General features: G+C 35.1%; 2 protein-coding genes across 2 annotated transcripts in view; both read right to left on the bottom strand.

Annotated features, from left to right (window-relative positions):
- The window catches only part of LOC144433691 (catenin delta-2-like), an 11,960-nt gene extending 4,468 nt beyond the window's left edge, over positions 1-7,492 (bottom strand). Inside the window, exons 1-2 of the mRNA XM_078122043.1 lie at positions 7,431-7,492; positions 2,360-2,597 (exon numbers count right to left, since the gene is read on the bottom strand). Of these exons, the coding sequence (XP_077978169.1) occupies positions 2,360-2,597; positions 7,431-7,492 (300 nt within the window). The remainder of the gene's footprint in view (positions 1-2,359; positions 2,598-7,430) is intronic.
- A 12,754-nt stretch (positions 7,493-20,246) lies between these two features.
- Positions 20,247-30,595, bottom strand: LOC144434053 (tRNA (cytosine(38)-C(5))-methyltransferase-like). The gene is made up of 11 exons (XM_078122505.1): positions 30,430-30,595; positions 29,231-29,340; positions 28,090-28,166; positions 27,342-27,413; positions 26,460-26,525; positions 25,541-25,586; positions 24,491-24,598; positions 23,673-24,193; positions 22,451-22,508; positions 21,636-21,771; positions 20,247-20,414 (listed from the first exon to the last, which is right to left on the bottom strand). The coding sequence occupies exons 1-11, from the start codon at positions 30,488-30,490 to the stop codon at positions 20,290-20,292; spliced, it is 1,380 nt and encodes a 459-aa protein (XP_077978631.1). The 5' UTR covers positions 30,491-30,595; the 3' UTR covers positions 20,247-20,289.
- Positions 30,596-72,089: the final 41,494 nt, after the last annotated feature.

Raw genomic sequence — 72,089 nt, 5'->3', positions numbered from 1 at the left:
TCATCTTATCAGTGAAGCCATTAAGATTAGATTAGATCATTCTTTGTTCTGAACCAACATTTTCTACAGCTTTGCCAGTTAACAGGGGGTTCACTCCTAATTTTTAATCCTAATCCAATATGGGATTTGAAATATCTGAGTGTACATGTATGTGAAGCCCTGGTTTGGTTAGAAATTGTTGAGAAAATGACACATATCGTCTGTACTGTTAATAATTACAATAAGAAAGTATCTATTTAGTTACATATGATTTCAAATTAGTAGTCTAAGAACCCTTCTGAGGGCTTCACATTGGCCCTTTAAAGGTACACTAACTGCAAGTGGAATGTTTTTTAAAACTGTTTTGTGAAGTATACCGACTTAATCATACACCCTGTACAGTATTGAATCACCTGTTGGTAAACATATCGTGTACCAGAACACATAATATAGAACAAAAATCCAATTAAATTGATTTTTGAGTCCACGCCTTAAAATCAGTGCCTCTAATGCAATCACAATTTCAACTTACTGTACAGTCAACCTCTACCTAACATATACACAGTCTAATTACTGGTATTTTAACAACTGTAAGTGAATATATCATTGGTTGTCTGAAAATAATACTCAAATTACATCTAGTGGTGTTTTAATATCAATATTTTGAGTTTTGTGTGTTTTCTGATCACTGGGACACAGCTAAGGGCTTCACATGGTCCTTTAATATCACTATTAATGACATGAGACCATATCATTTGTCTAGGCCTAAAACCACTCCCCCTGAATAACACAAAGCTGTCCTATGGTGACCTTGCATACCTCTGTCAATGACAAAAGAAAAATCGACCAAACAAATACTCTGTGGGGAAATTTATGGAGTTTGTATTACCGGTAGTTACATGTAGATTTAATTTGATTTGTTCCTATTACTGTATTACTATGTCCTGTGAATATATACACACAGAGAGTTGATACACAAAAAAGTTTAGTGGCAAGGTAACTTTTTACAGTTTATATGTTCTTGTGTATTTTGGCAGATCAGCAATAAGTGAATGTTGACAACAGATTTAATTGATATATGCTTAGTTTAGTATCCTAGAATTCAACCCAGTCTATGACACTCTGTGGCCCACTGAGTGTCATAGACTGTGTAGCCCACTGTCATAGACAGGGTTGAATTCTACCATCTACATGTATGTAGTCTTGCTGCTAGACCCCCCCCCCCCCCCAGGCTATTCTGCTCACTGTGAAGGTGAATGAAGGTTGATAGTGAAGGGCAATAGCCCGAGAGTTCCACCCTCATATCAGATCTCGTATGTATGACAAGAAAGCCCAAGGTGTTGTAGCTAGACTACCACCTATGCTACTGTGTACTTATACAAGTGAGGCCATCAAACTTGAAACATAACATTGTCTGGCACAAGTTTCTTACTCAAAAATGTTCATTGTTTGGTTTGACAAATATCTAACATTGTTACATTTCATCATCTGGCTCAACAAATGTTCAGTTTCAGGTTTACTGGCTTTCAGTGTAGCTTTGTGACTTTCACAAGTTAAAGGGACACACAATCTGTAACTTTATATTTTTGGTAGTTACTTTTTCTTTTATATTTCTTTCTACTATGCCAGCTACTGTACTTGTGTTGTATCATTTGTAGCAACTGATCTCTTATGGTATTCACACATGATACAAAACTGAAGTCTCATGTGTTGCCTTGCGCTAGTACACAAAATACAAATGTACAATGCACATTAACATTCATTTAGAGGCAAATTTTAGTCAAGACAGTGTGATAGAGGTGGTTACATTGAACATAAGGGCTTGGTAATCAAGACTGAGTTGTTTTACACATTTTTTGGTACTCTCAAATTATGTCATATTGTCATTTTTATATTAGCCATGGAATGAGAATGGCACCCTCTCAGCTTGTTGTATGAGGGTCCTTTTGTCATTTGAATTTGATGTCTCAAATTATATTTGAATACCTGCCAAAAGGTTGTTTTCCAAGTTTGAATGACATTAAGAATGCTTCATTGTACCATCCCATCCCCATGTAAAAGCAATTGTCAAGACCTATGACAAAGTTACAGACAAGTTATGTTCTACTATATGAAGAAAGGATATAACCATCAAGGAAAATAAAGTTACAGACAGTACCCCTATAAACAAGTTATGTAACTTATACAAGAAGCTTTCAGGCTGTTTGTAATGCATCGGAGATACATAAACTTGCAAAACTTTGGAATGTCTGTGTTCCCAATGTCAATAACAGAGTAAACAGGTAGATGTGACTATGACAGTAAATCGGTGATTTAAATCAAAGTAATGTTGATCTTTGTCAAAGTAAAGGACCTCAATTATAGAAAGTATGACCCTGACCTCATCCGAGGAGAGATTCCACAGTGTTCCTGTGGTGATTTCTTTAGTGTCTTCATCTGAGGTAGTTCTGAGTAGCCTAACTAAAGCTGGAATGCCGCTAGCATTTTTTATCGCTAAGTTGTTGTCATCATTTGGCTGTCTGTATGCTATGTTCCAGAGAATGTTAGCTGCACTGTGGTGGATGTCTGGTATTGGGTGCCCTAATAAATCAACTGCTGCAGGAACTCCACCTAAAGCCCTGTGAAAATAAAACAATAAATAAGAAAACAATAAATATGTTCAGTTCAAGGTTAAAACTCTACTTTCCACGGTAGATTGAAGCTAAAGTTCAGGTTGTGATGCTTGAGGGAGCCGGTGTGAAAATTTCTAATGTTGAAGATCATTGTTTGTAAATAGGGCCACATAATTGGTTGTGCATCCACGGAACATTACATTTGATAGTGTGTACATGTCTGGGACCCATCTGGCTAGCCATTCATGCTTATGGCAAACTAAATATCAAAGTGTGAACAGTTTGACAACATGGCTGTGCATCCACACTTGGAGTTTTCGTGTTTGAGTTTGATTGATGACCATCACAGCTTCGGCCAACTCAGAGAGTGTGAATGGTTTTAGCTGGCACAGGCTAAGACACGTGGTGTCCAATACCATGTGCAGTGAAAGTATCATTTTAGAAAGAGACCATCACTTATCCTACATGCAGTATAGACATTACTGTTAAAGGCCAAGGTTTCAATCCCAGATTCTCACATTAGTGTCGTCTTATCAGTCAAACCATCAAGGAATCCATACAATCATAACCTTTAAGTTTTGTTCATTTCTACATTTTTCTGTAACTCTGTCAGACAACTGTAATTGTTACCTAAATCTAAATCCTAATCTGACATGGGCCTTTAATCTTTAATCTGTGTGGCATGATTTGCATCCCATTAAATCCCAATATTTGTATCCCATGGTCTTGAATTAACATTATCTTATCAGTGGAGTTATAAGGATTAAGTACCCTGGTAGTATCAGCTAAATTCTTCTATAACTCTACTGAGACCGTAGTTTTTCTCACCCAAATGTTAATCCTCATCTAACATTGGCCTTTAAATTAATGTCTTACATTTCAAAGTACTTGTGATAAATGAGTGACAATCTGTTGAAGACAATCAGGTGGCTAGCATTGACCTAGTTTTCTGCTAAGTACTCAGTGCACACATTAATGTAAAGTGTTTGACCTTGACTGAAAACAACAGGACCATAAACCCTGCATGTTACATTTTCAAGTTGATGGGTAAACTCTTTTTCAGACACTGGTCAAACAAGGACCTTTGTCCAAAGACAAAGACACCCCATTCTGATACCTTGAACTTGAAGGACTGTCTTATTTGGACAATCCATTTAATCAAACAACACTCTTCATTCAAATTAGCTTACATTAGCACTGCCTATGAGGAGAAGTTTTCTCATTTTTAGTTGATGGACACTTCTAAGTTCTACTACAACTTGTACACTTTAAATAATGGGTCAACACAGATTTTGTTCTTTCTATATTTTTGCATTAAATATTATCATTTGGTTTTCCCTGACCTTGTAGTATTTGTTTCATGAGGATTTTTTATTTCATTTTTTTTGTTGATAGATACTCCTACCATAAGATATGTGCATTTCAAATAGGTATAAAACACATATGTTTTTGTTCTATATGTTTGCATTGAATCTAATCAGACATTTGTTTTTTGCTGAACTTCACTGATAAAGAGTTTATATCCCCAAACAGTGTACAGGGTCTAGGAATAACTCTATGGATGAGGTGATATACTTACAACAGATAAATGAAACTATACACATTATACTAATGTTAGATCATTGGAAGCAAAATGAGAAGTAACCCATACATCTGAGCAAGCTTAGTCTACAAGTAACTTATGATATATCTACAGTGAAATCAACCACTACAGATTGACAGTGATGGTAAATAGTCATTGCACCATACTAAGTTACACCCCAACTCCAAGGACACTCAACATATGAGAGTTTGTGAGCCCTGAAGGACATTGACACCCATCTCTATGAATGAAAGGTGATGGACAACCCAGTCCTTGTATCCCAAGTGACCAGGTCAGAGTCATCAATTAAGACTATACCCCTGGGGACATAGCAAAAGATTGTACATACCAACACATTGACATGTACTATATTTGCTAACATGTTGTCAAGGAGACATTTTACATGTACATAAATGTCTATAAATCTACAAAAAATAACAACATGAAGTAGTAGTAGTAGTAAACAACTGAATTTACAGTCAGTCTCAATTAAGTTTAGACCATGAAAATTCCATACAATTTACTATGTCTCTTCTATAATTTATTGCAGTCCTTGCAGTATTTCACATATATGTAAAACAGAATGATTTTAATTTCATAGTAGAATAGTACTCTAACTGTTTCCACTATCATGTAGTAATTTAGTAAGAGTGTGGCAATCATCTGATTCATCAGATTCACTCTAGGTCCATGACATGAAAACCTAGCCAGGATCGATACAAACTTGGGTTTTGAGCAGAAATTTAGTTGATTACAAAGAAATTTTTCCAGCACACATACATTGTATATGTGACCGTGATACTTTGCAATGTGTTCCTAATAGCCTAGAATCAAGACGAATGCAGCAATGGGGATCTTGATGGGGGAAATAACAAAGTCAAAAACTCCATTTGCATGGATTCCAGGCTATGTGTTACTTGACAAACAAAGGAATTGACCTGGACTTGTGTATCGGAAGAATATTGAACTAAAACATATACAAATAAACTATATATATAAATACATAGATAAACTATATGTATGTATGTATGTATATATGTATATATAATTTATATACAAAATGTATATAGATCATGTTGGTAAAGAAATTTCTACTGACAGAGTCAAAATATTTCTTGGAAGTGAATGTACAGTGTACATGTAAGTAGAAGTTTCAATACCAAGTAAAAACCCAGAGTCCATGAACTTTCATCCTTGTATATATAATTAATTCAGTATATGTACATGTATATTCTACAACAAAATCATGAAACTTGAAACAAAACGTTGTCTGACTGGACACAAATCTTGCCAACATTGTGTATTTAATGGTCTGGTGTGACATACATTTTAACCAACATTGCTACATTTTCCGGCACCGACAGTGAGCTTCCATTATCAGTTAAATATACAAGGACAACATGTGTAAAACCTAATGTTGGCGAATTGGTGTGTTCATTCTGATAATTTTGAGACAGTCAATTTGACTAAAATGTAACAATCATATTTTGTGGAAATGTTAATTAGATTTTTTGTTATTAAAGTCACATGATAAGATTTAGCAACATCTCTGAGGTATTTGTCTGGCCAGACGATAGAATGTAGCAATGCTGGTAAGATGTTTATCAATCCAGATGACATTGTTTCAGGTTTCATGATTTTCATTGTACTTAGAATAGCAGTTCATGATTTTAATAATATATGACTCCTGAACATTGTATCATACTTTTTGTACAACTGTACATGCAAAGTTTAAAATACCAGGTATATAAAACATTATGATGTTATTTCATGAATTGGTATGTTTGGATCCTCTGTCTGTTGCTGTTGGTAATAATTATAATATTACCTACTTGTTTGAACTGTAAAATTTTATTGTCAGTGTTTTTGAGATCTGAATGTCAAGTCATAATTTCTAATGAGACATGCCAAGTTACTTTTTTGTCAGTGAATAAATCCTAGAGAAATGGACACAGTATAGTTTTATGGTCTGGAGTAACTTACAACATATATAATATGGTTACACTTGTTGGGTTAGTGTGTTTTGTAGGACTTGACAGACTCTCAGGATAATAGCAAAGAGACTTGGCTTTCAAACTATGCAATGCTGTTTGGCCTGATTTCTAATAGAAACTTACATAGTATTTTTACTCATGCATCTCAAAACAAGAAAATGTATGACAAAAATTCAAACCACAGAGTCGAAAATATGGAAATACCAATAATTTCTATTTTTTTAACTGAGTAGATTTTTATAGTCATTACTAGTATGAACCTAGAGTCCAGGAATGTTCATTTTCATAAATGATGAACTGATAAACATATTTATTTAAGGGGCATGAAAATTTGGCAGAATGATGAAGAAGACATTATCACATACACTATTATTTGGCAGATAGTGCATGATGGGAGTAGACACTACTTGTAAATAACTTTATCTGGTTGGCCTACAATGTTCCCCCAGTACAACTGTTGATACCTTTCACAACAGATGAATATAGAAACATCACAATTCATAAAGTATGTTGGCTGGTCTTGTTTCGACGGAAAATGTTTTTGTGTGTATTCAGCTAAAATAAATCCAACACCGAAAAACATGACCACAGTACTTGGTGTAACTAGTAAAAATTTCTGAATAATTATCAAAAGTGCCATAAATCCACATTAATTTCATATCTTGTGAATGAATATATTTTGATTCTAAACTTATTTAGTAGAACTAATATTTACACCAAGATATTAAAATGAGTGTGATAAATCGTTTTACCTATAACAAGGGATAATAAATCAAAACATTAATTTATGAAAGTGATGTGCTAATATCAACACTTTGTTCAAAATTTAGACTGAAAGTCTCAATATTGTGGATATTCCACCGATCACTGTCATTTTAAGTGACATCATGTGATTAGCCTACAATCTAGACATGTGGGGATTCTTGGCTCTTAGCTTTCCTCTACCACATACACCTGGTATTTCACTAGTGGTTGTTTACTTATCCCCACATTGCGACCTGAATTCTAGGCTAGCAAGTGTTGAACACTCGCAATGATTAGTCTTTCATTCTATCAAAATTTCATTCTACTAAAAAAACGTGTAGCCAAAATGTAAAATAACTGTCAAAATAGATATACCGGTATTCACAATACTATAGTTAGTTACAATATAATGAAAATTACAAAATAATGGCATTTTTTACTTATAACATCAAAAAAGTGATTGCAAGTATGCTATTTTTCAATTGTAACTATAAACTCTGCCAGAGTCCAAGATCTCACCTTATGTCTGCCATGATACGACTATCTTTGCTTTCAGTGATTCTTTCCACATAAGCTGCCATACTAGCAACCACAGTGTGGTCTTTGTCAGCCATCTTCCTCACTATCTCAGTCAGAGACATCTCGTCTGGATTTGGAAGATAATGACCTACGAAAACATAAAAGCACAAAGTAAGTATATCATAAAACACTACAGTATATGAGTGATTAAAATAGTTTGATTTTGATAGGACTATAAGGTGTAATTGAAATTCAAGATGTCACTAAAATACCTTGTACTTGGATTACGACAGTCTGTGTAGATCGTTCTAGTAGCAACTTCATACTGATAGACAACAGTGTATGCAGGATAAGCGCTATGTAGTTCAGAAGTGGTAAAATTAACAACTGCATCTACAAGGTTGAGGTACCTTGAGCTCCAATATATATGAAACAACTAGTGCTATATGACTTGCAAAGATGTAAAGAATGAGAGCTGCGATGTCTCTCCTTCTCTCTCTATCATGAATAAAAATACAATTCAGACACTAAATTCAGTCAACCACACTTGTTGTATGAGTTGCATGAAATGATCACAGATAAAGTAACACCATGCAGCTGTGACAGCACAGGTGTGTATTTTGTTGTACATTTCCATACATAACACATCCTGTCACAGACAGTCTAAGAACTTCCTGCACAAGTCAGAGATCTCAATAATGGGGAAATGGCATTCATTGACAAGTAGCCGTCACACTCTACACACATTAACAGACAGACCTGCCATACATGTATATGGTTCATTCAGTTCTTTAGTTTCCACTAACATTTATATGTAAAAAGATCTACATGTACCCTTGATAACAGTCCCAATAATCCACTCTGCAAGGTGTCTGTACGTGTAAAAATGTTGGGATAGTTTCTGTCTCCTGTCTATGACAAGTCAAATGAAGAGTTAGAAACCCTATGCATGTATATGGGTCAAATACTAAATACACATATATGTTAGGTTAACCAAAGATAACCTAGGTGACACCGGGTACCAACATTATAAATGGGTGTAGTAGAAAAAGAAAGACTTGTGCTGAAATATTCCCCAAACTAGAACTTAGAAGCAAAGTTACTGTCACATATCACTTACTGTATAACTCCTGGTCACACCAGCTAGTAGCAGTAACAACTCATTCACACAATTCTTTTGTATTAGCAAGGACTAACAATTTGCATGTGAACCATATAGCTGCAGGCATACACTGTATTTTACATTTCATTCTCTCTAAAGCCGTCCTGAAAGGATCTCAGCATTTGTTTTGTTTTGACTTACTGATCCACTTGAATGAAGGCAGGGAGGCTACCACCTTGAATTTACAGGCAGGAACACGTAAAAAAAAATGCATAATTTGGTAGCTATGACCCTCAAAAATTCCAACTTAGCACAGCTGCAAACTTAATGTATAACGTTGGCTTACAACTTGGCAATAAAAATATCACTAGTTTTATTTATTGACAACATGGCTGCACGATATATTCCATAGGCAATGGAGGGTGTCCCTGCCTCCATGTTTGTGTTACAACAAAGACCAAACACCAGAAAGATCGAAGGAACAGAATGACTAAAATAACAATAATGTTTTTGGTGGGTTTTTTTTTTTGAGTTTTGACTATGAATCCTGCTTAGGAACATACTAGTATTGATAAACCAACAAAATTCCAGAGGTTCAAAATTTTAAAAGTTTTACATGCAAAATATTATGGTGACTCAGGATATAGTTATGCATGGTATTGGTTCTGGTAAAAACCTACAAAAATATCCACATAGTTTAATAGGGAAGGTTTAACCTAATGATTTGTATCTAATCAACATAAATTATACACTTGTTTATGATATCAGTAAATATATATCAGAAGATTAACACCCCCCTCCCCCATCTCCCTGCCCCTCCATCCTCACCCTGTTATCAGGTTACTATACCTGAGGAAACATACTGTGCCATCTGTTCAGAGATCTATACCTTTGCAGACTCTGTGGTGAAATATGAGACATTGCCTGGAACACAGTCCCTCTATCACAGAAGGACTGTGCCTGGAACTATAACAATATAGCCAGTGATAACAGCAAGACTAAGACTTGATTTACCAAAGAAGATCAACACAGGCAATAGAACAATGGAATACAATAGATTAACAAATAGCAAATCAAACTGTACACAATATGAGCTTACGAAAACAATACTGAACAGAATATCATTATCCTTATAAACCATGCATATTATGCAAGCAACATCATGACTAACAGCGAGGGACTCAATCGTGTACACACCATGTACATAGATTTTCGATCCTTGAAAAATTAAGATGCCAAGGCTCAGAATTTCATACACTCTAGAATACATGACTAGCATATTAACTAAAAAAAAACATTGGAGTAAACACGCACTGTTTAGGCAGTCTCATCGCGACAATAGCCAGTGCATTCACTGTTTACTGGCATTTGGTTGTAAAAACTGTATTCAACCATTTCAATAGGGCGACTGACATATAATTATTCTAGTATTTCTATGAATTCCTTCACAGTGAAATCACACTCCAATACATGTTTCTACATTACACCTACGTGTAGTTCATCGAATGATAAAACTTTAAGAGTAATATGATATAAACAGATGGAAATACCTAAGAGATTTACCCTTGTCTTTTAGACTATCCAACCTAGAGAGAGTCTAGTACCATACACCGCCGTTCATTGTTGTTGTAGCTACACTTTAGCTGCAGGCTGGGTATACATATATTACCCTCCAAGTACTCTGCTTACCGACTCCACCACTGTTCATAAATTAGCCATGTAGAATATACACACCAAACTGAAATATTGGCAGGCTAACTGAGTCCTTCCTTTGCCCTGCAGTCTGGTCTGCTTGTACTGCAGTGTATTGTTTTAGATAGGCGATGCCCACATGACCACCCATGCATATATTAATGAATACAATAATACATGTGTAATGTCTGTGTGCAGGCCATGAATCTACATATGTAAGGAGGCGCCTGTAAAAGTTGTCAATGACACGACAATGCTAATAATAGCCATTCAAAATATATATACATACAGGCTAGTACTCAGTGGCCTAATAAACACCCCCACCCATATCAAAACACTTGTGATTAAAAATCACTGGGTTCAACTATTACAGCATTATTTTTGTGTCTTGGAGGAGCTTTTTCTTTTTTCGAAAATACTATAAATTTGCTTTGTCTCGCAAAAAGATGTGAGTTATAGAACAGCTGACAACAAGCCAAGTGGTTGATAATGATGTCATTATAATGTCCAGGTTAGGGGGAGGGGATGGGAGGGGGGATAATGCAAATATAATAGGGAGGTGTCTAAAGAAAAGTGCGACAGTCAACCACAATTTAAGATAGAAATAATGGCATATGTAATACACATGTAGAATATATTGAATGCAAAAATTGAAAATATAGATGAGATATGGGGGGGGGGGGGGGTGTATATAATGAAATTTGGGATTTGAAGAGAGTGCAAATTAAGTGTACTACTTAATGTTTGCATCAAGACACACAGATGTGCATAACTTTTCTATAGTTGAGGATTTCCAGTTTTCAATTCCGATTTTAAAACCATTTGTACAAATAGACAGAACTAAAACTCAATTCATCATGCTTGTTTAAACAGAAATTTCCATTTGCCACTTAGATTATTTCACTGATACAACTTCCATGCCCCTAAGGCCCCTTCCTCTTTTGTTTCACACTATTTAGCTTACACTTTTTGTTTGCATTGACTTTGAAATGTCAATTAGATGGGGAAGTTCTTTATGTTGGTGAACTCAGGCATACAATGGGATTTAGCATAGAGAAAAGAAAACCTACATGTTGCAGCCCAGCTGCTGCATTGTCTTCATAGATCACACAGGTATTAATCAAGAATAAGGAAATGTTTTTTACTTCTGTTCTACATTCACAGACGAGTGAATTTTTTTTACCTTGTGAAATCCTTAGATTGAAGTGCTAACAATCTGTTTGTAACACTACCAGTAGCTTGATAAATGTATTTATAAATTGTTGATAATTGAGTTTGCAATGGTAAAGTCATTCATTCATGGACAAACAATTAACAAATTGAATGGCCATTTGATTCTCATTTTGCCCGCAGTAAATATAGGCACACTGCACTGTAAACACTTTTCATAAAACAATTTTCTGACCCAGAAAGTAATTTCCTGAGTGGTATACAAGAGATTGGTGTGTGGTTTCTGTGTAGTTCAGGAAAGAGAAATTATTTTCTGATAATTAAACAGCAACAAGGGTTCCTTGACAACTAAGTGACAGTTTCACTAAAGTGGGTTACACGTCCTATATGGTAGTTATTGCAATCACAAATAGTAAACATACTTTTATTTTGCAGGGTCTAGAAACAATTTTTTTCTGATGATATAACATCAACAGTGCTGGTTATTTAACAACTCGGTGAGGTTTTCAGTGAAGTATGCATGAATCTCATAGCTATAGTTACTGGAATCATCACCATGTGTGGACATGCAGAGAATCTTAAATGACTAAAATATATCTGTTATTAGTCTAGAGGCTACCCATGCTTTAAATCTCTGAAAAGAGATCTTGAGATTCAAAGCCATCCTTAGCATCTAGATTAATTAACCACTAATATTAGGCATTTTATCCACTGAAACGAGTAAATGAATTAATGAATTCTAGAAAAGTACAATAATTTTGTTATGACTATGACTATCCTAATCTGTAAGATAAGCTGTTATGGGGTATTGCCTCACACATTGGTCCACCCCATCCACAGAGGAGGTTGGTGAGGGTGGAGTGACATGATGTACATGCTGTGACTACCCCAGAGATACTGTAAGCTTCAAAAACAAAATGATTTTGGACAGAGATAAATAATTTTAAAAATATACAAAAATATCTGTACAAGAAGGATAAATATGTACTGAGACAGTTCTGTACAAGAAGGGTATACTGATAGAGTTCTGTTGTGAACAAATACAAATTTTGTCTGGGCATTGACACAAAATTTAGCCTCTCTTCTGGTTGAATCTGTGACTGCTATTAATATGCTCATTCTTATTGGACAAGAGAAGTCAGATTCTGCCAGGCCAAACATCAACAACATGTCAATCCTTGGCAAACAAGTGGCTGTTTCACTAGTGTTGTTTCAGTCTGACTACAATGTATAGACACAGTATAGCATGTAAAATATGGGCTCGAGAAAACACAGAGAGGGTTTTCAAGTTTCTAGGATTGTTAGACAAATCAAAACTCAACATGAATCATGATACGTAAGACCTTTTCACAAAGTAGCATAAATTTTGAGCAGTAAATTTTGTGAGAATTTTACAACTGCCCCTCAAAAAGTTGACAACAATAGGTCATGTAGTTCAAATATTTAGTAGAGCTAAGATTTATGTCTCAGCCACTAGGTGTTAGAATAATGATCATTCTAGACTACAGGTTGACACATGTCACTTTGAGAACACTAACAAAGGAAAATCGCTTGTCTTGAATATTAACCAAGGATGTACCTTTGACCTCCCCAATTGTCACCTTTATTTAAATACTAATTTGTCAGTCTTTTCAACAATCTTAGACAGCTTTTGATCTGCCTTGAAATTCTCAACTTTGAAATTTGATTTAAAAAGTTAATTGTATTACAAATCCAAATGACCATAAAGTCTGTGTTTTACAAAATAAAACCATGTAACGTATTGCAGACAAGTGCTATTAGATTAGACTAGCCTGTCTATTAAAGACAGTGGGAAAACTGTAACTCAAAGACATTGCCTTGGATTTGCAGTATTCACTATATGTTTGCTGAAGGCCAAATCTTAGCCGATGCGCTATAGCTGCAACTGATATGTTAAAAAAATTAATTTTTGATCAAAATAATGGCTTATTAGTAATATCATTTACCCTGAACAATACTGAATCACCCATGGGTAAATATATCCATAACATAGCTGTACATAATATGGTACAATAAATCCAACCAGTGTCACATTGATTTTTGTGTCTACACCATGAAATCCTGTGACCAAATTTATGCAATTACTGTACTACTTACAGATACAATCAACTTCTAATAAACATGTACAATGTCTAATTATTGGTATTTTTATCATTTTTCAGTGAATATATTGTTTGTTTTCAGGTTGAAAAAAATATTCATTACTCCAGTTACAGCTAGTGCATCTTTAAGACAGGGTGATGTAAAATATGTCGTGTAAATATATACTTCTTTGATAACAGACACATACAACATATACTTGTTTCAACGATTGTTTATCTCTATCTAATATTTTAAATGACATAAAATATGTATATATGGTCCCTGTAAAAAACAACAAATTTTGAGATTAACAAATTCATTAAAATTAATTTTAGAATTTAAGTAAAAACTAAAATTGAAATATGCCAAAAAACAATTGTGTGAAGTTTTTTTAGTTTGGTAGTAAAGTTTAAACTGCACAGTTTGTCCTTGCAGCATTTGATTCAATTACACATTGCTGCCCTACAGTTACACATTGCTGCCCTACAATTACACAGTGCTGCCCTACAATTACACAGTGCTGCCCTACAATTACACAGTGCTGCCCTACAGTTACACAGTGCTGCCCTACAATTACACAGTGCTGCCCTACAATTACACAGTGCTGCCCTACAGTTACACAGTGCTGCCCTACAGTTACACAGTGCTGCCCTACAGTTACACAGTGCTGCCCTACAGTTACACAGTGCTGCCCTACAGTTACACAGTGCTGCCCTACAATTACACAGTGCTGCCCTACAGTTACACAGTGCTGCCCTACAGTTACACAGTGCTGACCTACAATTACACAGTGCTGCCCTACAGTTACACAGTGCTGCCCTACAGTTACACAGTGCTGCCGTGCTGCCCTACAATTGACATGTTAAATGTCTGCTCAGTAGTAGTAATGATATGTCATATTATACCAAGCTTGGACGGTGATAAGTGATATTATGTGTCCACACTAAAACATGCCAGCTATGATTGTAAAATTTTGATTTGAAATTTTATCCTGCTTTTTTGGTATTCCAATCTCTTCACATTGTCATTTTTATATATTTTCATTTCTTATTCCACACTTGTAAAATCAGTGTTTTTATAAGTGGGTAAAATCTACCAGGGTTCCCTAGTCACTTTACCACCAGGGGTTCCCAAACAAAATTATTGTAGATTGTAATTTGTATGGTAAACTTTGGAAATTTTACCCCTTTCTGTTACCATGGTAACACAACCTTAGCAAAAACACTGAAAATTTAGAATAAATTTACAACTATACGTGTTCTGTGTAGGTAAGTTTTGAAGCGTAAGGAAGCTATCATAAAATGGCTGAAAATTTAGTATGCAATGGAGAAATCCTGACAATGGTCAATAGAATGCTGAATCATGAAAAAAGTTGGTGTTTTATTTTTTAGAATTTTTTTGGAACTAACAGCTCTAATCTTCACCCCTTCAAGTAATCTTATTTATCACAAACCATTTACATATTCAGGAGGAGGAGGAGGAGGTGGGGGGGGGGGGGGTTGTCCTCAATTACAAATAATATTAGCAAGTACTTGTAATCATATGTAATCAAAGGCTTACACATCTTACTTCATTTTATACAAACAAATTTAGAAAATTCAAGAAGCCAAAAAATGTAGAAATTAGGACACTGTATAATGAGGTCAGATATTGATCTGGTCTTTTCTTTGTTATCATTTGTTGACTAAGCCATTACTGAACAAACTTAGGAACTGAAAACAAATAAAGAATGTAAACTATGCAAATTATCTTGGTATTCAACCACAAATGTAGCCAGTATAATTTTTCATGAGAAACGGTACTCAGACAACCTAGATATTTTCACAACATGTAAATACTGCCATTTTAGTTCACCAACTAGTTCGCAAAGATGTCTTATTACGATTTACTGAATCTTGTGCTGTTTGTTTATAAATAAAAAAGATCATTACAGTCACTTTTATTCCAATAAAATGTGTGAAAATTAGCATTTTAGTGAAAATTTCCTTGTTACAGAATTTGGTTTTGTTACAACTGAAAGCGTCTATGATGTGAAAATCTTGACTTCAGGGTGTTAGTCCATAGTTTACATTCTGACTTGGGCAATACTAATAGCTACAATGCACCAGAACATGTCTGACAGCCACAGCTTTTCACAACTATGGCTTATAGAGCCATAATCCCACATGTCTGCCATTGTCTTCAAGAAATTCAAACCTGAAGTGTGAATTGAATACTTGCATCTAACTGAACCTTGACAAGTCGATACTGTAGCAGTAGGGCAAAGATCAAGCTAAGTACAAATTGAATATTGTGTCATACGTTGACCCCGGCATACCAGCACCTTTGTTATTGAACACAACATGCCCCTATCCCATCATAGCTCCAACTACCTAACAATCAATACATTATACCCTGATTTTAACAGAGAAAATAAAGGAAGGTTTACTCACTGTTTGTCCGGTAATCCATGATTCCTTGATTTCAGCACTGAGGTTGTTTAGAAATGAAAGGTTCACTAAATCTGCAATAATCCTGTATGAATTAAACACACCGACTTCACACACAGTAGGTATGCACACATGCAAGACACCTGTCTGCTGCTAGCACCGATTTCAAAATTCCTGTCTGGTTACCGACCTAAGTTACACACAGCATAACTGGATAACATCCATCCTGTGGTAGATATGATAGACGGTTATACCACATTATAACGCTGACTCCACTGTCTGTGTTAGACCTGTACATTCTGATTCAGCCATATTTGGTGGTTAATCATTGACTTGGTTCCCATGTAGCTTGTCCTTATCACTGATTAACTTGCTGATTAAAGTTGGATAATCTGAAGTTAATGGCTGTTGCTATGGTTGCAAATTTTACTCAGCTGAGTTGTGATCTCACAAATTGTATGGTATCCAGTGCAGGTAAAGATCTCCATGTGTACCAAGAGAAACAGAAACAGAAATAATGATAAATGTTCTGCTAATTAATTCACCACTAATCTAGAGGCTACCTGTGGCTTCAGTTTCTTCTTGGGGTGAATCTTTGAAGCCATGGATTTCCCCTTGACTAATTCACCACAAAATCTAGCTGACGTCCTTTGATAACTTTCTTTGGTACATTGAGAAAAAAAGATCCTTGTCTGTGCTTGGTATAAGTATCACACATGCTGAGAAGTGTACATTATCTGATCAAGTGTTTACTAGGTACTCAAGAATATCACATCTAATAATTAACTGAAATCTTTAATCTCAAATACAAGCTACTTATCCAGTGGGACATGACAGCATGCTTTCTATCCCTGATCAATTAATAAACATTCAACACTTCAGAAACCAGTAAGTCTTCAATGATATATTTGGAATTTCAAGAACAAAAGCTGACTACTTTCTCCAATCTTGCTAGTTTTCTACTCTTGCGAAATAGCTATGGAATGTTCAATGGTTGCTACAATGAGGCCATTTGGTTTTATGATGTATACAGGTCGGACTTTCTCTCAACACTTGGAGTGAATCTCAACAAAAAAAATGGTTAATCTGAAAAAACTACCAGTTTGATCATAGACCCTCCACGTGAGTCTAAAGTTTGATTAGGCTTTTTAGACATTTTTTAGCAAATCAATCACCATCAACCTAATCTTGTTGTCTGGTATGTCAACGTTCAATGAATTTGATTTTAAAAGTATCTGTTTAATAGTTTGACAAAACTTACCTCAGAAAAAACTGAAAATCTCTACACATCCAGACAGTTTCACAAAATTAAATACATCATACGACTTGATAACTCTTAAAATCTTGCATGAAACTACCAAAATGAAAGTAGAATTGGCTGGACAGAGAACTGCTGCACTGCTCCACTAATCACTGTGGGTGTAGGAAATGGCATGGACTTGCAAACTAAAAGCAAACACATACCTTTTTTTCTGTACCACTTGGAGAATAAAAGCCAATTGGTATGCAGATAGCCTGGTAATTACAGTGGCTGGATTCCTTCTATACAAACAGTGTAGCCAAATAGTTGTCTCTGTTTCCTACTCTAGAGGCTATGTTAATTTTAAATAGTGGATGGTAGACCAGACGATACAGTTATCACAATAATGCTCGCAGCGTACTACATACTACACTGAGTGAGTCATAACACTGCAATATGTTCTCATTTTGTAAGACTTGACTGCTATAAATGCAATTGTTGCATAACATTAGCCAACATCATCAAAATACAATTGAATAGCTGGACATAAATAATTGATGTCAAGTACTAGTTATTTCAAACATCTACATGTCTGTCATTTATGAGATGTCTTTTTAAAAAAAAACTTTTCATCAGGAATTTTATTTTGGTTTGAGTCACAAATTCCCTCCATTATAAACATATAGAGGCAGGCTGTATGGAATGAATGGAAAACAGATCACAAGGATAAAATTTCCATATTTTCCATATACCTGTTAAAAGACCCAGAATTCAATCCCAGGTTCTTCTCACAGTAGGCTATCATATCAGTGATTTTCAGAGAATCATTCATTTGTTCAGAATCAACTGTTCATATAACTCTGCTAGACAACTGAAATACTATATGAACTTAAAGTATTGTTTCTGAGTATCAACTTAAAAACTGATACCTTTTTCTTCACTTTTTGTTTTGTCTGATGACTTTGAGTACTAGAAATATTATTTTGTAGTATTTTGTGTTAGTTTGCTATCCTACATACTCACTCTTCTCAGTAGTGACCCATACTTTTTAGGTAATGTATGATTAATAACACCATATGTTCCGTTAAATTTTCTTCCTCAAACTTGCTGTTCAAAGGTAGAACACATACTAGGGAAAATATTCCAGACTTTCAAAACACAACATTATTTTGGTGAATTCCCCTTCAAAATTATTGTACAACATATGGAAAACTCTCAACAATTTTGACTAAAAACAGTCATAAGACATTCATTATAAGATTTCTTCCTTGTAGAAATTAATTCATTAGGTTTTAGCAACTTTATAATTGTCAACAATTAAGATACCGTAGTATAAACTCTTTTTCTTTTTTAATCTAACAGGATCCAAAATAAAAATGAAAATGCCTTGTACATATAAAAGTTATCCATAACTTTGAAATCACACAGAGTCAAATTTAATTTGAGACACATTAGAAACACATCTATGGCCCCTTGATAAGTTGTATCTCACATCATATGATTATGGCCTTGAGACACCAAGGTTAATATCAGTCTAGCAAAGGTCCGTGGTTTCATCCCAGGTTTTCACATGAGTGCTATATCTATCTTATAAATGAAGCCATACCGATAAGTTAGGATTATTGTTGTCCATCACCAATTATTTGTAAATCTCTACCAGACAATTCTTTTCTAACCCAAATGTTAATCCTGACCCAACACTGGTTTATAATCCCTGTTGTCTTTATATACTATATGGAAATTGAACATATACCGATGCTAAAAGAATTTAAAACAAAGTTTCGGTTGTGAAATAATCACAAAAAAAAGCTGAAATGATTTTTTTTTAACTTCCAAACTTTAGTATTACCATTACATGCAAAACTTGGAATGTACATGCAAGTCTAAACTAATGAAATTGACACCTGGTATATGTACATGTATGAAAACAAACACCATACCTTGACGCCATCACTGCATGTATCTTACAAACAGTCAGTCTGGTTATAATATAAATGGTACAGTCATTTCTAGAGTTACTGAAGTTTAGCATACACTATTTTGTCTAATATCTACTAGTTGATCAGAGACCAAGATATCGTTGAACTTTGCCTGATACATTGTTTTAGTGTAACCCTATCTGATGTAGTTGTAATACTATACACTACTTGACTTGATATGATGGATGGCAGATAAACATTCTAATACTAACAGTAACTTATACCATGTACATAAAAGCCATGTTCAAGTTCGGAAAAAAAAATATGGGATCTATTTCTCGTCTTTTCTACATCAAAACAATGTGTGTCGATGTCATTGGTTTAGCAGTGCTCAAAAATGGGTCAAAAATATCCAACATTTTTGGGCCTCTTATTTTCGATTTTGAAAATTTCAAAATATTTTCCTTTTCTGGGTTTTGAAATCTTGACAAATAAATGGGAAAGCACAAATCCCAATCAAACCCTTAATTCTCTTCCATTTAAATTGTATGACATCCCTATTATACTGGGAGAGAGGGGATTAACATTAAAGAAGATCACCACTCCAGGAAATAAAAGTATTTTCATATACTTTCATTTCATGATTTCATGATTTCAAATTCGCTTAAAACACCAATTTAAAACTCTTTTCATCATGCATCTTCATTGTTCTTGTAATGGTCTTGCCTCATTAGTCAGCAGGCCCACATATGTATCAGGTGAACATTGAATATTTATGACTAAATGCTTATTAATATTACCTTTAAATAAAATTCATGAATCTACATATAGGTCATTTTCATGTCTACTAAGATCCATGACTCTCCAAAACCCAAAGTAAATAAAAATACCTTTACTTCCTGGAGTAGTAGTTTGCCCCTTTAAATATGATGAATATAATATTTGTAAACTGTCAAACTTATTTTGTTAATGACCCCTTGTCTATTCTCTATAATTTTTTTTTGCCATTTTAATATATCTATATGCCCCCCTCCCCCTCCCTCCAAGTGGGTGATAAATTAAGACAATGCGAGTCAAGGAATTATAGTTTAGTTAATTTCTTTATTTAAATGGAACCATTATTTGAAATGCTCACATAGGTTATTAATAAATAACACTTTCATAAAATTTACTCCAGTACTTCAACTGCTTTAATAAAATTATGTTACTTTTCAATTTGAAAACAGTTGTCAAGTAAATAGTCTTTTAAAAGCCTGGCAACGACATGAACATTTAGGCTGTTGCCAAGGAGACGATATCGCTGCTTCAAAGATGTAGATTCAGGGAAATCTGAAACACAAAAAATCAAACGACGGTTTTCACTAATTTGTTCATTTTTTTTCATTGTGGACAATATTTTGAGGGTTTTCAAAAGTTTTCAAATGAATAAGTTGTAAGATGTTTCAGTTTCTTGTAATTATGTTGTTATTGTTTTATGTGTAAGACTGTACATAGAAATTCTTGGTGAAAAGCATTGTCATTGATTTCATTTTGTCAGAGCAGTATCAAAGAAGGAAATTTCCAGCAACACTGCAGTGAGTGAAAACATCAAAATGTCTGATAAGATTGACTCAAAATGCTGTTACCTTATCGATCACAGTCCCTTTTATATCATGTCTGCAAACATGGCACATTTCTAAGTTACTTAAAGTAGATTATCTAGGGAAAAGACCAACTTACACCTTTCTCACCATAGGCATTTCAAGACCAATGATACAGAGAATGTGCATCAAGTAATTGCGGGCTCAAGCTAATTTTATTCCCCAAAGTAAAAATACAACACTTCTAAATGTTTTGGTGAACACCTCACAGTTGCACTGTAAACCTGGACATTTTTGCTTTGGACTTATTTTTGCTTATCTCGATGGAAAACAAAAAATTAATGCAAAAATAAGTAGTGACTAAAACACTTCTTTTGTACATGAACAGAGCACCTTGCTTTGTAATTCATAAAACAATAGTCTTTGAGAACTAGTTGATGGCAGTAAAATCACAAAATTTTCTAGTGGTGACAATATCTAGGTTAACAGTATTCTAGTCTAGTTCCTATACGATGTGTTACAATTACTACAATTATCCCCACTCATGTATAGGGAAAGTCGTTATTCTAGCACAGAAATCTGTGCTACCCCCGACTTTGTTCATATAAACGTGATGCCATTATTGCATCCCCACGTGATTTTAGTTTCAGACTTGAGAGATGGAGTTCAGATAATCAGCAATTGTCTAAAGGAACTAACCAATTGTAACTGCCTGTCAGTTTGTGATGGATTACTACTGACAAGCATCGTCTACCCTTCACCCAGCGATAGTAGCACAGATTTCTGTGCAAGAATAATGACTTTCCCTATATATAAGTAGAGACGATCATAGTAATCGTAACATGTCGTATAGGAACTAGAGAAATAGTACTCATGAATGGAACAAAGATAAAAGCGACCAACTTTTAACATCAGGTCATAAAATGTACACAAAGAATGGATTAAAAGACGTAATTTAGACTGAACTTACTGAAATGGTGAGGGAAACTCATGAGACTGGCTACTTCTCTAGGAGTGAAATATCTCAGTTGTAGACTAGATAGGAGTTGTATTTTATTAGGATCATCATCTGAGAGTGTAAAGATCTTTTTAAAAGTCTCTGCCATCTGTAAATATGATAAATTGATGATTAAATTAATGATAGTGTATGCTTTGTGTCATATCACTGTACTTTGTTGAAAGTTATATATATTAAGGAGATGTTTATTTTGGACTACAAATCTAGATTGTGTTGTTGGGAAAGATTTGAACCATGATTTGTGTGTGCCCCCTGTTCACAGTATGGTAGTGATATAGTAGAATAAAGATAATTTTTATGTGAAGGATTTAATAGGGAACACAACGCCATGAAAGAAAGACATTTTCAAAAACTATGGGTTCTGGAGAGTCATTTCATGATTTTATATCACCTACAATTACTTGTGATTTCAGAGAAACATCAAGTTCATCTTGTACCTTTATAGGATATCTTTACTGTGGGCTATTACAGCATAGGATTCTACCAGAATTTTTCCAAGTTTTTCGAATTTTTTCGACTGTAAATTTATTGCTGACACATAGTTATTTTTTCCGGCTTGCGGCTTTTTTTCTACATCACTGCCTGCAGAAATAATATATCCATGGTTGCACTATAAATGTTCATGACTTCTGAGTACTTATTCCCTTCAGATAAACATCTCTCACGATAAAAAGATCAATTTGATGTAGAATACATCTACCAGTTTCCTTGCAATGTTTATTTAGGTGCATTACTAGATAAAAATTGTGAATTCAAGTAATACTTACATCAATTTGTGTGTTCATCTGAAGTACTGATCCTGTACCTTCTACATAATGGTGGTATCTGTTGACAGAGAGATAAAAATCAGGGTTTTAGTGACAGATCAGAATTAAAATTTGGCTGCAGCTGAGTTAAAAAGTTAGTTGTGAACAAAAGAATAATTCAATCAAATCCTAAGTCACCACTGATAAACCTAATATTGGAACCTGGGACTGAATTAAGAGATAGCCTAGAGACTTGTTGTTGACTTTCGAAAATCTGAATTTCCCCAATGTCTAGTAGAACGCCTTGTTGTAGTAAAAGTCTATCTGCATACCATGCTGATGAACAACAGTGTATGTCAGTTGTAATCCATCACACAGTAACAGGTGCTTGTAATTGGTTACTTCACTCATGAAAAACATGCCTCAATATGAAAATAATCTTTACACCTAAAATCACAATTTCCAGTCTGAATGTACGTCATGCATGGACTCAATGACATCATCAGTTTACTCCATGTGGATTACTACAGCAGTTGATGGTAATTTAAAATTTAGTGCTGTGTTCCACTAGATATTGGAAAAGACATTCAGGTTAGAAAGCCAACAATTAGTTTCTAGGCTAATCATTCATATGAATAGGCCTTTCCGAAATTTGCCATGGTGGTGCTCTACTTCCTGTCTGTGGTGCACCTTGGGGGTATACATGGTATAGGTTACTCAGTTAATCATAGAACACTGCTGCTTTCCTTGATGTCTGAATAATACAAAATAAAACATCCCTGATTTACACTTCTACAGAACATCAAGGGACAGAGCTCTTCAGAAATGGTACTATGAGGTGATGACACCCCAATCTGAGCGAGGGCGCTGTATTCTCAATTTCCTGTTTGCCGTCTGGAATTTAGTTCATTTATACAGGCATCCTGAAAACAATTATATAACTGTACATAAAGTTTGACATTTTGAGAGCCTAATATACAATTGTAGTGATACAGATTCAGATTCTCTTTACTTTTATTTTCACACACAAATATTCTTTTTTGTTTGCGATCATTTTTTTTTCTGTGTGTACAAAAACATGAATCCCAACAGAAGAAATCCTTCCTCAGTAACTTGTACTAATTAACTGAGGTGGGTAACTGTAAATTGATATCAGACAGGATACAGTGTGAGACTGTCCTAATTAGGCAGAGAGACGGTTTCTATAGCAACTCTGTATGTAGTAAGGTAATCTAATACTCACCCTTTAGTAAAACAGCATGATCTCTGACAGGATGGTTTCACAATGTCCATAAGTCTACCAAATCTCACCAGTATCTTCTCACCGACTAAATACTGACTAAAATCCTTGCCTTCATCCTCTAGAAATTCTCTGATGTACTTCATTTCATCTTTGTCAGTGAAACTATCACCACTACATTGTACTGATAGCTGTACATTTGCACATGTACAAGAGTTTTGACAACATTGTGTTGGCATAACGATTGGAGTGGTCTCCATGGCAACAGTCTGTTTCCCATTATCTCCCGTTGCTAAGCATGAACTTGTGCTTGCAGCAGAGTCTGATGGACTTGCACAAAGTGGTTTTGCTTCAACAGTTTCAGTGTTTGTGTTTTCACCTACAGAGGGCGCACTCTCACTTGTTTCACCTACCCCTTCACTATCCTTGGGCAAGCTGCTATCACCTTTCATGTGTCCAATGGCAGAGTCATGAGCTTCACCACAACAACTGTTTGCACACTTGTTTGGAAGGCTCTCAAGAATCTAAAAGAGAAAATGAATGCTTACTCTTTCATTCATTACAAAGTTACAATGTGTTATCTTATGTTACCTCTTTACCATTACAGGGGAATTTCACTCCAGGAAATACTACAGTACAACAGAAACCCATGACACATGAGTGCAAGTGTGGTGTACTCTGGGTATTTGCATGAGTGCTTGCAGTGTTCTCTACATCAGTACTTTTGCAAGCATAGCGAGTGAAAGTGCAGCAGAAAAGTCTTGAGAATGATAATTAATACATGCTATTTCATATTTTGTTAGTCACATATATCACCTTACCTGATCTGTTAGCTTAAAATGGAACTGGTGCGGATGTCTTTTGGCCAGTAGAAAATATCGCAATCTGGAATTTGGAATTCCAAACTGATTTGGAGAGAGGAGAAACTCCTAGAAGGAAAACAGAAGATGTAAAGACATTAATAATTACAATTATGATGAAGTTATGAATGAAAATGTTGACTCACTCATGTGAATCAATTCTTCTTTTTTTGAAAACCAAAGTCATGTTTTCACAGATGTCTGACCAGGTGTGTACTGCAGCCCTTTTCAAGTTAACATTCATTGGTTCTGTTTGATGCAACTATGCAGAAACCAACAATTATTCTATGCTAAGATAGCAAGTTTGTCTAAATGAAATGGACAATTTAAATGTACTAGAACTAGTTGCAGACACTATGATGCCAATATTTTGATATCTGCATTTGATGTCAGTATTGTGGTTTATACAAAATGTGGCCACAAGAAACTGTGACTTAGTTATTGATTTCTGCTTGGTTGTATCAAACAGAGCCACTGAATGGTAACTTGAAACATGTTATACAATAGGCTATAACACACCATGTCTACATTGAGACTTGTAAAACAGTTTGATGAGATACAGCTAGGATCTCAATATCTACATCTCTATTTAGTTTTGGACAAGACATCAATCTGATTAAAACTCAATGTAGTGCACAATTTCTTTTTAGCTCTTATATTTACTGTTGTTTGTTCTTTTATAATATACTCACAGTATTCTACTACTTACTGGAGCACACTTACTTAGCCATCACTCAAAATTGACTGAAGTCAAACCTAGTATCATGATATACATGTATTTTATAAACGATCCAATGACATAATTTATCATGTGTATAAAAAATGTTCAAGAATCACTTGTATGCAATCAACTGCTTTACCAATGTCACAAGACAATAATTGTAATAAGTACACATTGACATTAAAATCACTGAAAAATAGTTTAATCAAGGTTATTATTTGAGTATTTTCACTTCTTCTAAACTCAGTCTGTGCCACATTAACAATAAAAAATAGTGAGACACTACTTACCTGGAATTGATAATGACAATTCTTCAATGTTGTAATTAAGTGATTCCTTTAATGAAATAACATACAATATATTTCAAAATTCAGGATTTCTATTAAAGTATAGTGAGGTAAACTTTTCCAAATCATATCTTTTTTTTCCTTTCTTTTTTTTTTTTTTTTTTTTTTTTTGGGGGGGGGGGGTAATATTTCTCTAAAGAGTTAATTTCTCCATCAGGCAACCGATCAGTGAGTCACAAATAACAAATCATATGACTAGGATAGATAGAAATGATTGGATAAAGACATGGTTAATTCATAAGACAGTGACAAGTAGTATGTTTGTGTCTGTATACTTCTAATCAATTTGATTAAAATCTGATGTACTGTACACTTCACAATTTCTTTTTGGCTGTTCCATTTACTGTCGTTTGTTTTTTTGTGAGCGCTTGTTACATACATCTGACACATGTAAATTTTTTTTCTCTTTCTTGAAAAAGGAATGCAAGTATGTTTTGAGACAACACATTTCTGCTTTACAATGAGTTTTTTTATCATTCAATAAATACAAAGGGTGATTGGGTGCAGCTTAACCCAGATTTCACACTTGCTTCCTGCGACACTTCCCTTGTCAGCCTGAAGTGAATACTAAATACTACTCTCCATTTTAGACCAAAAATATTGACAGTACAGTACTCTATTTCAGTGGACCCCTCAGACTCTTTCACCGGAGAGTAGGCATACCCCATTTCAGACCTACCGGTATGAGCTGAAAAAAAACATACCCCAGGTACAGCACATGTATGTATGTATGTATGTATGTATGTATGTACAGTCAAATACAAGAAGTGCCCTGGAGTATACAACAGTGATCAACAAACCCCACAACAGTAAAGATTGGTACACACTATCATGTATATATTCAATGTCACATTGTCCTTACCTAGTATCTGAACTCTCAAAGCCTTTCACATTTTCAAGTAGAATAAACCCTGGTGGAGCTGATGACCTGTAAAGTCAAACAATATTCAGTGCTAAATTTGACATCATTTACTGTCCTGGATGATGTCACAAATGTTAAATGTAAAAGCCAGCAAGAGTTTTGAAAACCTTGTAAGTTGTGTTTCGTTGAGATTGTCAAATTTTTATTTATATCCTTGTTAGCTGTAACTTTTGACAATTTCTATAACAGTTTTCGACCAATGACTTAAAGGTCATGATTTCAAACCACGGTCCTGACATTAGAATTACATAGCTCCACTATTTTGGTCTGGATCATTTATTTCTAGAGGTCTCCAAGACAACTGTTTTCCATGTCTAAATCTTAATCTAATCTAAACTGGACCTTTAATGATTATATTTACACACATAAATATGAAATGCATGGGCATCACCACAGTTTACTTGTATTAAGGCTGTACTAGCTGTAACTGGAGTACCATTTTATTGATCAGACAACCACAATATATTCACTGAAAATTGTTAAAATATCACTAATTATACTTTGTACATGTTACTTAGAGGTTGATTATATCCACAAGCAATATGTTAACAGGTTGAAATTGTAATCATGTTGGGCAAACTTGGGGTACTGATTTTAGGGCGTGGACCTACAAATCTATTTATTGACTACCATATCATGTATGCTTGCAGCTACACAAATACATCAACCAATGGGTGATTCAACACAATTCAAGGTGTAGGATATTACTAGTAAATCATTTTATCTAACACAACTGTTTTCAAAAAAAGTTGCCACTAGTACAGTTTTAAAGAGACATTTCAATGACTCTTTCTAGTTTTTACTGTATGAATATTTACAAACCTTTGTATCAGATCTAAAACATGAAAAAAACTCTTTGTTCTTGGATCAGCTGAGTCAGCCTGTAGACCTATCCTGTAAAAGATTATATATCGATGGAAACTAATGAACCTATGACTTTAAAAGTCACACACATAGACAAACACATAGACAGACACACACACAGAAACACACACAGACATACACATGCACACACACAAACACATAAACAGACAGACAGACAGACAGACAGACAGACAGACAGACAGACAGACAGAGACTCCAGACATACAAACATATTGAGACACAGGCAGACACAGACAGATAGACAGACAGACACACACACACACACACACACACACACACATACACATACACATACACATACACACACACAAGTGCCATGATTAGATGGTACCCAGAAGTATAAATTGCATTGGAATAAAGTTCAGCATAATGCAAACTTAGTGCTGCTGTGAAATCAGGTTTAAAAACCCACACATATATGGTAAACATAAAAGATTTCAACCACCTTGTTTATAAACCACAGACACTCCACCCACTAAATATGTATATCTCAGCAAAGTGTTCATAGTATTTGGCAAACCATGTTATATTAGTTCATCAAAAGTTGACAACTGCAATGTGTTGTGATACTATGATAGTGAGTAATCAATGCATAATTCAATTAATTGGACTGACTATGGCACAATTCTCAATTCAATTTTGTACATTTAATGTGACAGTGTACAGACTGATCTAGACATCTTACCTGGTAAATGGTTGGCATGGTGGACTCATCAAGATCACATCTATCTTCAGTTTATCAAATTGATTCACTGTGATTCCCTGGAGATAAAGTCAAATTAAACCAGCAAGTCAATATACAGCAGACACTGTCACAGTTTCTTATGTTACCATTTCCCTAGAACCTCTAAACAGAAACTGACTGATTTACACTTAGTCCTCATACGATAGTTTGAAAGAAAATGGAATATTGTCACTGTGGACATGTCATTACTTTAAACCTGCACTAGCTGCAACTAAGACATTTTTTTTCATCAAATCAGCAAATATATATTTACTAAAAATAGGTCAATTATTTATGAAAGAGACATTGTATATGTTAATTAGTGGTCAATATTATCTGTAGGTAGTGTAGTGGCAAGTTTAAATCTTGAGTGAAAGCTTGGTTTTGAATCTGTCACCATGGTAACACTGTACTGGTGTAACTGATGTATCACTTTTCCATCAGACAACTACTATTTATACCCTGCATGAAAAACAAATATGGAATATATACTCCGGTCGTTCTACATCACAACAATGTGCATCTACATCTCTGTATCTACTGTGTTTGAAATATGAGTCAAAACATTCAAAATTACCATTACTTTCCCCGATCTTTCTTTGAGATTACTGGCGCTGGCATAATTATTTTATTCTCCAATATTCTTCCTCATTCAGCCGGAAAATACCCGTGACCTAAGGGTGTTGTCACTTTGAGTCTAGTGACGCATACTGACAAAGGCCCCTTAGGTCACTCAACATATTTTTCCTTTGCTGAATGAAGAAAAATATTGGGGAATAACACCTAATTATTTCGTTAAAAAATTCAAAATACCAATAATTAGAAATTGTACATATTAAACAGTGGTTGATATTACCCCATAACTAGTACAGTAACATTCTGAAATTATGATCACCATTGAGGGCACTACTTTTTGGGTGTGGACCCAAAAATCAATTTGATTTGATTTATTGTGTATGTACAGCTACAAAAATATGTTTCCACAGGTGATACGATGCTGTTTACGATATTAGGAATAAGTTAATGTACTTAACAATACATTTTTAAAAAACATTCCAGTTGCAGTTTTAAAATCTAACTCTGAATTTTTGAAATGACATACCTCGATACTTCGCTGCATAAGATTACTATCAGGAAAGTTGACTTGGTACACTTGATTAGCTATGGTATTAATATCAACAGCTGCTACTACCTCGGCTGACACTCCACTCTCTATTAAGGATTTACAAGAAAAGGTTTATAAAAAATACAACCTTAGAACACTTGGTTGTGTAAATGTACAATACAGTAGAGATCCATCATCTATATTGTCAGTTTGCTGTACACACAGCAGTAGTTAACAATGTACCAGGCTGAACTTTATACTATTACTTGTTTCTGGTTATCTTCAGGGATGGGAAAGGTTTATGGTTCAACTTGAATAGATTTCCATACCTTGTAAACTGTAGTATAATTTAACTGTGCTAATATATAATTTTAGTTGGGAACCTGGTAAAATATCAGGGGGTACTCTAGTATATATCATCTCACTTACTTACAGTTGTGTCATTGTTGTTAGATACTATTACTAGCCTACCTGTAGACTCAAACGACTAGCACTACTATGCTATTTGATATAAAACTTATACTTTTATTTAGCAAACTTCAAAATCAAAATGTCAGTTAGGATAGCAAATAGTGTAGTAGTGTCAGTTCTTCAAGTCTAAAGTACATTGTATACTAGGGCTAGTTACATACTGACATTACTGCCATTGTTCTAATTCTGTATTGTAATTTATACAGTATTTTTATTGATGATTATATACTGTACTGTACTGTTCTGCAATGTGTTATTTGTCCTGCTGCTTGCAGATGGAGTACAGGACTCGATTCTGACAATGTTGAAAAAAAAAATAGACGTTACGTATGCCCATTCTGAGCATGCAACTTTTTTTCCAGGCGATCGATCGACTATATACCGATTTCTCTCTGGAGAAGGAAAGGGGCACTGTCAGAATCTTGTCCCGACTTACCTCGTGTGGAACACTGGCACTATTGGGATACTTGGCAAATAATACAAATAAATACTACAATACAACCAGGGCTGGGTTGATTTCTAGGATCGCGTAAGCTTATCCACGTACGCACCGCGAAATATTCCGCGATATTATCGATATCGTATCTGTGGTCTGGTAGCAGGACTACTAGTATATGGTATATTGTCACACACTCTCTCTCATATACTAGTACTATACTGCAGTGCGCTGGATGAGGACATGTGGTCTTCAAGTTCAGTATAGTAGAAGTTAGAACATCACTTACCCATAACAGCATAATGCATTCCTCCAATCCCACTGTACAACTCCAGAACTCGGAGAACCATTTCGACAAAAATATTCAGCTATAGTGATTGTACAGACTTTGTCACTGGCATATCCATAGTACATATAACATTGTGATGGGTTCGCAACTCATGTCCATATAGATGTCAGAGTCGACGAAGGAACCTCTGAAAACATATAACATGTAAACTACTAGTATAACATGTGTGTCTCGAGATCGATTCATCAGCTGCGATGAACAGCGCCACCTATCACTAGGTCAAAGGTCTCCAAAGGCAGCAGAATCACAGGAAACTTTTGTAGCCAATTGGAAAGATTGGTGGGTTACTTATACTTCCATGGTGGTAATAACTATGAAGGAGACATGTGAATCTGCCCACAATGGATAAACATACATGTATAGTGGTTGAAACAAAGAATTTTAAACACAAATTCCAGGGGGAGGGGGGAGGGAGATTAACCCCCACTATACCCCTTTCAGGTCACAGGGGTGTATATTATTGTTTTCTTAGGAAAATATCATACGAATCTTGCTGCTACAAATGTATCGATCTATAGTACTACGTATACTATAAATATGAGCTTTCCCTGTACAGGTAGGAATATAATATTCAAAAAGTTCTTGCATTTAGTCTGTAGACCTGGAAAACAACAATCTATGCAATATTACACGCCCCTGTGTTTCAGGCCACCATTCATCGGGGAAGTAAGGCTGCGGTCAGAATTTATGGAGGGGGGGGGGTGAAAAATGAGGATTGAAATGGAGCTGGGGGGGGGGGGCTCAAAAATTGAAGCTCAAGAGGGAAGGGGAACACTACACATTTTTTTTAAGTGTCATGATGGAGATACTACTCGTCTCGCGACTCGTGGTGACAAGGCCACCTAGGTAACCTGTAATTTCCTTGGCAGAGCGAAGGAAATTGTAGGGGAATAATGTCACAGTATACTTACAGTATGCTCTCTCAAGGAATATACCAGCAATAACACATACATATATAACGAGATAGAATATCTGTAGACGATTGTTCTCCATGAATCGTAGAAATGATTTCCACTGTTTACTGCCTTTGGTTTCATTGGGTTGTGATGGCTTTGTTGGCAGTCTGCCTTTACTTGTTAAAGGCCTTGTTTGTCGTTTGATACCACCAAAGTCACTGTCTGGAGTGTCTGGAGTATTATTGCTAATTCAACTATTAAATAACAATGAGTAACTAATTGAATATGTTTACTTTTAATCGTGTTTGTGTACTTTATGTATGTACTATCAGAATCCAGTAGTATCACTGTTAGTGTTTTGTTTTCATTCAATTAATTCTTAGCTTAGATCACTAAACATGGAAACTAAACATCAGTTGACTTTACGTTCTTGATTTCAAGATAGTATTACTCAAATATAAGGTAAGTTCTATTGAATAGACTAAAATATCTGATTAATTCTCAGACTAAAATATCTGATTAATTCTCAGACTAAAATCTTATTAATTCTCAGATTTCATGGTGCATATTAAATCAACTGTGGTGTGTATATCTGTTAATACCTTCTGCGAAATCAGAGTAAAATGTTGACTAATCAGCATCGAAATGTGTTAAGAATTAATTTAAAAGGAACTAGATCATCCTCCTTTGCTAAATGAATAATAACTTATAATTGTGTATGAACAAATACTCCCTTGGGAGAAAGAGGGTTAAACTTTCTGATCAAATTTCTATGAATATAATAACATGATATGATGTGGTTATACCTACCTAATACGTGTCGGTGGTCCAAATGGTTTACTAGTACCACTGTGTTCTTTTAATCCAAGGTGTACCTGAGCTGGAGTTGTGCATGTAGCTCCTAAAACAAAATTATAGATTTAATTTTTTCTAAAAAAGGTAAGGAGTTTCTAAAATTGTAACGTTTCCTACGAGTGCCATCTTTTTAAAGAAAAAAAAATATTAATAAGCGTATTCTGTACATCTACATCATCTACATCATATTAGTATATTTTTAATATTATCATTTGCCTTTTAAAGGTAAAACAGCATTCTCAAAGTTGTCTTTGTAATTTCCAAACAACGTCAGGAAGTTGTCAAAGGCCTGTTCATTCTCATCTGCTAGGTTAGCTTTCTTGTACATCATATTAACCATAGTTTCAAGGTTGCTGTCAGTGATATCGGCCCGGCCAATTGACAAGGAGTTCCTTGAAGAAAAGATGGTGTTTAATTAAATGTTTTATTATTAGTTCCGCAGCTAAAGACTTTCAAAAATGTTCTAATCCCATTTTCTATTATTCTCTATTGTCAATGTTATAGCATGACAAGGTCATTCTGACCTAGTTTGAATGTGAATACGGGTGTATATGTAAAAATAAAAGATGAGGATGCAGTTGTGTAATGAATATCATCAAGTCATAACCACAAAAGGAACCTTAGTAGGAATAGGATAATTCGGCGATCACTCACCTCGGTGAATTCCCTTTACTAATAGCGCCGAATTATCAAAACACATGGCTCTTTTCTGAAATCTCCCCACACGGATTATATTATTCCCAGAACTAAAAATTAGCAGAATCCACTTACACACTACAAAAACTTACTTGATCATTTTCATGAATTCTTCTTTCGTTAGTTTGCCAGTTCCATCCAAGTCGTACAGATCAAACAACATTTTACATTTATCTTCAGCTGACCCTACAAATCAAAATTATTAGAGAATAATTGAAGTCAGACAATACAATACGCAGAGTGTCACAGCCAATATACGTACTTTACTGATCAATACAACTGATTATTTTACATAAGGTGATAATTTGCACTATATATGTTGACGTGTATAAACAGTGTTTATGTACTTTCTGTGTATTCATCAGATCTGAGGTAGCACATTCGTAAAATCATTAAATGTGTACTTTTAGTTAAAACCGACGACATTTTACGAAGTATGTCATTTTCCATCCTACATTCTCTCATTTCGAAATTTATAGAATTAGAATTCTACTACACTGCTAGCATTAACGGTTAAAATGCTTCTCTGAATAAATGTGACCATTTATTTACCTGTGTATGACACTATTACGAGTTCAAAGAATTCCTTAAATGAGATGTAACCATAGCCATCTTTATCAACAGATTTAAATATGCGCTGAACAAAGTCGTCTTCAGGTGTCATTGAAAATGCTTCAGCAACTTCACGGACTGTAAGTTCACATTCCAAGACCTCTTTCATCTTGGGATCATTCTCAAAGTTTTCAGCGATATCTTTCTTGGAAATCTAACGTTTAGGTTACAAATAGAAAGACTTAGAAAATGTACAGTTAGCTTCATATCCTGACTCTAAGTGCCTATTACCTTTAGATAAATAGTTATGAATATTAAGTATGCATATAATAAATATGTATGAAACAACTGTGTGAGGTCACTAGAGGAAAAATAGAGTATCGATTTGGCGTTTCTTAGCAATCGTGCAAACTTTGACATGTGAAATCGCGAAATGACTCTCCAGAACCCATCGTTTACGGAGGTACATATCCTTCCTGGAGTGATATTCACCTTAATGTCAATATTTTCAATTTAAAAGTAATTCTTCATCTAAATAAGAAGAACATAAATATTGCTAATATTCATTGGGAATAACTAACTTGCAAATAAAAGCTGAATGTATATGATTTACCTTTGTAGACAACACTTTAAAGAACTTCTCAAGTTTCTTCTGTCTTTCCTGGTGGGTGTATGCATTATTCTTGAGGTACCTTTGAGACCGGGTCACTTCCTGGTAAGCAACCCCGACAGTTTGTAACACAGTCTTCAAACGATTCAGGAATGTCATCCTTTCGTTAATGTTCTCGAATAGAAGAATCTAAATCAAATTTACATAACAGTTTAATAATGAAAGGCCGGAGAACAGGTTAATTAAATTTGAATTATGAAAACTATGTAAATTAATTGATAAAATGCATAATATATAGTGATACAGTACATATGAGCAATATAATTCTTGAAAGAGTCTGTATTTTTTAATAATATTCTTGCATATTTTACTATTAATCGAATGTTTTCAAGTGCTTCTACCAAATCAAGTGTCAAATACTCACCAGGTCATGCTCTTTTAGATATTCGGGTGGGGGGTACTTGAAAATTTATTCGGGTAGGGGGGGGGTACTTGAAATATTTTGGGTTTTGGCAGGGGTGGTACTTGAACAATTTTTGAATATGGCAGGGGGGTACTTTAAAAAAAATTACGGTTTTACCAAAAATGTCCCGACCCCCCCCCCCCCCCCAACAAGTTTTTGTGAAAGCAGCCTTAGTTTGCTAGCCAATCAAAACAGTAGAAGTAAAGCAGTTCACTACGCACCAGTTACATAATGGTTGCATTTATTGAAAATAAATTAGTAGTATTTGAATATTTATCAATTCATAGACATATTGTCGCATTGCGCGTCTCCCCAAATAATGCCATGAAGTATGTATGCGTAAGGAGGAGGTGCGGATGGGGGTAGGGGTAGGGATGGGTTGTGTTACATGTCCTACGTAGGGAATGGTTGTCACATGACCGTATCCTGGATTTACCAGTGAAATCCTCATGCAATATAGCTTTCAACCAGAAAATCAACTATTAATGTGACTAGAGTGTGCTTATAAAATATGTTCTCATCTGTGTGTTATATACAGGTTGACAAGATTGGTGTTTTCAGCTGCGGTCCCCCATCATTAACAGCAAGTGTTCAACAAGCATGTAACAACCTGAACTCCCAAGACAAGACACTCTACTCCCACTATTCTGAAAACTTCTAGTTTATCATTTTTAATTTTTTAATCAATAATAGTAATAAGGAATAGTGGCTTATACATAAAATGTAAAAGTATTGCGTCAGTTATGTTCATAATGTTGACATCTCTAAAACATACCTTACTTATATGCTTTATTTTGAAGACTTTTATTAAAAGTTAATTTGTCTGTGTGTCCAATATTAAAGTATTTCAATCCCAGGTTCTTACATTTGTGTTATCTTATCAGTGAACCCTTGAGGATTACATAGGATTATTCTTTTGTTCTGGACCATTTTTTCTATAGCTTTGTTTGACAACTATATTTCACATATAATGTTTATTCCTTTATCAAAGTGGGTCTTTAATGTTACTGATGTGTTGACAGAAAGTATTGAGAACTATTATTGTTTTATTTAAGATGATAAATTGATAATTATTTGTACAAGTTCATCAATACCGGTTGAAATTAATATTTTATTATTACTTTTAACCGTCCATTTCCTATTTTTAATCACAGTTTATAAAACTGCAAAACTTATAATATCGTGGTTTAGTATACAGATTTTTTGATGCCTCAGGATAAATTCTGGGGTAATTTATAATGTTTTCTGTAAAACCGTTTTTATAATAATAAAGCAAAGCTTATCCAGCCACAACCCTGTGTTTGCATTTGATGTTAAATTTCATGTGATATTTTGAACTTTTTATTTAGAAATTATACTTATTAGTACACACATTTTATTCTTCCTCCTATAGCTAGGATATAAAAAACAAACCTGTTTTGAACAAATCACTTGTCCTATCTTTATCATTATATTACATTATCACTAACAGTAGACAGATGTACATAACTGATAAATATAATGTTGATGCCATTTTGACATTATTTTATATTGTATGATTGTAATGTATTGTGTTTTCTTGTTTTCATTGTTGGTTTCTCTTCTTGTGAAGGCTTAATAAATAAATAAAAATAAATAAATAAATACACCTGGATTTATATATTGAAGCTAACCTTTTCACACCTCCAGTTGGTTCAACACATTCAACTAGTTAATGAGTAAATTTAGATCATCCAGTTAACATCTAGTGTGGACATTACAGAGGGACAAATAATTAGTTAACAAAATAGGTGATTCTAAATCACAGTGTGCGTAATTGATTGTACATTTACACTGTTCGTCTTACACTATGGATGATGGAATCTTAGTTGGTTATAAAATAATATAATGATAAATGTATTGGGTATGCATGGAGTTGGTGTATTTTCAAATTGGATGTAATCGATGTATCGTTTCATATCTATGCATACCCCAATTGATTTTTGCTGTTTGTGTTTGTGTTTGTGTTTGTGTTTGTGTTTGTGTTTGTGTTTGTGTTTGTGTTTGTGTTTGTGTTTGTGTTTGTGTTTGTGTTTGCATATTTTAGTGTGGACGGACGTGCATACGTGTGTGTGTGTGTATGTGTGTGTGTGCACATAAATGTGTTTTATGTTTGTATAATTTTTTTTAGTGAAGTTTCTCCAGATTACATCCTTTATCGATAGAATAGACCCAATTGTCAGCGATAATAGTTGCTTATCCAATTCAGTTCACAACGTATATACTTTATAACATGAAAACCGATGTTGGGTTTTCCCCCTGTATCACAATCTAAAGGAAAATATTTACCAAAGTGGTCGTACAAAGAACCTATGGACATTATTTTGCTCTCGTGTCATGAGAATTCTGTAATTATCAACTTGGCAATTTTTGTGTATTTGTGTGTTTTGGCAGGGAGGGGGCACTGAACTGTTGTATCTTTGATGTTGGGTTGGCAGAGGAAACACTGAAATCAAAGTTGTGTCTTTGATGATGGGTTGGCAGAGGAAACACTGAAATCAAAGTTGTATCTTTAATGTTGGGTTGGCAGAGGAAACAATGAATCTTTTTTTAATTTAAACACTAAATCTAGCTGTCATTACATTCTAATAAGGAGTTGTACAGTGTCATAGGTGCTTTAAAGCATACACAGACCCTCCACCAACAGGACACGCAACTGCGGTAAACATCAAAGGATATCTGAATATTTGCAGTACCAACTTAAACAGTGTTACGGCAATGCTATGGGAGCTTCAATGGGAACCCTTAGAAAACGGGCGAAAGTGTTCCAGGGTAACCATGGCATATAAAACACTAAATGGAAAAGCTGACTTACCAACAGAACAAAACTTCAAACGTACGACATCAACTAAATGATCTAATATGATTACTTACACACACAATGTATAACTGAATGCACTATTAATTTTGACATAATTTATGAGATACTTTATTTTAGCAAAACTTGACAGTTGCATATAATAATTTGATAATTCACTATAGAGAAGAAAACACTAGATGTCGCGGAGGTGATTGCACATTAAAGGTTTTGTGGAAACGTAACAGCCAATATTGTCATAGAAACGTACATTACACAACCAATATCGCCATAGAAACCTTATTACAACCAATGTCGTCATGAAAACATATGGAGTATATCGAGATAAATGTAGAGACAGTCCGTTTCATTTAAACTGCTAGGGCCGGAGTACAGTTGGCCACTGAAAAGGAAAATAGCAACAGCTCTAGAGAGGGAGAATGAATGGATGGATGGATGTATAGATGGACGGATGGCTATGGATGGATGGAAGGACGGAGGGATTAACAGACTGTTTATTGGATTATTCAACACATACAACAATTTATATTAGATAAATAAATACTTAAATGAATAAATAAATAAATAAATAAATAAATAAATAAATGAATTAGCTTTAAATGTTAAAGAGATGAATAATCCAATAAACTCTGTTAATCCCTCCATCCTTTCATAGCTATCCATCCATCCGTCCATCCATCCGTCTATCTATCTATCTGTCTATCTATCTATCTATCTATCTATCTATCTATCTATCTATCTATCTATCTATCTATCTATCTATCTATCTATCTAACCATCTATCTATCTATCTATCTATCTATCTATCTATCTATCTATCTCTCTCTCTCTCTCTCTATCTATCTATCTATCTATCTATCTATCTATCTATCTATCTATCTATCTATCTATCTATCTATCCATCCATCCATACATCCGTCCATCCGTCCGTCCATCCATCCATACATCCACCCATCCGTTCATCCATCCATCTTCCATCTATCTATCTATCTATCTATCTATCTATCTATCTATCTATCTATCTATCTATCTATCTATCTATCTATCTATCTATCTATCTATCTATCTATCTGTCTATCTATCTATCTATCTATCTATCTATCCATCCATCCATCCATACATCCGTCCATCCGTCCGTCCATCCATCCATACATCATCTCATCCGTTCATCCATCCATCTTCCATCTATATATCTATCTATCTATCTATCTATCTATCTATCTATCTATCTATCTATCTATCTATCTATCTATCTATCTATCTATCTATCTATCTATCTATCAATCCGTCCATTCACTCTCAAGATATAGCATAATTATTGAAACTTATTAATTATGAAAATGACTAAGCATAACATCAATAAGCTTTATGAGACGTACACCCTGGTATCATGAATGTATGTACACAATTATATCGAACTTGAATCTTGCACTCTTCATATATATCATAATTACTAACAATCATTAATTATGCAGATGACTTATTAAAACTAAAAGCTACATCAACAAACTTTATGGGATATATGCCCTTTGGTTTTAGTTAAAGTATGTACCAAGTGATATTCAATTTGAACCTAATCATGCAAATGAAGCATAATCTACAGTGTCATCAACACGCTGATGATAACAATGTATACCTCGCCTTTTCATATCCAGATGCTTCTACAGCTATTTACTCTACAGAAACCTGCATCAGTGACATAAAACTATGGATGACAGAAAACAAGTTACAGCTAAATGACTCAAAGACAGAGATTCTCCTTATTCGCTCCAAATTCAACACATTGCCTGATCCAGTAGACCATCTTAAAATTGGATCAGCATCTGTACCTGTTGTGAAGACAGCACGGAATATCGGAGTTACTTTCGACAACACACATATGCTGACACACCATATCAAGAATACATGCAATTCCATTTATATCCATCTCCGTCGAATTGGATCAATTAGAAAATACATTACAAACAAAGCCTGTCAAACACTTATCCATGCTATCTTGTCAGCCAAGCTGGATTACGGAAATGCACTCCTTTATGGTCTCCCTGATAACTCTATTGCTCTGCTTCAATGTACTCAGAACACTGCTGCCAGAATAGTCACTCGGTCAAAGAAATTCACTCATATCACATCAACTCTCCTGTGACCTACATTGGTTGCCTGTCCACTTCAGGATTGAATTTAAGATCCTTCTCCTGACTTACAAAGCTCAAAACAATAAAGCCCCAGGATATATCTCAGAATTGATCGAGAAATATAAACCACAACGCTCCCTTCGATCAGCTAAAAAAAGCCTGTTAGTCCAGCGTACATTTAACAGCAACACCTATGGCGGTCGCGCCTTTACAATCTGTGCTCAAAAGCTTTGGAATGACCTACCACAGGATATACGCCAGTCAACAAGCCTGGAAATCTTCAAAAAACGACTGAAACATCACATGTTTATGCGAGCATTCTGTGTAAATTGAACACCATCTAGCGCCTTTGAACAATTTGACTTTTTGGAATTTGGCGCTATATAAATTTTCATGATGATGATGATGATGATGATGATGATGATGATGATGAGTATCACTATAAACTATATTATCAAACGTGCCCATTTATATCATCCGACCAAGGTGTGTACCAAATTATATTGAATTTGAAGCGTTCATTAATTATATGTACACACATAATACATACATACATACATATACATACATACATACATACATACATCAATACATACATACATACATACATATGTAACTAATTTGAGGGTTACCTCTACTGTTAAGGTAACCCTCCTTCATTGTTACTCTCTCTCTCTCTCTCTCTCTCTCTCTCTCTCTCTCTCTCTCTCTCTCTCTCTCTCTCTCTCTCTCTCTCTCTCTCTCTCTCTCTCTCTCTCTCTCTCTCTCTCTCTCCACTCTGTACACGGGATCGACTTGGACTTTTAGGGAATTAGCTCAGACTACACACAATGTTCATGGTTAACCTGGATCATTTAGAAGTGGCCACGGAGCAGATCGAAGCTCCTAGTCTCAGACCGTCCCTTCCAAAGACTGAATCCATCATTTTATTATTCCATCAAATTCTTATAAACTTATAAAATATACAATACTCAAATGATTGGGTGATAAAGTAATCAGCACCATAAATGACTAAAACGGAAGTATTGCCGTCGCCTTAATTCAATGCAAATGATATTGACAAATATGAAAACTAGCCAAACAATGTGATCACGTCATTGTTCTTCCAACTGTCTGTAATCAGTCATTATTTGACACTGTTGATCTTTTAATAACTTAATGTTGTCATCTTAGAAGAATACTATTCGCGCAATGCAAACATTTGTTCTAAGTGTTCATTCATGACAGCTGAGAGTTCACGGTGACCTCGCAAAACATCAGAACTTAGCGAATATTAAAAAGTTGTATTCTCTTATCCGTAACACATACATACATACATACATACATACACATACAGACTATAGCTATACTAAACCTCTCTTATTGGTTCAGTTGTGCTGAAAAAAACCCACATAATTAAGAGTATGGGAGTAAACCAATGCATAATTACGTAAGTACAACCTTAACCTGGTAGAATACTCTGTAGTCTTGCGACAAAGTGCCAAATCCAACCAAATATATGCCAAAAAAGTGTTTTCGGTGGCAGTCGTTTCCAATCACAAATCCCTACAGTCTAAAGTCCGACACTTTTTATCCTTCGTTTGTCGATTACAAGTCGTGGTGGAATTAAGAAAATAGATATGTAACCCATTTGATACTTTTGTCCCTCTCAGACTTAATGTTTTAATTGTCGACTGTGGAATGTGAAGTTCTCCTATTTAATTTATTTGTTGGGCTCTGAATTCCATTTTATAACTAAGGTATGTTATTCAAACGGGGTGACTCATCCTGACTTTTGTGTTCAGAGCGTTTTCACAAATCTTGCACCGTTTTCCGACTATTTGCATTTACCGAGAAACAATTGATTTGCATATGGTGTGTCCCCAAGGGTATGTTATGTAAGCTTGTTGTTAACACCACTTGTCAATACCCACAGAGCGAATTCGAACAATTGAGTAAATTTCTGACTGAAGACGCTGATTGGCTGTCACTCAATATAACATGTGCACCACTTGCTCGTTAATACTGATCAATAGTTTCCCGCCAAAACTTAAAATCACAGGTGATGGATTGGGGATTCGTTGTTGCTCTTTATTTTGATTGGTTCCCAATGCCTATTCAAATACTTGTAAATCGGTCTTGGGGCGACGACAGCTCAAGTTCAAAATGGCTATCTCTCTGATATGCGAATTGCGGAGGCTCGATGGAAGATATAGATGCGAGTTCCGAAGACGGAGGATGCCCAAAGTTGTGCCTAACTGTTTGGTTTTGATAACTGACATCATGCTAGGATAGATTATAATTACTTCGTTGTTGACACCATGTCATTTGTTTTCTCTTGTACGAGTTGGGGTTTCGGGGCAAAGGACAAGAGGTTGGCCATTTTCATTGTCCAGGATCTACATGTAGGAGTAGTAAAAAAGTATAGGATCGAATAGTTGAAAAATTTGGGATAAAAATTACATGACTACATAGTTAAGTGAACAAAATTAATGACAGCGTTCTATTTTGCACAATAATGGAGCTGGATAAGATTACCAGATATGGATGGATGTGATTACTAATCGCAAGTCAGACGTGAGTTCATAATTGTCCTATAAAGTGATTTTACCTGATGTAATCAGTATTACACACTGGAACATCAGAAACTTTTCTTTAAGCTATCATGTCTCTGGTATGTAGCAAAATTAGAAGATATTTCAATATCAATGAATGCAATGAAAAAGCAAATTTTTAAATTATTCGTTGATTAATTCACTTTCAGATTGTACACCCAAGATGGATATCAGGACCCAAGATGGATATCAGGACCCAAGATGGATGTGATTTTCAATCTCAAGGCAGAAGTGAGTCAATATTTGTCTATATGTGTATATATATATATATATATATATATATATATATATATATATATATATATATATATATATATATATATATATATATATATATATATATATATATATATATATCCTTGATGGTAATTACACACATCATGTCATAATTTGTGGACATGAAGTAAGCTATAAATACTATCAATCCACACGTTAGTAATGATTACTGGTACTAAATCCTGTGTAATTGTCAGGAATACAATAAAAAAGAACAGATAATCTAATTTTTCCATACTGAATGAAGTATTTGTAAGCAGACACGTTCAGCAGAGCTCACACAGAATTGTTTTATACGTTATCTCAGGAATAGTACAGGTACACTAAACAAAGACACATGTAGTACTGCACCTGTCCTTTGCTAACGTGTCAATGAGCTTTGCGATTCACTGGTGCTTTGATAAAAAATTATATTAAAAAAACTATCAAAGCTTTCAACTATTGCCAATAATTGCAGTGTGCAAGTTACTTAGAAAATACTGTTGTCAGTCTGAACTTTATTTGCTAGAAAAAAGAATACAGATTTACAGATGAAATAGTCGCAAGTAACACTTCTTGATTCCGGTGTTGATACGCCACGGTGTTGGAACGTCTTAGATTGATTTGTATACCCAACTCCAATTAGTACTCTGAAATACAAACTAGCCATCTTGAAAATATGACAGTTTAGACGCCAGTATTTGACGTTGCCGTACACACATTAATCGGGGGGGGGGGATTGGCGGTGTACTCCTTGATTCCTCTCTCTCGCTCTCTCTTGATTGGTCAGGGTGAATCCGGACCCGGTGTTGTTCATTATTCAAATAAGCATTTATAAGGCGAGACACACCCCACTGCGAGGCACTTTCAGAACGAGCACCTTGCCGTAGGTAGCTAAGGGTCACTCAATTGTCACTAGCTTCAGCCAACGTGCGGGGTAAGAGTTTATGTATACGTAGTTGTAGTTCATTATACTTGTGTTACTTTTAACAATTTGGCCTGCTTAATGATTTTTTGTCATGTTCGCCTTATCATCTACTAGTATCTACTTTTAGCTGTGTATAATTTTGTATGCTTTTCCTTTTTGTATACTCACTATAGGTTTGTTTCCTATTATCTACACGTTGCATGAATAATTATCTTGTATAGACAATAACACACCCCTACGCCGCAGTCATTTAGTGACCGGGTCAACCCTTACCGTAAATTTTCATATATAAATGTGAATTAAATTTAATACTTGATATTTTTCTGAAAATAAACCATCGAAAAATACCGTTTGCAAATGCTGAAATAGTCGAACCGGCCTGCCAGCTTCACACGAACATAATTTCACAACCGAACGTTTTTGTTATTGTTTGGGCAGTTTGACATAATGGTTTCACAGCTTCACAACAAATTTGGAACATATTCTGAGAAAATATCGACAAATACACTCAGGGTTCGTTGAAAAAAAAGGAAGATATACACTCGTAATGCAGCGGGGTCACGCTCTATCGTACTCATGTCAAATCGTATTGAACAACTGAACACAGCAACGGTTGACCGGGCCAATGTACGTAGGAATTTCAATCCAACACCAAAACAGCCAACCAGGAAACAGTTCGAATTCGTAAAACTGTGACCATTCGAAAAGTAAGATTACCATGGGTCATTTCCAAACAAGTGTACACCCATTCAAACCAAATTGAATTGGACTCCACATGCAGCATAATGGAAAGTTAGGCTGGGGTCAGAATGGTGGGTTGAAAACGAGGCTCATGATTTGAACCAAATTAAACCTCGGGAGGGGTCTGAACATTCAGACCTCAGGAGCAGTCGTTTACGTCTTGTAGTTTGCAAAAATGTGCCCTTCATTTACAAACCATACATTTAATTATGCGGCATTTAATAGCCAAGCAAATGTGTGTCTGCCAAAATATCTCTAAATACGAAAGTTAAAGTGATGATAATATAGCTATACAGTTGTATAATAATATGTTGTCATCTTTATTAACTTTATTGCCATAAGTATAAAAGTATACCATGGAGTTTGCTTTGGTAGCTAGGTTAAAATACGAATAGTGTGGACATGAATAACATTAAAAGTAGTAAATATGTACATATACGCTAAAACGCCAAAACAAATTACGAATCATTTAAAATACGAACTGACAGGATAAAAACTATTTTTGAAGCTATTTGTTTTGGTTTTGATTGATCTATATCGAGTACCAGAGGGCAGTAGTGCAAACACTGTGTAGGCTGGGTGATGTATGTCATTAATTACAGATTTTGCTTTCCTATACCAATAATACTTGATGCCGTTCTCACAATTCTATTTAACTTAGAACGATCCTTATGAGTAGTGTTTCCATACCAGACTGTGACTGAGAATGTCAGAACACTCTCAACCACAGCCCGGTAGAATTTCTTTAAAATATCTTGACTAACACCAAAGCTCTTTAAACGGCGTAGAAGGAAAAGGCGTTGTTGAGCTTTTTTTAACAACGTTGTCAACATTTTTCTCCCACTTTAAATCCTCGAATATAAGTGACCGAGAAAACTATATACTGGCAACTATTTTATAGTTACATTTTCCAAATAGATATTTAATAGAGATGCCAATTCCTAGTGTTGATTGAAGACAATATTGAAGTACTATATGGCTTTCAATAATGTGTATGGTTTGATGTCTTATGCAATTACGGAGTCGTCATTATTTATGGCTAGGGGGAGGGGGTCGGAGGGATGGGGGGGGGGGTCACTCAAAAACTGGGTGTTGAAAGTGAAACTCATGTTCTGGATTGTGAAAGCAATTCCTCCAACCCCCAGGTCGTAAATAATGACGGTTCCCTTAAATGGCCCACTGCATGTCTGTATTATTTTAAAAACTGCTTATTACTGTGGGTGGGATGCCACAACGTAAGACCTTTCAAAGCCCACATATAGTTGTATTTAGAGGTAAAGGAATCTCTTATTGCTATGTACAGATACTGAAGTTGATATCAACTGTTAGTTTAATATAATGTACCATACTTTACATCTCTGAAGTGGGACGGGGGAGGGGGGTTAAAATATGTGTATACGGGGACAACGAACATTCTTGGGTTCATTTCTGGCGCCATCGCATTTTTTGAGAGCACAAAGGGGGCTGCGGAATTTTTTTGACTAAAACAATTTTCTTCCTTCTTCTTTTGGTACCGCTGTTTACATTCTCTGAGCGCCAATCTATGTGAATCGGTTCAGCCATCACTGTGCCGTTGGATATATGACGGTTGGATATGACAGTGATATGGGGCAAGTGTCATGAAATCCGAAAATGTAGTACTGATATAGTCAGATGAATTTGTATGAATTTCATTTACATACTTGCTCCTTTATTTGTAATATATTTTATAATGCTTTGTGTTTGATATTATGGGTGTAAAGCAAGAAATGCAATGTAAACAAAATAACCGGCGTTGTGATACACATGTACATGTACACTTTCTGGTCTTAAAAAATGAAGAGAAGAGTGTCCTACGCTTTTTTTTCAGCAAATGATCAAATTGAGTAAATGTTGAGCACGCGCGCGCTCACAACGAATTGTCCTCATTACACATGTTACAAGTTCTAATGTTCCAAAATGTTCCAATACTAAGTTAGCAAAGATTCGGGAGGTTGTTATTTTTTTAAAGCTCAGTTATAAAGTGTACATGTAGTTTTCTCGTAGTATTTCTGGCTTAAAACAAATTAATCAGAATCCCGTATATGTGAAAGCATGTAATAAGCTGATAAAATATATTGTAAAAAAATAAACTTGTTCTTTATTATAGTCATTTTCAGATTTCACTAGAATTGTTGCCTCAGCCCCCAGCTCTGCTTGAGCTCAAACGCATTCCTAGTCAATTTTATCCCGATCTACACGGCACTAAAATCCTACCTTAGGTAGGACTACGGATAGTTTGAAGCCTGTGTAGACGTCCCAAACCTGTCCTGAAACCGTCCTGACTTCATCCGAGCTCAGACCACTAAATCATCTGTGCCGTGACTTCCTGTGTGTACGTGTAGACACAAACTACGTCTAGACGGGGCTAATGAGCAAATATTGAGCAAACACTGAGCTCGTGGAGGTTGAATTTTCAAATTCCGGTATTTTCATGGACGTTTACCAAGTTTCGACTCATTCGAGCTCGCGATCGAGCGACAAGGCAAGTAAATTCTACGACCGTTGGGGACACTATTCAATCGGTACACAGCGTCCCATGACAACGTCCCACCAGTTCGACGTATTTATATTCCATCGCGATTCAATCAAGTTACTATATGTATTGCTCTGTACTGTATATTGTAATTATATATCTATTACAAATGCAAGCTATTGAAATTATCAAAACAAGACCTTGACGGAACTTGTTGATCTTTTCTTAATTCATGTTATTCAATTGTTATTAGAACCAGAATTGTTGCTTCATGCATTTGATCTGAGCAAGTGTTAACTTATCGCTAAATATTGCCAGTTGTGACAATTTGTAAGAGATCACAATAGTACATTGATGAAATGTACTATCGCTAGACGTTGTTTGACCTTTTACGTTTATTTTTTGTTACATTTCGGAGCTCCCAAGTTAAATCTTAAAAAAATTCTGTGCAAAGATTCTGTGTCACTACTTTTGCTCATGCTTCGCATTCACGAGGTAACCTTTTGGGTCGCCCTCTAGTGGTAAACTGAACAATGGCGCCAACAACAGTGTCTCTTCGATCAAAAAGTTTGAATTTCAAAATTACAGAGCAGATTGGGCTGAAATTTAATGGGCATGCATCTGGGGTGTATAGATGAAGAAATAGGTGTAAAAATAAGAATTTTGATCGAAAATTGTATCTCCAAGAACTTGGGCAATGTGTGTCACCATTTTGTAAATTCTACTCGATTCAAACAAAATTTTGTAGACATGTTCCGTAGGGTAATGGCAAGAACTGATTACGTTTTGGTAAATATCCCAGGAATATTAATGAGCAATTTATGCAATTAGTGGTTTTCGGTAATGTGGTACATGCATTTCCAATACCAAAATACCTTCCCTGAAAATATTATTGATGTAGTGTTTAGTTTTAATAAGTGATTGGCATATTTTCAGTAGGCCACTAAAAAGAAAAAAAAATTGTTTCCGGTCAGGAATGTTGTCTAAAATGGTGTGCTGATACAATTTATTTTACATTCTCAACAAATGTTACTCAATCTGCTGTTCATTGCAGTTACTGTTGTACATGTGTTTCAGTAATTAGGCTATATCTCAAGAAAGCACTCTTCAAATTCAATATAATTCGTACCTACATTTGCGATATCAAAGCACACTTGTCCTGAAAATATTATTGATGTAGCTTGTTTTAATAAGTTATTGGCATGTTTCAGGTAGGCTACAAAAAAGAAAAAGGTTGTTCCTAGTCAAGAAATGTTGTCTAAAGTGGTATCATTCTCAACAAATGTTACTCAATTACTATTCATTGCAGTTACGGTTCTCTTTTTATTTAGTACTTTACAGCAAGTGTATATTTGGGGCCGATGTCATCGTCTTGTTCATGATTACTTCTGCAGTTGATTTCACTGAAGTTGCAATTATTGTAGGAAGAGTTACTTTAGTAATTTCCCTATCATCTGCAGACTGAATTGGGTGAACAAAGTCAATAGCAACAGCTAAATAATCGCATACATTGCAAAAGTAACAGGGAATAATATACAATTGAATAGATATTCCTAAAATGTACGTAAATGTGTCTAGCAAGAAGGACACAATCATAGCAAGAGTAAAACGATCGCATATATTGCAAAGATAACAACAGTGAGTAATAGAAAACTGAGTAAACATTCTGAAATGTATGCAGACATACCTAAAAACCCTGAACACGCTCATAGCAACAGCTAAACAGTTGTGTATATCACAAAGCTAACAACAGGGATTCTTAGAAAAGTGAACAAACATTTCAAAACTATACTCAAATGGTATCTATAGGAACCTTGTCAATCGTAATCACATTAGCATAAATAACACAATTTGAATGAATTTTAGCAGAGATTAGCATATTATTATACTGTACTGTTTGATTTATTCCTATCAGGATGTAACTCCATGGCCACCCAAGATGGTATGAAGATAGAGGGCAGATGAACAGCCAATCAGAAGCGAAAGAAGTAAGTGAACATTTGCAATTGTAAAATTACTGAAAATGGCCATTAGGTTTTTTGCCCAAAGTTGTTTTCTTTTAGCAATGGAAAGTACACGTTATCTAAAGAGTTTTTCGTCAGTACTAAGCACATGACAAGCAGTGACAAACTTATGTCACAAGTAGATTGTAGCTGAATGAAGAAACATTTTGGAGATTAGCATAATTATATTATTAGCAGTAATATTTTTCATAAAGGTCATTGTGAGTAGCGGCACCTTAACAGTAAATATTACATCTGAATGACTGTTATTCCATTGCTTCAATAAGATTATACTGTACTGTTTGATTCATTCTTTTCAGGATGGAACTCCAAGGCCACCCAAAATGGCACGAAAATAGAGGGCAGATGAACATCAGACAGCCAATCAGAAGTGGAAGAAGTAAGTGAACATTTGGAATTGTGAACTTACTGAAAATGGCCATTAGGTTTTTTGCCCAAAGTTGTTTTCTTTTAGCAATGAAAAGAACAAGTTATCTAAAGAGTCTTTCGTCAGTACTAAGCACATGACAAGCTGTGACAACCTTATGTCACAAGTAGATTGTAGCTGAATGAAGAAACATTTCGGAGATTAGCATAATGAGATTATTGGCAGTAATATTTTTCAAAAAGGTCATTGTGAGTAGCGGCAACTTCAGAGTAAATATTAGAATCTGAATGACTGTTATTTCATTGTTTCAATAAGATTATACTGTACTGTTTGATTCATTCTTTTCAGGATGGAACTCCAAGGCCACCCAAGATGGCACGAAAATAGAGGGCAGATGAAGATCAGACAGCCAATCAGAAGTGAAAGAAGTAAGTGAACATTTGGAATTGTAAAATTACTGAAAATGGCCATTTGGTTTTTTGCCCAAAGTTGTTTTCTTTTAGCAATGGAAAGTACAAGTTATCTAAAGAGTCTTTCGTCGGTACTAAGCACATGAGAAGTAGTGACAACCTTATGTCACAGGTAGATTGTAGCTGAATGAAGAAACGTTTTGGAGATCAGCATAATTATATTATTGGCAGTAATATTTTTCAAAAAGGTCATTGTGAGTAGCGGCAACCTTGAGAGTAACTATGCACGGGCATGGTCTAAAGAACACTACTGGAATATTAGATGTTAGATATTTTGGTTTAAGCTATCTTTTCCACAGTATATTACAAAATTGGTAATTATTATAATTTGAATGAATGTTGTTATATTTAAGATTTCAATTGTCATACTATTTTTTGATTTCTTCACTTTAGGCTGGAATTTTAACAACACCCAAGATGTATACGAAGACCCAAGAAGGCGATTATTAAAAGTTTATGAATTGTTATTGTTTTTTTTCTTTTTAAGTATGAATGAATGAGTGTGTGACTGCTGTTCTATATCTCTTCTCCCCTCAATGCCCTCCCCAACCTGCACAATAACAATACTATCATTATTTTCACCGTCTTCGTTGTCATCGCCGCTGCCGCCGTCTTCGCTATCGTCAACTAACTCGCGTCGCGTCGCGTCTGAGTCCTTTTTCGCTGTCATTAAACATGATTACACATTACATATCACAGTACATCTATTTTCTCTTTCTATTTGGCTTCTGTTGTTTGGTTGTGCTCTGGTTAGGTTAAGTTGGTGACCGGTTTGTCGGTTGGTCCGGTAGTTTGGATTATTTGCACTTGCTGTCTATATCTTTTCTCTCATACCTAACACCCACATATTTCACAATTCCGCCGCGGTCTCCATTTTGTCCGTGCGCGTCTTCGTCTGCATTCGCTGTCTTTGCCGTGTCATATCTAATTTATTTTCACACCAACATGTACAAACTCCATATTTGTATATGTTTGAGAGGGCACAAAGCCCTTATAAGTCATATTTGAATCTGAATGACTGTTATTTCATTGCTTCAATAATATTATACTGTACTGTTTGATTCATTCCTTTCTGGAAGGAACTCTAAGGCCACCGAAGATGGCACGAAAATAGAGGGCAGATGAACATCAGACAGCCAATCAGAAGTGAAAGAAGTAAGTGAACATTTGGAATTGTAAAATTACTGAAAATGGCCATTAGGTTTTTCGCCCAAAGTTGTTTTCTTTTAGCAATGCAAAGTAAAAGTTATCTAAAGAGTCTTTCGTCAGTACTAAGCACCTAACAAGCAGTGCCAACCTTATGTCACAAGTAGATTGTAGCTGAATGAAGAAACATTTAGGAGATTAGAATAATTATATTATTGGCAGTAATATTTTTCAAAAAGGTCATTGTGAGTAGCGGCAACTTAAGAGTAAATATTAGAATCTGAATGACTGTTATTTCATTGCTTCAATAAGATTATACTGTACTGTTTGATTCATTCCTTTCAGGATGGATCCCCAAGGCCACCCAAGATGGCACGAAAATAGAGGGCAGATGAACATCAGACAGCCAATCAGAAGTGAAAGAAGTAAGTGAACATTTGGAATTGTAAAATTACTGAAAATGGCCATTAGGTTTTTCGCCCAAAGTTGTTTTCTTTTAGCAATGCAAAGTACAAGTTATCTAAAGAGTCTTTCGTCAGTACTAAGCACCTGACAAGCAGTGCCAACCTTATGTCACAAGTAGATTGTAGCTGAATGAAGAAACATTTAGGAGATTAGAATAATTATATTATTGGCAGTAATATTTTTCAAAAAGGTCATTGTGAGTAGCGGCAACTTAAGAGTAAATATTAGAATCTGAATGACTGTTATTTCATTGCTTCAATAAGATTATACTGTACTGTTTGATTCATTCCTTTCAGGATGGATCCCCAAGGCCACCCAAGATGGCACGAAAATAGAGGGCAGATGAACATCAGACAGCCAATCAGAAGTGAAAGAAGTAAGTGAACATTTGGAATTGTAAAATTACTGAAAATGGCCATTAGGTTTTTCGCCCAAAGTTGTTTTCTTTTAGCCATGCAAAGTACAAGTTATCTAAAGAGTCTTTCGTCAGTACTAAGCACCTGACAAGCAGTGCCAACCTTATGTCACAAGTAGATTGTAGCTGAATGAAGAAACATTTTGGAGATTAGAATAATTATATTATTTGCAGAAATATTTTTCAAAAAGGTCATTGTGAGTAGCGGCAACTTAAGAGTAAATATTAGAATCTGAATGACTGTTATTTCATTGCTTCAATAAGATTATACTGTACTGTTTGATTCATTCCTTTCAGGATGGATCCCCAAGGCCACCCAAGATGGCACGAAAATAGAGAGCAGATGAACATCAGACAGCCAATCAGAAGTGAAAGAAGTAAGTGAACATTTGGAATTGTAAAATAACTGAAAATGCCCTTAGGTTTTTTGCCCAAAGTTGTTTTCTTTTAGCAATGGAAAGTACAAGTTATCTAAAGAGTCTTTCGTCAGTACTAAGCACCTGACAAGCAGTGCCAACCTTATGTCACAAGTAGATTGTAGCTGAATGAAGAAACATTTTGGAGATTAGAATAATTATATTATTGGCAGTAATATTTTTCAAAAAGGTCATTGTGAGTAGCGGCAACTTAAGAGTAAATATTAGAATCTGAATGACTGTTATTTCATTGCTTCAATAAGATTATACTGTACTGTTTGATTCATTCCTTTCAGGATGGATCCCCAAGGCCACCCAAGATGGCACGAAAATAGAGGGCAGATGAACATCAGACAGCCAATCAGAAGTGAAAGAAGTAAGTGAACATTTGGAATTGTAAAATTACTGAAAATGGCCATTAGGTGTTTTGCCCAAAGTTGTTTTCTTTTAGCAATGGAAAGTACAAGTTATCTAAAGAGTCTTTCGTCAGTACTAAGCACATGACAAGCACTGACAAACTTATGTCACAAGTAGATTGTAGCTGAATGAAGAAACATTTTGGAGATTAGCATAATGAGATTATTGGCAGTAATATTTTTCAAAAAGGTCATTGTGAGTAGCGGCAACTTAAGAGTAAATATTAGAATCTGAATGACTGTTATTTCATTGCTTCAATAAGATTATACTGTACTGTTTGATTCATTCCTTTTAGGATGGATCCCCAAGGCCACCCAAGATGGCACGAAAATAGAGGGCAGATGAACATCAGACAGCCAATCAGAAGTGAAAGAAGTAAGTGAACATTTGGAATTGTAAAATTACTGAAAATGGCCATTAGGTTTTTCGCCCAAAGTTGTTTTCTTTTAGCAATGGAAAGTACAAGTTATCTAAAGAGTCTTTCGTCGGTACTAAGCACATGAGAAGTAGTGACAACCTTATGTCACAAGTAGATTGTAGCTGAATGAAGAAACATTTTGGAGATTAGCATAATGAGATTATTGGCAGTAATATTTTTCAAAAAGGTCATTGTGAGTAGCGGCAACTTAAGAGTAAATATTAGAATCTGAATGACTGTTATTTCATTGCTTCAATAAGATTATACTGTACTGTTTGATTCATTCCTTTCAGGATGGATCCCCAAGGCCACCCAAGATGGCACGAAAATAGAGGGCAGATGAACATCAGACAGCCAATCAGAAGTGAAAGAAGTAAGTGAACATTTGGAATTGTAAAATTACTGAAAATGGCCATTTGGTTTTTTGCCCAAAGTTGTTTTCTTTTAGCAATGGAAAGTACAAGTTATCTAAAGAGTCTTTCGTCGGTACTAAGCACATGAGAAGTAGTGACAACCTTATGTCACAGGTAGATTGTAGCTGAATGAAGAAACGTTTTGGAGATCAGCATAATTATATTATTGGCAGTAATATTTTTCAAAAAGGTCATTGTGAGTAGCGGCAACCTTGAGAGTAACTATGCACGGGCATGGTCTAAAGAACACTACTGGAATATTAGATGTTAGATATTTTGGTTTAAGCTATCTTTTCCACAGTATATTACAAAATTGGTAATTATTATAATTTGAATGAATGTTGTTATATTTAAGATTTCAATTGTCATACTATTTTTTGATTTCTTCACTTTAGGCTGGAATTTTAACAACACCCAAGATGTATACGAAGACCCAAGAAGGCGATTATTAAAAGTTTATGAATTGTTATTGTTTTTTTTCTTTTTAAGTATGAATGAATGAGTGTGTGACTGCTGTTCTATATCTCTTCTCCCCTCAATGCCCTCCCCAACCTGCACAATAACAATACTATCATTATTTTCACCGTCTTCGTTGTCATCGCCGCTGCCGCCGTCTTCGCTATCGTCAACTAACTCGCGTCGCGTCGCGTCTGAGTCCTTTTTCGCTGTCATTAAACATGATTACACATTACATATCACAGTACATCTATTTTCTCTTTCTATTTGGCTTCTGTTGTTTGGTTGTGCTCTGGTTAGGTTAAGTTGGTGACCGGTTTGTCGGTTGGTCCGGTAGTTTGGATTATTTGCACTTGCTGTCTATATCTTTTCTCTCATACCTAACACCCACATATTTCACAATTCCGCCGCTGTCTCCATTTTGTCCGTGCGCGTCTTCGTCTGCATTCGCTGTCTTTGCCGTGTCATATCTAATTTATTTTCACACCAACATGTACAAACTCCATATTTGTATATGTTTGAGAGGGCACAAAGCCCTTATAAGTCATATTTGAATCTGAATGACTGTTATTTCATTGCTTCAATAATATTATACTGTACTGTTTGATTCATTCCTTTCTGGAAGGAACTCTAAGGCCACCGAAGATGGCACGAAAATAGAGGGCAGATGAACATCAGACAGCCAATCAGAAGTGAAAGAAGTAAGTGAACATTTGGAATTGTAAAATTACTGAAAATGGCCATTAGGTTTTTCGCCCAAAGTTGTTTTCTTTTAGCAATGCAAAGTAAAAGTTATCTAAAGAGTCTTTCGTCAGTACTAAGCACCTAACAAGCAGTGCCAACCTTATGTCACAAGTAGATTGTAGCTGAATGAAGAAACATTTAGGAGATTAGAATAATTATATTATTGGCAGTAATATTTTTCAAAAAGGTCATTGTGAGTAGCGGCAACTTAAGAGTAAATATTAGAATCTGAATGACTGTTATTTCATTGCTTCAATAAGATTATACTGTACTGTTTGATTCATTCCTTTCAGGATGGATCCCCAAGGCCACCCAAGATGGCACGAAAATAGAGGGCAGATGAACATCAGACAGCCAATCAGAAGTGAAAGAAGTAAGTGAACATTTGGAATTGTAAAATTACTGAAAATGGCCATTAGGTTTTTCGCCCAAAGTTGTTTTCTTTTAGCAATGCAAAGTACAAGTTATCTAAAGAGTCTTTCGTCAGTACTAAGCACCTGACAAGCAGTGCCAACCTTATGTCACAAGTAGATTGTAGCTGAATGAAGAAACATTTAGGAGATTAGAATAATTATATTATTGGCAGTAATATTTTTCAAAAAGGTCATTGTGAGTAGCGGCAACTTAAGAGTAAATATTAGAATCTGAATGACTGTTATTTCATTGCTTCAATAAGATTATACTGTACTGTTTGATTCATTCCTTTCAGGATGGATCCCCAAGGCCACCCAAGATGGCACGAAAATAGAGGGCAGATGAACATCAGACAGCCAATCAGAAGTGAAAGAAGTAAGTGAACATTTGGAATTGTAAAATTACTGAAAATGGCCATTAGGTTTTTTGCCCAAAGTTGTTTTCTTTTAGCAATGGAAAGTACAAGTTATCTAAAGAGTCTTTCGTCAGTACTAAGCACATGACAAGCACTGACAAACTTATGTCACAAGTAGATTGTAGCTGAATGAAGAAACATTTTGGAGATTAGCATAATGAGGTTATTGGCAGTAATATTTTTCAAAAAGGTCATTGTGAGTAGCGGCAACTTAAGAGTAAATATTAGAATCTGAATGACTGTTATTTCATTGCTTCAATAAGATTATACTGTACTGTTTGATTCATTCCTTTTAGGATGGATCCCCAAGGCCACCCAAGATGGCACGAAAATAGAGGGCAGATGAACATCAGACAGCCAATCAGAAGTGAAAGAAGTAAGTGAACATTTGGAATTGTAAAATTACTGAAAATGGCCATTAGGTTTTTCGCCCAAAGTTGTTTTCTTTTAGCAATGCAAAGTACAAGTTATCTAAAGAGTCTTTCGTCAGTACTAAGCACCTGACAAGCAGTGACAACCTTATGTCACAAGTAGACTGTAGCTGAATGAAGAAACATTTAGGAGATTAGAATAATTATATTATTGGCAGTAATATTTTTCAAAAAGGTCATTGTGAGTAGCGGCAACTTAAGAGTAAATATTAGAATCTGAATGACTGTTATTTCATTGCTTCAATAAGATTATACTGTACTGTTTGATTCATTCCTTTCAGGATGGATCCCCAAGGCCACCCAAGATGGCACGAAAATAGAGGGCAGATGAACATCAGACAGCCAATCAGAAGTGAAAGAAGTAAGTGAACATTTGGAATTGTAAAATTACTGAAAATGGCCATTAGGTTTTTCGCCCAAAGTTGTTTTCTTTTAGCAATGCAAAGTACAAGTTATCTAAAGAGTCTTTCGTCAGTACTAAGCACCTGACAAGCAGTGACAACCTTATGTCACATGTAGACTGTAGCTGAATGAAGAAACATTTAGGAGATTAGAATAATTATATTATTGGCAGTAATATTTTTCAAAAAGGTCATTGTGAGTAGCGGCAACTTAAGAGTAAATATTAGAATCTGAATGACTGTTATTTCATTGCTTCAATAAGATTATACTGTACTGTTTGATTCATTCCTTTCAGGATGGATCCCCAAGGCCACCCAAGATGGCACGAAAATAGAGGGCAGATGAACATCAGACAGCCAATCAGAAGTGAAAGAAGTAAGTGAACATTTGGAATTGTAAAATTACTGAAAATGGCCATTAGGTTTTTCGCCCAAAGTTGTTTTCTTTTAGCAATGCAAAGTACAAGTTATCTAAAGAGTCTTTCGTCAGTACTAAGCACCTGACAAGCAGTGACAACCTTATGTCACAAGTAGACTGTAGCTGAATGAAGAAACATTTAGGAGATTAGAATAATTATATTATTGGCAGTAATATTTTTCAAAAAGGTCATTGTGAGTAGCGGCAACTTAAGAGTAAATATTAGAATCTGAATGACTGTTATTTCATTGCTTCAATAAGATTATACTGTACTGTTTGATTCATTCCTTTCAGGATGGATCCCCAAGGCCACCCAAGATGGCACGAAAATAGAGGGCAGATGAACATCAGACAGCCAATCAGAAGTGAAAGAAGTAAGTGAACATTTGGAATTGTAAAATTACTGAAAATGGACATTAGGTTTATTACCCAAACTTGTTTTCTTTTAGCAATGGAAAGTACAATTTATCTAAAGAGTCTTTCGTCAGTACTAAGCACCTGACAAGCAGTGCCAACCTTATGTCACAAGTAGATTGTAGCTGAATGAAGAAACATTTTGGAGATTAGAATAATTATATTATTGGCAGTAATATTTTTCAAAAAGATCATTGTGAGTAGCGGCAACTTAAGAGTAAATATTAAAATCTGAATGACTGTTATTTCATTGCTTCAATAAGATTATACTGTACTGTTTGATTCATTCCTTTTAGGATGGATCCCCAAGGCCACCCAAGATGGCACGAAAATAGAGGGCAGATGAACATCAGACAGCCAATCAGAAGTGAAAGAAGTAAGTGAACATTTGGAATTGTAAAATTACTGAAAATGGCCATTAGGTTTTTCGCCCAAAGTTGTTTTCTTTTAGCAATGCAAAGTACAAGTTATCTAAAGAGTCTTTCGTCAGTACTAAGCACCTGACAAGCAGTGACAACCTTATGTCACAAGTAGACTGTAGCTGAATGAAGAAACATTTAGGAGATTAGAATAATTATATTATTGGCAGTAATATTTTTCAAAAAGGTCATTGTGAGTAGCGGCAACTTAAGAGTAAATATTAGAATCTGAATGACTGTTATTTCATTGCTTCAATAAGATTATACTGTACTGTTTGATTCATTCCTTTCAGGATGGATCCCCAAGGCCACCCAAGATGGCACGAAAATAGAGGGCAGATGAACATCAGACAGCCAATCAGAAGTGAAAGAAGTAAGTGAACATTTGGAATTGTAAAATTACTGAAAATGGCCATTAGGTTTTTCGCCCAAAGTTGTTTTCTTTTAGCAATGCAAAGTACAAGTTATCTAAAGAGTCTTTCGTCAGTACTAAGCACCTGACAAGCAGTGACAACCTTATGTCACAAGTAGACTGTAGCTGAATGAAGAAACATTTAGGAGATTAGAATAATTATATTATTGGCAGTAATATTTTTCAAAAAGGTCATTGTGAGTAGCGGCAACTTAAGAGTAAATATTAGAATCTGAATGACTGTTATTTCATTGCTTCAATAAGATTATACTGTACTGTTTGATTCATTCCTTTCAGGATGGATCCCCAAGGCCACCCAAGATGGCACGAAAATAGAGGGCAGATGAACATCAGACAGCCAATCAGAAGTGAAAGAAGTAAGTGAACATTTGGAATTGTAAAATTACTGAAAATGGACATTAGGTTTATTACCCAAACTTGTTTTCCTTTAGCAATGGAAAGTACAATTTATCTAAAGAGTCTTTCGTCAGTACTAAGCACATGACAAGCACTGACAAACTTATGTCACAAATAGATTGTAGCTAAATGAAGATACATTGTGGAGATTAGCATAATGAGATTATTGGCAGTAATATTTTTCAAAAAGGTCATTGTGAGTAGCGGCAACTTAAGAGTAAATATTAGAATCTGAATGACTGTTATTTCATTGCTTCAATAAGATTATACTGTACTGTTTGATTCATTCCTTTTAGGATGGATCCCCAAGGCCACCCAAGATGGCACGAAAATAGAGGGCAGATGAACATCAGACAGCCAATCAGAAGTGAAAGAAGTAAGTGAACATTTGGAATTGTAAAATTACTGAAAATGGCCATTAGGTTTTTCGCCCAAAGTTGTTTTCTTTTAGCAATGCAAAGTACAAGTTATCTAAAGAGTCTTTCGTCAGTACTAAGCACCTGACAAGCAGTGCCAACCTTATGTCACAAGTAGATTGTAGCTGAATGAAGAAACATTTTGGAGATTAGAATAATTATATTATTGGCAGTAATATTTTTCAAAAAGGTCATTGTGAGTAGCGGCAACTTAAGAGTAAATATTAGAATCTGAATGACTGTTATTTCATTGCTTCAATAAGATTATACTGTACTGTTTGATTCATTCCTTTTAGGATGGATCCCCAAGGCCACCCAAGATGGCACGAAAATAGAGGGCAGATGAACATCAGACAGCCAACCAGAAGTGAAAGAAGTAAGTGAACATTTGGAATTGTAAAATTACTGAAAATGGCCATTAGGTTTTTTGCCCAAAGTTGTTTTCTTTTAGCAATGGAAAGTACAAGTTATCTAAAGGGTCTTTCGTCAGTACTAAGCACCTGACAAGCAGTGACAACCTTATGTCACAAGTAGACTGTAGCTGAATGAAGAAACATTTAGGAGATTAGAATAATTATATTATTGGCAGTAATATTTTTCAAAAAGGTCATTGTGAGTAGCGGCAACTTAAGAGTAAATATTAGAATCTGAATGACTGTTATTTCATTGCTTCAATAAGATTATACTGTACTGTTTGATTCATTCCTTTCAGGATGGATCCCCAAGGCCACCCAAGATGGCACGAAAATAGAGGGCAGATGAACATCAGACAGCCAATCAGAAGTGAAAGAAGTAAGTGAACATTTGGAATTGTAAAATTACTGAAAATGGACATTAGGTTTATTACCCAAACTTGTTTTCCTTTAGCAATGAAAAGTACAATTTATCTAAAGAGTATATCGTCAGTACTAAGCACATGACAAGCACTGACAAACTTATGTCACAAATAGATTGTAGCTAAATGAAGATACATTGTGGAGATTAGCATAATGAGATTATTGGCAGTAATATTTTTCAAAAAGGTCATTGTGAGTAGCGGCAACTTAAGAGTAAATATTAGAATCTGAATGACTGTTATTTCATTGCTTCAATAAGATTATACTGTACTGTTTGATTCATTCCTTTTAGGATGGATCCCCAAGGCCACCCAAGATGGCACGAAAATAGAGGGCAGATGAACATCAGACAGCCAATCAGAAGTGAAAGAAGTAAGTGAACATTTGGAATTGTAAAATTACTGAAAATGGCCATTAGGTTTTTCGCCCAAAGTTGTTTTCTTTTAGCAATGCAAAGTACAAGTTATCTAAAGAGTCTTTCGTCAGTACTAAGCACCTGACAAGCAGTGCCAACCTTATGTCACAAGTAGATTGTAGCTGAATGAAGAAACATTTTGGAGATTAGAATAATTATATTATTGGCAGTAATATTTTTCAAAAAGGTCATTGTGAGTAGCGGCAACTTAAGAGTAAATATTAGAATCTGAATGACTGTTATTTCATTGCTTCAATAAGATTATACTGTACTGTTTGATTCATTCCTTTTAGGATTGATCCCCAAGGCCACCCAAGGTGGCACGAAAATAGAGGGCAGATGAACATCAGACAGCCAATCAGAAGTGAAAGAAGTAAGTGAACATTTGGAATTGTAAAATTACTGAAAATGGCCATTAGGTTTTTCGCCCAAAGTTGTTTTCTTTTAGCAATGCAAAGTACAAGTTATCTAAAGAGTCTTTCGTCAGTTCTAAGCACCTGACAAGCAGTGCCAAACTTATGTCACAAGTAGATTGTAGCTGAATGAAGAAACATTTTGGAGATTAGAATAATTATATTATTGGCAGTAATATTTTTCAAAAAGATCATTGTGAGTAGCGGCAACTTAAGAGTAAATATTAGAATCTGAATGACTGTTATTTCATTGCTTCAATAAGATTATACTGTACCGTTAGATTCATTCCTTTTAGGATGGATCCCCAAGGCCACCCAAGATGGCACGAAAATAGAGGGCAGATGAACATCAGACAGCCAATCAGAAGTGAAAGAAGTAAGTGAACATTTGGAATTGTAAAATTACTGAAAATGGCCATTAGGTTTTTCGCCCAAAGTTGTTTTCTTTTAGCAATGCAAAGTACAAGTTATCTAAAATGTCTTTCGTCAGTACTAAGCATCCTGACAAGCAGTGCCAACCTTATGTCACAAGTAGATTGTAGCTGAATGAAGAAACATTTTGGAGATTAGAATAATTATATTATTGGCAGTAATATTTTTCAAAAAGGTCATTGTGAGTAGCGCCAACTTAAGAGTAAATATTAGAATCTGAATGACTGTTATTTCATTGCTTCAATAAGATTATACTGTACTGTTTGATTCATTCCTTTCAGGATGGATCCCCAAGGCCACCCAAGATGGCACGAAAATAGAGGGCAGATGAACATCAGACAGCCAATCAGAAGTGAAAGAAGTAAGTGAACATTTGGAATTGTAAAATTACTGAAAATGGACATTAGGTTTATTACCCAAACTTGTTTTCCTTTAGCAATGGAAAGTACAATTTATCTAAAGAGTCTTTCGTCAGTACTAAGCACATGACAAGCACTGACAAACTTATGTCACAAATAGATTGTAGCTAAATGAAGATACATTGTGGAGATTAGCATAATGAGATTATTGGCAGTAATATTTTTCAAAAAGGTCATTGTGAGTAGCGGCAACTTAAGAGTAAATATTAGAATCTGAATGACTGTTATTTCATTGCTTCAATAAGATTATACTGTACTGTTTGATTCATTCCTTTTAGGATGGATCCCCAAGGCCACCCAAGATGGCACGAAAATAGAGGGCAGATGAACATCAGACAGCCAATCAGAAGTGAAAGAAGTAAGTGAACATTTGGAATTGTAAAATTACTGAAAATGGCCATTAGGTTTTTCGCCCAAAGTTGTTTTCTTTTAGCAATGCAAAGTACAAGTTATCTAAAGAGTCTTTCGTCAGTACTAAGCACCTGACAAGCAGTGCCAACCTTATGTCACAAGTAGATTGTAGCTGAATGAAGAAACATTTTGGAGATTAGAATAATTATATTATTGGCAGTAATATTTTTCAAAAAGGTCATTGTGAGTAGCGGCAACTTAAGAGTAAATATTAGAATCTGAATGACTGTTATTTCATTGCTTCAATAAGATTATACTGTACTGTTTGATTCATTCCTTTTAGGATGGATCCCCAAGGCCACCCAAGATGGCACGAAAATAGAGGGCAGATGAACATCAGACAGCCAACCAGAAGTGAAAGAAGTAAGTGAACATTTGGAATTGTAAAATTACTGAAAATGGCCATTAGGTTTTTTGCCCAAAGTTGTTTTCTTTTAGCAATGGAAAGTACAAGTTATCTAAAGGGTCTTTCGTCAGTACTAAGCACCTGACAAGCAGTGACAACCTTATGTCACAAGTAGACTGTAGCTGAATGAAGAAACATTTAGGAGATTAGAATAATTATATTATTGGCAGTAATATTTTTCAAAAAGGTCATTGTGAGTAGCGGCAACTTAAGAGTAAATATTAGAATCTGAATGACTGTTATTTCATTGCTTCAATAAGATTATACTGTACTGTTTGATTCATTCCTTTCAGGATGGATCCCCAAGGCCACCCAAGATGGCACGAAAATAGAGGGCAGATGAACATCAGACAGCCAATCAGAAGTGAAAGAAGTAAGTGAACATTTGGAATTGTAAAATTACTGAAAATGGACATTAGGTTTATTACCCAAACTTGTTTTCCTTTAGCAATGGAAAGTACAATTTATCTAAAGAGTATATCGTCAGTACTAAGCACATGACAAGCACTGACAAACTTATGTCACAAATAGATTGTAGCTAAATGAAGATACATTGTGGAGATTAGCATAATGAGATTATTGGCAGTAATATTTTTCAAAAAGGTCATTGTGAGTAGCGGCAACTTAAGAGTAAATATTAGAATCTGAATGACTGTTATTTCATTGCTTCAATAAGATTATACTGTACTGTTTGATTCATTCCTTTTAGGATGGATCCCCAAGGCCACCCAAGATGGCACGAAAATAGAGGGCAGATGAACATCAGACAGCCAATCAGAAGTGAAAGAAGTAAGTGAACATTTGGAATTGTAAAATTACTGAAAATGGCCATTAGGTTTTTCGCCCAAAGTTGTTTTCTTTTAGCAATGCAAAGTACAAGTTATCTAAAGAGTCTTTCGTCAGTACTAAGCACCTGACAAGCAGTGCCAACCTTATGTCACAAGTAGATTGTAGCTGAATGAAGAAACATTTTGGAGATTAGAATAATTATATTATTGGCAGTAATATTTTTCAAAAAGATCATTGTGAGTAGCGGCAACTTAAGAGTAAATATTAGAATCTGAATGACTGTTATTTCATTGCTTCAATAAGATTATACTGTACCGTTAGATTCATTCCTTTTAGGATGGATCCCCAAGGCCACCCAAGATGGCACGAAAATAGAGGGCAGATGAACATCAGACAGCCAATCAGAAGTGAAAGAAGTAAGTGAACATTTGGAATTGTAAAATTACTGAAAATGGCCATTAGGTTTTTCGCCCAAAGTTGTTTTCTTTTAGCAATGCAAAGTACAAGTTATCTAAAATGTCTTTCGTCAGTACTAAGCATCCTGACAAGCAGTGCCAACCTTATGTCACAAGTAGATTGTAGCTGAATGAAGAAACATTTTGGAGATTAGAATAATTATATTATTGGCAGTAATATTTTTCAAAAAGGTCATTGTGAGTAGCGCCAACTTAAGAGTAAATATTAGAATCTGAATGACTGTTATTTCATTGCTTCAATAAGATTATACTGTACTGTTTGATTCATTCCTTTCAGGATGGATCCCCAAGGCCACCCAAGATGGCACGAAAATAGAGGGCAGATGAACATCAGACAGCAAATCAGAAGTGAAAGAAGTAAGTGAACATTTGGAATTGTAAAATTACTGAAAATGGCCATTAGGTTTTTTACCCAAACTTGTTTTCCTTTAGCAATGGAAAGTACAATTTATCTAAAGAGTCTTTCGTCAGTACTAAGCACCTGACAAGCAGTGACAAACTTATGTCACAAATAGATTGTAGCTGAATGAAGAAACATTTTGGAGATTAGCATAATTATATTATTGGCAGTATAATTTTTCAAAAAGTCATTGTGAGTAGCGGCAACTTAAGAGTAAATATTAGAATCTGAATGACTGTTATTTCATTGCTTCAATAAGATTATACTGTACTGTTTGATTCATTCCTTTTAGGATGGATCCCCAAGGCCACCCAAGATGGCACGAAAATAGAGGGCAGATGAACATCAGACAGCCAACCAGAAGTGAAAGAAGTAAGTGAACATTTGGAATTGTAAAATTACTGAAAATGGCCATTAGGTTTTTTGCCCAAAGTTGTTTTCTTTTAGCAATGGAAAGTACAAGTTATCTAAAGAGTCTTTCGTCAGTACTAAGCACCTGACAAGCAGTGACAACCTTATGTCACAAGTAGACTGTAGCTGAATGAAGAAACATTTTGGAGATTAGAATAATTATATTATTGGCAGTAATATTTTTCAAAAAGGTCATTGTGAGTAGCGGCAACTTAAGAGTAAATATTAGAATCTGAATGACTGTTATTTCATTGCTTCAATAAGATTATACTGTACTGTTTGATTCATTCCTTTCAGGATGGATCCCCAAGGCCACCCAAGATGGCACGAAAATAGAGGGCAGATGAACATCAGACAGCCAATCAGAAGTGAAAGAAGTAAGTGAACATTTGGAATTGTAAAATTACTGAAAATGGCCATTAGGTTTTTTACCCAAACTTGTTTTCCTTTAGCAATTGAAAGTACAATTTATCTAAAGAGTCTTTCGTCAGTACTAAGCACATGACAAGCAGTGACAAACTTATATCACAAATAGATTGTAGCTGAATGAAGAAACATTTTGGAGATTAGCATAATTATATTATTGGCAGTATAATTTTTCAAAAAGTCATTGTGAGTAGCGGCAACTTAAGAGTAAATATTAGAATCTGAATGACTGTTATTTCATTGCTTCAATAAGATTATACTGTACTGTTTGATTCATTCCTTTTAGGATGGATCCCCAAGGCCACCCAAGATGGCACGAAAATAGAGGGCAGATGAACATCAGACAGCCAATCAGAAGTGAAAGAAGTAAGTGAACATTTGGAATTGTAAAATTACTGAAAATGGCCATTAGGTTTTTCGCCCAAAGTTGTTTTCTTTTAGCAATGCAAAGTACAAGTTATCTAAAGAGTCTTTCGTCAGTACTAAGCACCTGACAAGCAGTGCCAACCTTATGTCACAAGTAGATTGTAGCTGAATGAAGAAACATTTTGGAGATTAGAATAATTATATTATTGGCAGTAATATTTTTCAAAAAGTCATTGTGAGTAGCGGCAACTTAAGAGTAAATATTAGAATCTGAATGACTGTTATTTCCTTGCTTCAATAAGATTATACTGTACTGTTTGATTCATTCCTTTCAGGATGGATCCCCAAGGCCACCCAAGATGGCACGAAAATAGAGGGCAGATGAACATCAGACAGCCAACCAGAAGTGAAAGAAGTAAGTGAACATTTGGAATTGTAAAATTACTGAAAATGGCCATTAGGTTTTTTGCCCAAAGTTGTTTTCTTTTAGCAATGGAAAGTACAAGTTATCTAAAGAGTCTTTCGTCAGTACTAAGCACCTGACAAGCAGTGACAACCTTATGTCACAAGTAGACTGTAGCTGAATGAAGAAACATTTAGGAGATTAGAATAATTATATTATTGGCAGTAATATTTTTCAAAAAGGTCATTGTGAGTAGCGGCAACTTAAGAGTAAATATTAGAATCTGAATGACTGTTATTTCATTGCTTCAATAAGATTATACTGTACTGTTTGATTCATTCCTTTCAGGATGGATCCCCAAGGCCACCCAAGATGGCACGAAAATAGAGGGCAGATGAACATCAGACAGCCAACCAGAAGTGAAAGAAGTAAGTGAACATTTGGAATTGTAAAATTACTGAAAATGGCCATTAGGTTTTTTGCCCAAAGTTGTTTTCTTTTAGCAATGGAAAGTACAAGTTATCTAAAGAGTCTTTCGTCAGTACTAAGCACATGACAAGCAGTGACAAACTTATATCACAAATAGATTGAAGCTGAATGAAGAAACATTTTGGAGATTAGCATAATTATATTATTGGCAGTATAATTTTTCAAAAAGTCATTGTGAGTAGCGGCAACTTAAGAGTAAATATTAGAATCTGAATGACTGTTATTTCATTGCTTCAATAAGATTATACTGTACTGTTTGATTCATTCCTTTTAGGATGGATCCCCAAGGCCACCCAAGATGGCACGAAAATAGAGGGCAGATGAACATCAGACAGCCAATCAGAAGTGAAAGAAGTAAGTGAACATTTGGAATTGTAAAATTACTGAAAATGGCCATTAGGTTTTTCGCCCAAAGTTGTTTTCTTTTAGCAATGCAAAGTACAAGTTATCTAAAGAGTCTTTCGTCAGTACTAAGCACCTGACAAGCAGTGCCAACCTTATGTCACAAGTAGATTGTAGCTGAATGAAGAAACATTTTGGAGATTAGAATAATTATATTATTGGCAGTAATATTTTTCAAAAAGTCATTGTAAGTAGCGGCAACTTAAGAGTAAATATTAGAATCTGAATGACTGTTATTTCCTTGCTTCAATAAGATTATACTGTACTGTTTGATTCATTCCTTTCAGGATGGATCCCCAAGGCCACCCAAGATGGCACGAAAATAGAGGGCAGATGAACATCAGACAGCCAACCAGAAGTGAAAGAAGTAAGTGAACATTTGGAATTGTAAAATTACTGAAAATGGCCATTAGGTTTTTTGCCCAAAGTTGTTTTCTTTTAGCAATGGAAAGTACAAGTTATCTAAAGAGTCTTTCGTCAGTACTAAGCACCTGACAAGCAGTGACAACCTTATGTCACAAGTAGACTGTAGCTGAATGAAGAAACATTTAGGAGATTAGAATAATTATATTATTGGCAGTAATATTTTTCAAAAAGGTCATTGTGAGTAGCGGCAACTTAAGAGTAAATATTAGAATCTGAATGACTGTTATTTCATTGCTTCAATAAGATTATACTGTACTGTTTGATTCATTCCTTTCAGGATGGATCCCCAAGGCCACCCAAGATGGCACGAAAATAGAGGGCAGATGAACATCAGACAGCCAATCAGAAGTGAAAGAAGTAAGTGAACATTTGGAATTGTAAAATTACTGAAAATGGCCATTAGGTTTTTTACCCAAACTTGTTTTCCTTTAGCAATTGAAAGTACAATTTATCTAAAGAGTCTTTCGTCAGTACTAAGCACATGACAAGCAGTGACAAACTTATATCACAAATAGATTGTAGCTGAATGAAGAAACATTTTGGAGATTAGCATAATTATATTATTGGCAGTATAATTTTTCAAAAAGTCATTGTGAGTAGCGGCAACTTAAGAGTAAATATTAGAATCTGAATGACTGTTATTTCCTTGCTTCAATAAGATTATACTGTACTGTTTGATTCATTCCTTTTAGGATGGATCCCCAAGGCCACCCAAGATGGCACGAAAATAGATGGCAGATGAACATCAGACAGCCAATCAGAAGTGAAAGAAGTAAGTGAACATTTGGAATTGTAAAATTACTGAAAATGGCCATTAGGTTTTTCGCCCAAAGTTGTTTTCTTTTAGCAATGCAAAGTACAAGTTATCTAAAGAGTCTTTCGTCAGTACTAAGCACCTGACAAGCAGTGCCAACCTTATGTCACAAGTAGATTGTAGCTGAATGAAGAAACATTTTGGAGATTAGAATAATTATATTATTGGCAGTAATATTTTTCAAAAAGTCATTGTGAGTAGCGGCAACTTAAGAGTAAATATTAGAATCTGAATGACTGTTATTTCATTGCTTCAATAAGATTATACTGTACCGTTAGATTCATTCCTTTTAGGATGGATCCCCAAGGCCACCCAAGATGGCACGAAAATAGAGGGCAGATGAACATCAGACAGCCAATCAGAAGTGAAAGAAGTAAGTGAACATTTGGAATTGTAAAATTACTGAAAATGGCCATTAGGTTTTTCGCCCAAAGTTGTTTTCTTTTAGCAATGCAAAGTACAAGTTATCTAAAATGTCTTTCGTCAGTACTAAGCATCCTGACAAGCAGTGCCAACCTTATGTCACAAGTAGATTGTAGCTGAATGAAGAAACATTTTGGAGATTAGAATAATTATATTATTGGCAGTAATATTTTTCAAAAAGGTCATTGTGAGTAGCGCCAACTTAAGAGTAAATATTAGAATCTGAATGACTGTTATTTCATTGCTTCAATAAGATTATACTGTACTGTTTGATTCATTCCTTTCAGGATGGATCCCCAAGGCCACCCAAGATGGCACGAAAATAGAGGGCAGATGAACATCAGACAGCCAATCAGAAGTGAAAGAAGTAAGTGAACATTTGGAATTGTAAAATTACTGAAAATGGACATTAGGTTTATTACCCAAACTTGTTTTCCTTTAGCAATGGAAAGTACAATTTATCTAAAGAGTCTTTCGTCAGTACTAAGCACATGACAAGCACTGACAAACTTATGTCACAAATAGATTGTAGCTAAATGAAGATACATTGTGGAGATTAGCATAATGAGATTATTGGCAGTAATATTTTTCAAAAAGGTCATTGTGAGTAGCGGCAACTTAAGAGTAAATATTAGAATCTGAATGACTGTTATTTCATTGCTTCAATAAGATTATACTGTACTGTTTGATTCATTCCTTTTAGGATGGATCCCCAAGGCCACCCAAGATGGCACGAAAATAGAGGGCAGATGAACATCAGACAGCCAATCAGAAGTGAAAGAAGTAAGTGAACATTTGGAATTGTAAAATTACTGAAAATGGCCATTAGGTTTTTCGCCCAAAGTTGTTTTCTTTTAGCAATGCAAAGTACAAGTTATCTAAAGAGTCTTTCGTCAGTACTAAGCACCTGACAAGCAGTGCCAACCTTATGTCACAAGTAGATTGTAGCTGAATGAAGAAACATTTTGGAGATTAGAATAATTATATTATTGGCAGTAATATTTTTCAAAAAGGTCATTGTGAGTAGCGGCAACTTAAGAGTAAATATTAGAATCTGAATGACTGTTATTTCATTGCTTCAATAAGATTATACTGTACTGTTTGATTCATTCCTTTTAGGATGGATCCCCAAGGCCACCCAAGATGGCACGAAAATAGAGGGCAGATGAACATCAGACAGCCAACCAGAAGTGAAAGAAGTAAGTGAACATTTGGAATTGTAAAATTACTGAAAATGGCCATTAGGTTTTTTGCCCAAAGTTGTTTTCTTTTAGCAATGGAAAGTACAAGTTATCTAAAGGGTCTTTCGTCAGTACTAAGCACCTGACAAGCAGTGACAACCTTATGTCACAAGTAGACTGTAGCTGAATGAAGAAACATTTAGGAGATTAGAATAATTATATTATTGGCAGTAATATTTTTCAAAAAGGTCATTGTGAGTAGCGGCAACTTAAGAGTAAATATTAGAATCTGAATGACTGTTATTTCATTGCTTCAATAAGATTATACTGTACTGTTTGATTCATTCCTTTCAGGATGGATCCCCAAGGCCACCCAAGATGGCACGAAAATAGAGGGCAGATGAACATCAGACAGCCAATCAGAAGTGAAAGAAGTAAGTGAACATTTGGAATTGTAAAATTACTGAAAATGGACATTAGGTTTATTACCCAAACTTGTTTTCCTTTAGCAATGGAAAGTACAATTTATCTAAAGAGTATATCGTCAGTACTAAGCACATGACAAGCACTGACAAACTTATGTCACAAATAGATTGTAGCTAAATGAAGATACATTGTGGAGATTAGCATAATGAGATTATTGGCAGTAATATTTTTCAAAAAGGTCATTGTGAGTAGCGGCAACTTAAGAGTAAATATTAGAATCTGAATGACTGTTATTTCATTGCTTCAATAAGATTATACTGTACTGTTTGATTCATTCCTTTTAGGATGGATCCCCAAGGCCACCCAAGATGGCACGAAAATAGAGGGCAGATGAACATCAGACAGCCAATCAGAAGTGAAAGAAGTAAGTGAACATTTGGAATTGTAAAATTACTGAAAATGGCCATTAGGTTTTTCGCCCAAAGTTGTTTTCTTTTAGCAATGCAAAGTACAAGTTATCTAAAGAGTCTTTCGTCAGTACTAAGCACCTGACAAGCAGTGCCAACCTTATGTCACAAGTAGATTGTAGCTGAATGAAGAAACATTTTGGAGATTAGAATAATTATATTATTGGCAGTAATATTTTTCAAAAAGGTCATTGTGAGTAGCGGCAACTTAAGAGTAAATATTAGAATCTGAATGACTGTTATTTCATTGCTTCAATAAGATTATACTGTACTGTTTGATTCATTCCTTTTAGGATTGATCCCCAAGGCCACCCAAGGTGGCACGAAAATAGAGGGCAGATGAACATCAGACAGCCAATCAGAAGTGAAAGAAGTAAGTGAACATTTGGAATTGTAAAATTACTGAAAATGGCCATTAGGTTTTTCGCCCAAAGTTGTTTTCTTTTAGCAATGCAAAGTACAAGTTATCTAAAGAGTCTTTCGTCAGTTCTAAGCACCTGACAAGCAGTGCCAAACTTATGTCACAAGTAGATTGTAGCTGAATGAAGAAACATTTTGGAGATTAGAATAATTATATTATTGGCAGTAATATTTTTCAAAAAGATCATTGTGAGTAGCGGCAACTTAAGAGTAAATATTAGAATCTGAATGACTGTTATTTCATTGCTTCAATAAGATTATACTGTACCGTTAGATTCATTCCTTTTAGGATGGATCCCCAAGGCCACCCAAGATGGCACGAAAATAGAGGGCAGATGAACATCAGACAGCCAATCAGAAGTGAAAGAAGTAAGTGAACATTTGGAATTGTAAAATTACTGAAAATGGCCATTAGGTTTTTCGCCCAAAGTTGTTTTCTTTTAGCAATGCAAAGTACAAGTTATCTAAAATGTCTTTCGTCAGTACTAAGCATCCTGACAAGCAGTGCCAACCTTATGTCACAAGTAGATTGTAGCTGAATGAAGAAACATTTTGGAGATTAGAATAATTATATTATTGGCAGTAATATTTTTCAAAAAGGTCATTGTGAGTAGCGCCAACTTAAGAGTAAATATTAGAATCTGAATGACTGTTATTTCATTGCTTCAATAAGATTATACTGTACTGTTTGATTCATTCCTTTCAGGATGGATCCCCAAGGCCACCCAAGATGGCACGAAAATAGAGGGCAGATGAACATCAGACAGCAAATCAGAAGTGAAAGAAGTAAGTGAACATTTGGAATTGTAAAATTACTGAAAATGGCCATTAGGTTTTTTACCCAAACTTGTTTTCCTTTAGCAATGGAAAGTACAATTTATCTAAAGAGTCTTTCGTCAGTACTAAGCACCTGACAAGCAGTGACAAACTTATGTCACAAATAGATTGTAGCTGAATGAAGAAACATTTTGGAGATTAGCATAATTATATTATTGGCAGTATAATTTTTCAAAAAGTCATTGTGAGTAGCGGCAACTTAAGAGTAAATATTAGAATCTGAATGACTGTTATTTCATTGCTTCAATAAGATTATACTGTACTGTTTGATTCATTCCTTTTAGGATGGATCCCCAAGGCCACCCAAGATGGCACGAAAATAGAGGGCAGATGAACATCAGACAGCCAACCAGAAGTGAAAGAAGTAAGTGAACATTTGGAATTGTAAAATTACTGAAAATGGCCATTAGGTTTTTTGCCCAAAGTTGTTTTCTTTTAGCAATGGAAAGTACAAGTTATCTAAAGAGTCTTTCGTCAGTACTAAGCACCTGACAAGCAGTGACAACCTTATGTCACAAGTAGACTGTAGCTGAATGAAGAAACATTTTGGAGATTAGAATAATTATATTATTGGCAGTAATATTTTTCAAAAAGGTCATTGTGAGTAGCGGCAACTTAAGAGTAAATATTAGAATCTGAATGACTGTTATTTCATTGCTTCAATAAGATTATACTGTACTGTTTGATTCATTCCTTTCAGGATGGATCCCCAAGGCCACCCAAGATGGCACGAAAATAGAGGGCAGATGAACATCAGACAGCCAATCAGAAGTGAAAGAAGTAAGTGAACATTTGGAATTGTAAAATTACTGAAAATGGCCATTAGGTTTTTTACCCAAACTTGTTTTCCTTTAGCAATTGAAAGTACAATTTATCTAAAGAGTCTTTCGTCAGTACTAAGCACATGACAAGCAGTGACAAACTTATATCACAAATAGATTGTAGCTGAATGAAGAAACATTTTGGAGATTAGCATAATTATATTATTGGCAGTATAATTTTTCAAAAAGTCATTGTGAGTAGCGGCAACTTAAGAGTAAATATTAGAATCTGAATGACTGTTATTTCATTGCTTCAATAAGATTATACTGTACTGTTTGATTCATTCCTTTTAGGATGGATCCCCAAGGCCACCCAAGATGGCACGAAAAT

The sequence above is a fragment of the Glandiceps talaboti genome, chromosome 4 (genome assembly GCF_964340395.1).
Source record: "Glandiceps talaboti chromosome 4, keGlaTala1.1, whole genome shotgun sequence".
Lineage (NCBI taxonomy): Eukaryota > Metazoa > Hemichordata > Enteropneusta > Spengelidae > Glandiceps > Glandiceps talaboti.
Note: the sequence above shows the minus strand (reverse complement) of the source record. Positions and strands in the feature narration are given on the sequence as shown.

Excerpts from the sequence above, each read along its gene's own strand:
- LOC144434053 (XM_078122505.1), bottom strand. The coding sequence starts at position 30,490 with ATGGTTCTCCGAGTTCTGGAGTTGTACAGTGGGATTGGAGGAATGCAT. Across the intron at positions 26,526-27,341 it reads GTTTTAGATCTGATACAAAG|GTCATCAGCTCCACCAGGGT; the intron begins GTTTGTAAATAT and ends TTGACTTTACAG. Across the intron at positions 21,772-22,450 it reads AGATGAACACACAAATTGAT|ATGGCAGAGACTTTTAAAAA; the intron begins GTAAGTATTACT and ends TCATATTTACAG.